The following is a 72,089-nucleotide window of genomic DNA, read 5'->3' as shown; positions in this document are numbered from 1 at the left end:
GAATTTGGTTATCATTTTGATTCGTGTAAAGTAAGAGCTGGACAGCAATCAGCGTGCTATATAAAAGTTTATGCTTTCAAAGTACATTGAGTACTCTGCCATTGTATGGTTTTGCAATTCCATTCTATTTTAAACAATGTACATCAAGAAATTTAAAAACATGTTTCCCATTAAAATGTCATTTGTTTTTAATTTCCTTCGTGTTGGACTAAATGCAAAAAAATGCACTGTGCTAGGAATGTTAGGAATATTAAAAAGACAATCGCTCATATTATCATAATTAGCATTACCGAAACGCTGATCGTAATTAAAGATGGAATCAGTTGCAATTGTTGTTTATTCTTATACCTATTGGTCCTTTAAAGGCGGAAGAATAAAACATGTGTCAGAAAGACTTCTTGTGCAACCATTGTTTTAGGTATCACCAAGTGCCAATTGAAATCTCGGTTTTAGGCAAAGTACGGAGGCTTGAAATCTCGGTTTTAGGCAAAGTACGGAGGCTTGAGATCTCGGAAATACCATTGATATTTGAAGTATAAAATCATAGAAGATGCCACTCTAGTCATAACGTTAATTAGTTCACTGATATTATTTACCGTCCTCTGACATGTGTTAATGTGTGGACGTAGTGGACGTATCGAGGTGTAGGGTGGTTATGCGACACTTCAATGTGGACGTTGGACTTGACGTTGATCTCAACATATATTGAAAATAAAGATATTGACTAATAAAGCTCAAATATTAATTCTGAATGCAATGCAAGACATAATTGGAAAGATATAAAGGCAGTTGTTTGATTACGAGACAATACGTATTTGTTTTGAGAAATACAACTTTGACGTGTTCATGCAACAATATGGTAAAGCTGCGCGTGCGCATTGCGAAAATACACAGAGAGTTAAAATGGCGATCTTGTGTCCAGACGCGTCCTGTTCTGGTCTCCAATTTAATGCGTGCTTTTGCGAATGATACTGAGTAGAACGTATCATTAATTGGCGACGAGGATAAACTTGTTTTGAAGTTTCGCCTGGTGACTTGCTGTTGTGGCTCCCATGGCTACTTTTGGCTCAATAGCGGAATTTGATGTTGCACATGGCGACTGGGTGCAGTATGCCGAGCGCATTGAACATTACTTGCTAGCCATTACAGATGCGGGAAAGAAGAGTGCCATCTTGCTTTCCTTGTGTGGGGAACTATCGTACAGACTCATCTCGAGTTTACTTGCTCCATTGAAACCTGGGCAAGTCGAATATTCTCAGATTGTGTCAACAGTCACGAAACACAAGGTCCCAAAACCGTCGGTCATCATCTAGCGTTTCAAATTCACCTCTCGTCATCATCAACCGGTGCGTCAGTCGCTGATTATGTGGCCGAGTTACGTCACCTCGCTGAACATTGTGTTTATGGTCCGAATCTCAATGAAATGTTACATGATGGTTTGGTGTGTGGGATTAATGGTGACTGCATTCAGCATCGCCTATTGTCGGAAGCCACGCTGGATTTCGACAAGGCGCTCGGTATCGCCACCGCTGTGGAGACGGCAGACCGCAACACGACTGATCTCCGTGATGGGAAACAAAAGCCAAGTGAAGCGATAAACGAAATTGCGAAATCAAGGGGGCCTCACAGCGGGGATGCATAAGAGGATCTTCGTGTTATCGCTGTGGTGGCTCTCCCCACGCTGACCGGAACGACTGTCCAGCGAAACAGGTGGATTGTTTCAATTGCGGCAAAAAGGGCATTTCTCACGGGTGTGCAAGTCTAGTGGGGAAAATGCTCAGAGTGGAAGGAAAGAAACAGCAGAAAAAGCACCCAGCCGGAAAAAACGGCAAAAAGCCACCAACTGACCGAGGAAGGTGATGTGTATGGTCTTTATTATACTAAAAGTGAGAAGAAGAAAGTTACTTCTTTCGCTGTGGACATGTGTGTGGGGGAAAAACTACCTCATGCCAATCGACACCGGAGCAGGAGTTACGCTTATCAGTGAAGAGACATGGAATAATCAGTGGCGAAAAGGTGAAAGGCTACGCCTACGTGATAGCACCACGGTTCTCCGTCCTTACACTGGAGAGAAAGTGGAATTGTTGGGAAAATGTTCGGTACCCGTCTCTCACAACCAGCAAACAGCGACGCTCAAGCTGCTGGTAGCGAAGGGGCGGGGCCAACCCTATTTGGCCGTGATTTGTTGAAAGTTCTGCGACTCATCTGGCAGGAGGTAAACCAGGGCAACGTGAACGACCGCCTGCAGAGCCTCATCTCCAAATACGGTGACCTCTTCAAAGCAGAAGCTCAAGGGCATCGAAGTCGCCATCTACATCGACCCGGCCATACCACTGAAATTCATCAAGGCTCGACCTGTGCCGCTGGCCCATCGCGATCGCGAATTAAATCGCCTACAGGAAGAGAAAATCATAGAACCCGTTCAACACTCGAAATGGGTGACACCGATTGTCTCCATGGACAAGGCAGACGGTAGCATGAGAATCTGCGAAGACTACAGGTTAACGGTAAATACAGCAGCACGATCTGATACGTATCCGTTACCTCGGATTGATGAGTTGTTTTCGAAGCTGGTGAAGGGGAAGCAGCTCACCAAACTTGACCTATCGCACGCTTGCCAGCAGTTGGTTTTGTCATCCGGATCCTGTGAACTGGTGACGATTAATACCCATCGCGGTTTGTTACAATACACCAGAAAGTTGTTTGGCATTTCAACAGCACCGGCTGTATTTCAGCGTACGATGGACAATCTTCTGGCGGGGATTTCTGGAGTTGCTGTGTATCTGAACGATGTGCTCATCACAGGAGGTTCCGAGGAAGAACACCTCGACAACCTCGAACAAATCCACCGCAGGCTGCAAGATGCAGGCCTAAGACTGAAACGGCAAAAATGCTCCTTTCTCGTCAATGAAGTCCAATACCTGGGCCATAAGGTGAGCGCTGAAGGGCTGCAACAGGGATGAACGAGTCAAAGCCACCGATGAGCTCTCTGAACCGAAGAACGTTAGAGAACTGAAGGCGTTCCTTGGGATGCTGAACTATTTCGGTAAATTTCTGCCTGATCTCTCAACCATGCTCGAACCGTTCATCAACTGCTGCACAAAACGGTTCGATGGCACTGGCGACCAGCTCAGCAGAATGCATTCGCACAAGCTAAGCAAAGCCTGAAATCGTCCAAAGTTCTGATGCACTATGACAGCAACAAACTGCTCGTTCTCTCTTGCGACGCCAGTCCTTACAGAGTAGGGGCAGTGCTGTCACACGCCATGGCTACGCTTCACGCAGTATGAATACCGCCGAACGCAACTACTCGTAACTAGATAAGGAGGGTCTAGCCATTGTCTTAGGCGTCAAGAAGTTCCACACATACTTGTACGGATGACGATTCGTAATCAACACCCACCACAAGCCGCTCCTTGGGTTGTTTAGTAACGACAAAGCCATTCCGCTAATGGCTTCGCCGCGAGTGATTCGCTGGTCGCTAACACTGGCAGTGTACGATTACGATATCGCGTACAAACCGGGCTCAGCCAATGCCAACGCAGACGCACGTAGCCGACTCCCACGACGAGCGACGGTATCGCAAGCGCCAATACGAGGAGAAACCGTCTTTCTGATGGGCGAGTTGGAGAAATCGCCCATCACTCCATCGCGTGTTCGCACCATGATGCAGAGGGATCCGATTCTGTCTCGTATTCGCGAATAAATCATGAGCTGGTGGCCAGACAAACCACCAAATGATGATTTCCAGCCCTACTCCAGTCGCAAAGTGGAGCTGAGCGTTCACGAGGGATGTTTTCTCTGGGGTAGTCGCCACTCCAATGTCACTCGCAAATGATCCAGGAAGTGCCTAATGCCCATCCGGGTATTGTGAAGATGAAAGCGATCGCTAGAAGTTTTGTGTGGTGGCCTGGAATCCATAAGGACTTAGAGCACAAAGTCCGAGCGTGTTCAGAATGCCAAATGCATCAGCGGGATCCGCCCAAAGCACCATTGCATTCATGGGAGCATCCTAGTCAACCGTGGTCGCGAGTTCATGTTGATTATGCCGGCCCGGTACAGGGAAAGATGTTACTTGTTCTCATCGACGCAAATTCAAAGTGGATTGAAGTGCATATCACAAGTGAATCAACCAGTGACGTCACTATCGACAAGCTTCGCTTCATGTACGCGACACATGGCCTTCCGCATACACTAGTTTCTGACAGCAGCCCCTGAATCGCTAGCGAAATATTCGCAAAGTTCATGAAAGCGAATGGCATTCGTCATGTCAAAAGTGCGGCATACCATCCATCAAACAATGGTCTCGCCGAGCGTGCCGTGCAGACGGTGCAGGCAGCGCTCCTCAAGATGTCGACACCGCTGCAAACGCGTGTCACTCGATTCCTCATCTCGTATCGTTCAAAGACGCAAACTTCTATAACGCAATCGCGGGCTGACATGCTGATGAAGAGGAAAATGTGCATGTGTATCAACATCGAGGTGCCAGATGAAAGACCATTGGTGACATACAATCTCGCAAAAGTTGCACAACGATTCCAAATTTAAAAAAATTAAAAAATCCAAAATAGCTTTATTTGTCATTCGTTCCGAACGAGATTACTTAGCCAGCAGTACAAAAAGCACAAGACACAACCCCAACACAAACATCCGCCCAGCTCGAGAATTTGAGGAGGGAGAGAGCATGCTAGTGCGCAACTACGCGAGAGGGAAGTAATGGTACCAGGACACATAGCAAAGAAGTTAGGTCCTGTCTCGTACCAGGTCGAGGTTCATGTCAACGGTGTAGAAATCTGGAAACGTCACGCAGACCAGATTCTGAAACGCGAAAACGACTCTCCCACAACCAACGAAACGGGAGATTCGATAGATGTCGACATGGATGCCCAAAGTGCGCGATGAAGACGTCAACGAAAGAAGCGTTCCACAGGAAAACTTCTACGAAAGCAATCGCGATGACACCGTCGAGGACGCGACATCAGAGCACAATGAAGAAAGCAATTCAGGGCGTAAGCAGTACCCAAAGCAAAATACAAAGTGACCGGATTATTACGGATTCTCAAAACAGACGATTTTGACAACGGACCTTACTATACGGACTCGGTTATATGGACAATGTAAACACAACAAAAATTTGGTTATCATTACTGGAAAGAATTGTAGCATGAATACTCTTATTCGGCATTTTGGGGTGGTTAGGTTATTTGGTTGATAGAATTACATTGAAGATGATACTCACATTGAAAATAAGAATTGGATATGTAAACTTTGGTTTGGATTTAATTGGATACAAAATGATGCATATTTTTGGACTTACTTAAATTGGGTTTTGTTATAGAAAAATAATTTGGAAACATAATGGATATAAAGATCATTATGATATTGGATTGTTTTATACGTATTAGTATGCTTTAGATGGAAGAAAAGTATCACAATTCTAAGGGGGAAGATATGCCGCGGGACTTAACATCGCCGGTGCGGCTCGGCCGCGGGACTTTCCATCGCCCGGTACGGCTCAGCCACGGGGCCTTCAATCGCCCGGTACGGCCGCGGGGCGTTTCATCGCTCGATGCGGCTCGGCCATGGGGACTTCCATCCCCTTGCGGGGGCTTTGCGGGTCAGTCGCCTCGGTAGGGGTCGAGTTATCTGTCCGTGGGCATGGGGGTAGAGAGGGGAAGTTTTGTTGCCTTCCATCACAGTGTTTGGAGTCACTGTGATGGATGTTTGTTTTGAGGTCGTGCGTCTTGTGTTCTTTTTTTGTGTGTTCTGTGACTGCTGGAAAACGTAATTTCGTTCGGTATCTCGGTACCGAATGACAATAAATGAATACAATACAATACAATATGATGTATACATGCAACAATATGGTAAAGCTGCGCCTGCGCAATGCAAAAATACACAGAGAGTTAAAATGGCGATCTTGTGTCCAGAGGTGTCCTGTTTTGGTCTCCAAATTAATGCGTGCTGTTGAGAATGATACTGAGTGGAACGTATCAACAATAAAACCAATGTTGTTTGCAGGTGATTCTACGACTTCTATGCAAGTGTAGTTTTGGTGATTGTCTATTGTATTGGAAAGTCCATTCTCCCTCAGTTATATCATTCTATCCCCATTGAATATAAAACTTAAATCTGCTAGATTTTATTTTCTGCAGTCGACTATGATTCTAGATTGTATTTAATGGTTTCTCGATTCCATACATTCCACAGATAATACTACCGATAAAGGTAAGATTTAATAAATTATTTGGTAAGGCTGCACATCAACGGATCATAAAGTAAAGCGTTCCATTGATTTGTTGACACTTTTTATAACAAGGACTAGAACAAAATTCAGATTACTGACACTACATCGACGATAGGGGAGAATGGAGAATCAGTTGATGTGGGTGGCAACCTAGCGCTGAGAAAAGCACCATGGATTGTTGTTACGCCAGAGTACAATGTTTGGTTTTTTTGCTGCCCTTTTCCTATGCAACTAATGACAGCGTTATCATTTGCGTGCACTCACGTGCAGAAATCCGGAATTAGACTGAACAAACCAGCATGTCGTCAAAGTCGAGAATGTTTGTAGCCCTTTTCGTATCCGTCAATATGACATCGCGTCAATTGGTGCGGATTTGAGTTATTACCGAAATATTCCCATCTTGATATCCTGATCATCGTCTGACCCATTCAAATGGAATTGACAATAGGATCACCGTAATCAATATGATTCAATTGCAAGTCCTGTTTATTCTTATACTTAGTCGCCCTTTAGAGGTGGACGAATTAAACATGTGTCAGAATGAGTTCTTGTGGAACCACTGTTTTAGGTATCACCAAGTGCCAATAAAAAGTCGGATTTCGGCCAAATACGGAGGCTTGCACCGCACTTGAAGGTCATGGAAATGCCATTGATATTTGAAGTATAAACGCAAAAAAGATGCCACTCTGGTCATAACGCTAAGTTGTCCACTGATATTATTTACCGTCCTCTAAGAAGTGTCAATGTGTCATAAGCGGGGGTATAGAGGTGCAGAGTGGTTGTGCGACACTTCAATGTGAACCTTTGGACTAGGAGTTAACCTCAACATTTTTTGAAAATAAATACATTGACTAATTACGCTCAAGTATTAATTCGGAATGCAATGCAAGACAAAATTGGAAAGATAAAAAGGCAGTTGTTTGATTATGAGAGGGTCCGTACTTGTTTTGAGATATATAATAAAAACCAATGCTGTTTGCAGGTGATTCTACAACTTCCATGAAAGTGTAGCTTTGGTTAATGTGTAAAAGGTTCGCATTTCATAATTTTCTATTGTATTGGGAAGTCCATTCTCCCTAAATTATATTATTCTACCCCAATTATAAATAAAACTAGAATCTACTAGATTTTATTTTCTGCAGTCGACAATATTCTAGATGTATTTAATGATTCCTCAATTCCTTACGTTTCACAGATGCTACTACCGATACAGGTCAGATGTAATACATTATTTGGCAAGCCTGCACATGAACGGACTATAGATTTGTTGGCACTGTTTATAAGAAAGACTAGAAAGAAACTTCAGATTACCGACGACATCAACGATAGGGGAGAATGGAGAATCAGTTGATGTCGGTGGTAACCTGGCGCTGAGAAAAGCGTAACGAGATTAGGCATGTGTCAAACGAATTTCCTTGTTTTACAAATGCACGTTCGCATCCTATTTTACTGATGCGCGAGCAGAGGCATCTTATCCAGTGCAGAGTAACTGCTCAGTTCAAGACCCTAGCTATTGCTAGAGAACTCAACTCATTCCAACACGCAGACCCGATGTCTTTCCTGACATCGGCAGGCGGGAACAAAAACAAATTTGTGCCTGACGACATATTTATGAAGAATGTTTTAGACTACGCTGCGCAAACACGTTCAGTAATAACCGAAATTATATTATTTCTATAAGGTAACATCATGCTTAATGAAGTTATTGTTGCCGGCTAAACGAGATTGTCAGAATGACGGTAACAAATACATATGTAATTTGGCGTGCGATTCCGTAGACCATGCGCGCTAAAAGTAACAATGCAGAACAGAATGTTGCACCTACAGAGAATGTGCAGAGATATAAGTGGCAGGGCTGAAGCGAAATAGATCGTGAGATCGGGAAGTCGTGCTTCCGATATGAAAGTACATTCAAGAGTGGAATTACAGCCGGAAAGAAACGGTTCTTGAATCTGGCGGCACAGGTTTTCAATCTTGCCACATCCGCTTCCCAACGGGAGAGACGAATGGAGAATGTTGGGATAGTCCCTGCCTCAACTACCTCGTCTGGCAACTTGTTCCATACACCCACTACCCTTTGTGTGAAAGAGTTACCTCTGAGATTCCTTTTAAATCTTTTCCCCTTTACCTTAAACATATGTCCTCTGGCTCTCGATTCAACTACTCTGGAGCAAGAGACTGTGTGGATCCACTCCGACTATTCCTGTCATGATCTTATACAGCTCCATCAGATCACCCCTCATCCGCTTGCGCTCCAAGGAATAGAGTCGCGGCCTATTCAACCTCTGCCTATAGCTCAGACGTTCTCGTGCTGGCAATATTCTTGTAAATCTTCGCTGTACCCTTTACAGCTCGCTGCACCCACCCTATGGAACTCACTACCCCAAACCGTTAGAGACTCCCCCACACTCACCACATTCAAAACATCGCTGAAGTCTCACCTGTTCAGTACTGCCTTCAACCACTGAAGGTCACCTCACCTACTGTCTCCTTTCTCTGTTCATTTATTTATTTACTTATTTATCTATTTATTAATTTCCCTATGTTCTCAAAATCTCTGTAAAGCGTCTTTGAGTATATGAAAAGCGCTATATAAATAAAATGTATTATTATTATTATTATTATAATATTATATATTGTCTTTGCTTTGAACTGCCAGCTACGCTGTGATGTGATATTCACAAATTGTTCGATCAGAATTAGTTACTGTGCAATCGAACGAAATATTCTCCATATTAGATAAAATTCTCCCACCCTTTCTTTCCAATTTCTTTCCAGTTCTACCCCGATGCACATATGTTTCTCACACTATCCCTGCCCCCTATATTTTACCGTACGAAATATGAAAGTGCTTGTCAACAGTTGATGTCCTGTACAATTCCAGCACTGAACAGAAACATGAAAACATTTTTACGAATACCTCGCAGTGCAATGTCTTCATTTCCCAACGCAAAATCGATATATTTGCCAATTACATTTGCAGTCTATTTGACCCTTATCAGCAATATCTCTCAGAAAAAAATCATGTAATGCTATTGTCAGCGTGTTTGTGGCTTGTATATCATACAAATAGTGGTATATAATATTCATTGGGTATGTGAACAATGTAGCTGCACGTGTTTTAATTTAATTACAGGCAGATCTGAACAGGAAGCTGGTAAATTACCCTATATATTTGCCTGAATCACTACATGCCGAGAAATAATTTATCGAACATGGCTCTGGAGATACTGTGTTGTGGAAGAGTAAATACACCGCGTCACTGTGCACTGTTTTATCAGGATTCTGTACAAATGTGAAACCGACGTGTAAAAAAGTATTTACATTGCTACGTTAAGATTACTTTAATTTCCCAAGGCAATTTCAATGAATTTTGCCGATACTATTTACAGTCTATTTTGCTCATCAGCAGAATCCCCCAGGGCAATAAAATATCAGATTATTCTCTACGTCTTTGCGACTTGCACAGTACATTCAGAAACGATCCAGACCCCTTTACTGTTTGCACATTTTGCTACATTACAGCCTTATTTTAAAATGGATTAAATTAGTTTTTTATCATCAATTTCCACACAATACCCCATAATAAAAAAGCGAAAATAGGTGTTTAGACATTTTTGCAGTAATTATAAAGAAATAACGGAAATATCACATTTACATAAGTATTCAGACCCTTTGTTATGACACTTAAAATTGAGCTTATGTTCATCCTGTTTCCATTGATTATCTTTGAGATATTTCTGCAACTTGATTGGAGTCCACCATTGGTAAACTAAATTGATTGTACATGATTTGGGAAGGCACACACCAGTCTATATAAGGCCCCACTGTTGACAGTGTATGTCAGAGCAAAACCCAAACCATCAAGACGATGGAATTGTCCGTAGACCTCCGAGACAGGATTGTGGTCGAAACACAGATCAGGGGAAGGGTGGAAAACAATTTTTGCAGCATTGCAGGTCCCAAAGAGCACAATGGCGTCCGTCATTCTTAAATGGAAGAACTTTGGAACCACCAAGACTCTTCATAGAGCTGGCCAGTCGGCCAAACTGAGCAATCGGGGCAGAAGGCCCTTGGTCAGGGAGGTGACCAAGAACCCGATGGCAACACTGAGAGAGCTCCTCAGCTCTTATGTGAAGATGGGAGAACCTTCCAGAAGGAAAACTGGATCTGCAGCAATTATGGCAAAGTGGCCAGACGGAAGCAATCCTCAGTAAAAGCCACATGACACCCCGCTTGGAGTTTTCCAAAGGGCACCCAAAAGACTCTCAAACAATGAGAAACAAGATTCTCTGGATGCAATTTTGAAATCTTAGGCCTGAATGCCAAGCGGCACTGCTCATCAACTGGCCAATACCATAACCACGGTGAAGCATTGTGGTGGCAGCATCATGCTGTGGGAATGTTTTTAAGCGGCAGAAACTGAGAGACTAGTCAGGATCGAGGGCAAGATGAATCGATAGATCCACGATGAAAATCTACTCCAGAGCGTCCTGGTCCTCAGATTGGGGCGGAGGTTCACCTTCCAACAGGACAACAACCCTAAGCCCACAGCCAGGACAACGCAGGAGCGGCTTCATGACAAGTCTGTGAATATTCTTGAGTGGTCCAGCCAGAGCCCGGACTTGAACCTGATCGAACACATCTGGAGGTACCCGCAAGTAGATGTGCATCGACGCTCCCCATCCAACCTGACAACCTGAGAGGATCTGCAGAGAAGAATGGGAGAAATTGCCCAAATACAGGTGTGCCCGGCTTGTAGCGTAATACCCAAGAAGCCTTGAGGCTCTAATGGCTGCCAAAGGGGCTTCAGCCGAGTAAAGGGTCTGAATACTTATGCAATCTGAGTAAATGGTCTGAATACTAATGTAAATGTGATATTTCAGTTATTTCTTTTAATTACTTTGCAAAAAAATCAAAACGCCTGTTTTCGCTTTTTTTATTATAGGGCAATGTGTGTAGATTGGTGATAAAAATGAATTTAATCCATTTTAAAATAAGGCTGTAACGTAGCAAAATGTGGAAAAGTTGAAGCGGTCTGAATGCATTCTGAATGCACTGTATATTACACAAACGGATATGAACAATGTGGCTACATGTGTTTTAATTACATTACAGAAAAGAGTGAAAAAGAAGCAGGTAAACAATCAGAAATACCAGTTTTTATATCTTACATAGTTACTTGCATTACTGGCTATACCGGTGGAAAGTTATTTATGGAACATAGGTCTGTGGATACAATATTGTTGAAGAGTGAAAGCTTTACTGTGTACTGTTTTATTAGAATTCTGTATGAATTTGAAGCCAATGTGTAGAACGTATTTCTTTTGTTATGTTAATATCACTTTCATTTCCTAACGCAAAATCAATACATTTTGCCGATTACATTTACAATTCATTTGGGTCTCATCCGCAAAATATCCTCAGAACGAGATAATATTAGATTATTCTCAGTGTGTTTGTGACTTGTATGTTTTACAAACGAAGGTTTATACTATTGATTCGATATGTAATCAATGTGGCCATATGTGTTTTAATTACATTACAATCAAAGGTGACAAAAAAACAGGTAATGTTATCAGCAATGCCCGTGTTTATATCTTTGCTTGAATCACTAGATTTACAGGTGGAGAAATCATTTATGGTACATAGGTCTGACGATTGAATACGATTGAATCCACTCCGCCATGGATGTTCTCTGCCTCCTCATCCCATTTTTCCGCTCTCTCCCCATAACCGTTGAGATCCGTTCAAATCAAGTACGTGTTCAATTGATCGATCCAATTTGCGAGGCTAGTCATCAGCCCTCAAAAAAACAGAAGTAAATCGTTGAAGGTAAGCATATCCTCACGGTCCTATTTTCGCAACTGAAACCTGCCATGCTTTTGACATTCAGAAACGATCAAAATTTTCAAAAAGTCTACAACTGCACTCAGATTAATAACCAAATATTATTTTTTCGAATCTTTATAAGGCCACATGGTCTTTTCGATCTGTATCCCGTGCGTCGGAGTTTGATGCACAGCATTGCCGTTCCTCTGTAACATCTAATTTCCAAGGAAATTGGGCTTTTTGGGAATTTTGGATCAGAAAGTGTAAAACACATTGTGGATTGTTTGTAAATAGAAATAGAAGTGCTAAGGAAAGGGCGAAACCCGCAGGTGTATTTGCAGAATAGCAGCTAGTTTCTTAGCTTAGCTTTAGTAAAACGCAATATCCGTTTATAACGATGTAAATATTATCTTACTCCGGTTGCATAAAACTATTGAACGGGATCGAGTACCGTGAATTCTCTTCCAAGAATTGCTACTAAAATCTATCGGTACTTTATTCGACCAACGCAATATTAAATGGTCAAGCCAAAGAATTCATCTATTCTATTGATCTACCTACGTCGCGATATGCCTCAGCTTCATCTTTACGAGACTTTGATGGTAGATAACGCCTAATCAAATTAGAACATGGAAGACAAATGAAGGGAAAACTACCGAGTAGTATAAATATTAGGATATACCAACTGAGAGGATTAGTCCTTTAACGCACTCAAACCTTTTCAAATATTATAAAATTAGCTATTACATATTTAACGTTACGCAGCTATAGATTGGATTAAACCACGATTAATGTAAACGCTCAGCAGCGTTAAAGTACAATGGGTTTGTTTGTTTTACTCCATAAATTGATAACGTATACCAAAGTTACACTGCCAGTGATGCTTCCGATGCGCATTGTTCCGTGATGCTGGTTGTTCCATTGTTGTTGTTTACCAGCGAAACATGGAGAATGAGTACGTTTATTTTTAAATAGAAACGCTGCAGTAAAATGAAACTAAAGGTTTGTCTTTCTTTTTCAGAGATCGAAAAACTGAGAGAGAGTCTGAAAGATGCAGGTGGTTTCGCTAATCAGCGATATTTGTACATTAATTCGTAGAGAGAGGGAGACACATAGAGTCATAGTGATATAGTGCGGAAACAGGTCCTTCAGCCCAACATGCACACACCGGCCAACATGTCTCAGCTACACTTTTATTTAAAAATATATGTTATAATCGTCGTTCTTTGCTCTTATTGATTTTTTCCCTATGTCCCACAAATTGTTAGCTGGTGCAAATAGAACGCTCTGATCTAATTTCGTATACTCGCGTCTCGCAGCGTTGCTGATTCGTATCTGGTTGTACCAACCTAATGACTGCAAATGCTATGAATATGTTCCTTCCATCAAAAAGGCGGAATCAGCCACCCTTCATTTCAACTGCTCACCTTTATAATTAGCGAAGGCTATCGCTTGCTCAGCAATAGATTGTCCCGCATCTGCGCTGCAATAAACACAGATAACTTGATGACCATATTTGAAATCTGTGCCACTCTGTCTATTTCTTCCAATTAACACTATGCTTGTCTTCCGCATTTCCCAGCATGTTTTAGCTTCATCCAGTAGCAGCTGGCGAGGGAAATATTAGGAACCAAATAATACGCATGCACGGTGACACGCGCGTGCTCTCATGCATGCTTGTATGTGTTTACTTATGAATGTATGCACGAATGCGTGTGATCCGTGTATGTGTCGCACAAGCGCGCGTGTGTGCGCGTGTTTGTGTGTGCGTGTGCGTATGCGTATGCACTCGGCTTCGGTATTGCTGAATGCAGTTACAAAGATGAGAAGTTTCACCTTATCCTGCAAAGGTATAGTTTGCGAATATAACAAAACATGCAACGTTGTTATGCCCAACAATTGCAAGTTCTGTGCCAACAAAATACTTTCAGCAAAAATAACATCAAACCATTGTCTATGACAACAGGAAGTCAAATCCAAAATGCTTCAAACATACTTTTATTTTTCTACAACAGAGGAACTAAGTGGGTGATATTTACAGAGGTAGGAATTGAAGAATCGGAATATTGATATGTAATCCACAATTATTAACTTTGACGAGAACATTTTCTCGCGGGTTGAAGGAAATGAAACCGTCTTCGCAGCATGTTGAAGTGTGAAACCTACATGAAAGTAGAAATTGTGTTTCTGTCCTGTCACAAGGTTAACTGGATATTTTGAAGGCTATCTGAGACGCAGTGAAACCTTCTGGGAAATGAAGCTTTTCCTTGTTGCTGTGTAAACTCAGAAGTTTCACATAACTATACGTCCGTTTTATTTTGGGATGCAAGGACAAACCTTTAAGCAAGGAGAAATTTAAGCAAGTCGTGTGACCGAAGTCAAGTCGGCAGTGCTCTTGTCTTCACTGCCCGTTCCCGGCTACGATATTCTATCACAGATTATCGGTACTGGGAAAGCAGATGACGCCAAAGGGTGTGCGATAAGTTTTAAATATTATCGTTACCCATCGAATCAAATTATGAATGAGATATAAGGATTTCCCGCCAGATTACATCAATAGAGTGCAATTTCCAACAAAATGGAATGGTCATTACCATGTCAATAATGCTAGAAATAGTTCTTCCGCAATCGGGTGGCATCGTGGTGCAACTAGCGGGGCTGCTGCCTCAGAGGGCCAGAGATTCGGGTTGGATCCTGACCTCGAGTGATGCCCCTGCGAAGTTTTTTTCTGCGACAGCATTGGATTCCTCCAGGAGCTCCGGTTCCCTCCTCTATCCCAAAGATTTGCGGCCTTATTAGTTAAGTGACCTCGGCAAATTCCCACTAGTATGTCGGGTGTGGATGAGAAAGTGGGATAACCTAGAACAAGTGTGAACGGGTGATGACGGGCGGCGTGGACTTGGTGGCCCAATGGGCCAGATTCACTGCTCTATCTCGAGTCACAGTCATATTAAACCTTATACGAGACATGACAAGAAATATAGTCCAAGCAATAAAAGGGTTAATACGTAGACCAGCTAAAATTTAAACTGGTTAAACATCAAAATAACGTGCCACTTTTAATTGGCCATATGGCACAGAAAGCAGCAATATTCATTTGAATATTAAATAGATAAGAGAAGTCCAATTTCGTCAGCACTGAAGTTATGTTCCAGCTATTCACAGTATTAAAGCATAACCAATTGACATGTTTTATAATTTGAAAAATATCGACTGAGAAGTACCACTTTTAGTCATTGCAAATGAGTTCGCTTTGTCAAATATTATTTCTGTTAATTTAAACTGCAATTGAAACCCTTATGCCACAATCACCCACTCCTATCAATTGCATGACGCTATTCCAGAGCTAAATTTGCAAAACCCGCGTCTTTAAAACACGAAGAAATTATGTAATTTCAATTGTCATCATTATAGCGAAACCGTAGTTTTTACACATATGATATTTAACGAAATTTAATCGCATTCATTGCTTTCCATTAGACAAAATACGCCAAAGCTACAGAGGTATATACCCTCTCATCCCCCACTACCCACTCACCTCCCCCTCCGTCCAGTCCCCTTACTCCCGTCTCCCTCCACACCCCTACTCCCTCCCCTCCACCCTCCCTCCCCACCACCCCCCTTCCCTTCCTTTCTCCTTTCTCCCCTCTCCCTCGTCCCCCCTCATCCAGCCCTCCTACACCCTCCGCTACTCCGCCTCCACCCCCTCCCCTCCTCCACCCCTCCCTCCCTCCCCCCTCCCCAACCTCTCTCCCCTCCCCCTCCCCCGCCCCCTCTTCTCCCCACATCCCCCCTTCTCCCCACCTCCTCCCTAGGGTGGCCTCTCCTGCATTTGGTGCAGTAACCTCTCCTCCCCCACTCCCCATTCCCCACTCCCCCACTCCCCCTTCCCACTCCATCTCCCGCCCTCTCCTCTCTATCCACACCCCGCCTCCCCCTCCTTTCCCTCCTCCCCCTCTGCTCCCTCCCCTCCTCTACCCCACCCTCCCATTGCCCTTAACCCTCCCCATACCCTTCACCCCTTCCCCATCCGTCCCCATCCCCCTCCCCCCTCCCCAGCCCCTCCACAACCCCCCTTCCCCAACCCTTCACCCCTCACCCTCACCTCTCTCCCTCCCCCTCCCTAACCATCACCACCCCTTTCATCACTCCAACCTCCCTCCCTCCCTCCCTCCCTCCCTCCACCTCACCCCCTTCCTCTTCATACCCCAGCCTCCCTCCACCCCTCCGCTGCTCCCTCCCACCTCCCTCCCCCTCCCCCCTCTCGTCCTCCTCCACCCCTCCCTCCTCCCCCAGCCCCTTCCTCCCGCTCCACCCCTACACACCAGCGCCCCTCGGCCCAACCCTGACCGTGTGCCAGCAAGGGGGGGGGAAGGGGAAAAGCAACGACCTCGGCCCCGTTTGTCCTGCGGCGCCGAAGCATCTCCTGCAGCTCACATACACACATACACACATACACACAAACAAACCGAGAGTTTTAAGTAATACTAGACCAAGTGGGCCCGTTGGGCCCGTCCTCGTAGGGTTTCCATTGTAAACGGGAGGGGAGTGGGGGGGAGGGAGGAGGGAGGGTGGGGGGAGGGAAGGGGGAGGGTGGGGGGAGGGAAGGGGGAGGGAGGGAGGAGGGGAGGGGGAGGGAGGGGAGGGGAAGCGGGATGGGGGAGGGAGAGGGGAGGGAGGGGGTAGGGAGGAGGGAGGGGGAGGGAGGGAGGGGAGGGGAGGGAGGGGGTAGGGGGGGAGGGAGGGGGAGGGAGGGGGAGGGGAGGGGGGGGAGGAAGGGGGACCTCCCCTTTTCCCAGTACCCCTCATTCCCCGTTGGGCCCGTCCTCGTAGGGTTTCCATTGTAACCGGGAGGAGGTGAGGGACGGAAGGGGGAGGGAGGGAGGAGGGAGGTGTGGAGGGAGGAGGGGAGGGGGAGGGGAGGGGGAGGGGGAGGGGGGGAAGGGGGGAGGGAGGGGGTAGGGGGGTAGTGAGGGGGGAGGGGAGGGGGAAGGGGGAGGGAGGGGGACCTCCCCTTTTCCCAGTACCCCTCTTTCCCCGTTAGGCCCGTCCTCGTAGGGTTTCCATTGTAACCGGGAGGGGAGTGGGTAGGAGGGAGGTGTGGATGGAGGAGGGGAGGGGGAGGGAGGGGGAGGGGAGGGGGGAAGGGAGGGGAGGGGGAAGGGAGGGGAGGGGGGAGGGAGAGGGGTAGGGGGGGAGGGGGAGGGAGGGGGAGGGGAGAGGGGAAGGGTGGAGGGAGGTGGACCTCCCCTTTTCCCAGTACCCCTCTTTCCCCGTTGGGCCCGTCCTCGTAGGGTTTCCATTGTAACCGGGAGGAGGGGAGGGAGGGAAGGGGGAGCAAGGGAGGAGGGAGGTGTGGAGGGAGGAGGGGAGGGGGAGGGGAGGGGTGGGGAAGGGGAGGGAGAGAGGAGGGAGGGGGTAGGGGGGAGGGGGAGGGGAGGGGAGTGGGGAGGAGGGGAGGGGGGAGGGGGGAAGGGGGGAGGGAGAGGGGTGGAAGGGGGTAGGGGGGAGGGAGGGAGGGGGGAAGGGGGAGGGAGGGGACCTCCCCTTTTCCCAGTACCACTCTTTCCCCGTTGGGCCCATCCTTGTAGGGTTTCCATTGTAACCGGGAGGAGGGGAGGGAAGGGGGAGGGAGGGAGGAGGGAGGTGTGGATGGAGGAGGGGAGGGGAATGGAGGGGGGGAGGGGAGGGGGAAGGGAGGGGAGGGGGGAAGGAGAGGGGTAGGGGGGGAGGGGGAGGGAGGGGTGAGGGGAGGGGGGAAGGGGGGAGGGAGGGGGAAGGGGGAGGGAGGTGTGGAGGGAGGAGGGGAGGGGGAGGGGTGGGGAAGGGGAGGGAGGGGGTTAGGGGGTGAGGTGGAGGGAGGGGGAGGGGAGGGGAGTGGGGGAGGGGTGAAGGGGGGAGGGGGGAGGGAGAGGGGTAGGGGGGAGGTGGAGATGGAGGGGGACCTCCACTTTTCCCAGTACCCCTCTTTCCCCGTTGGGCCCGTCCTCGTAAGGTTTCCATTGTAACCGGGATGAGGGGAGGGAGGGAAGGGGGAGGGAGGGAGGAGGGAGGTGTGGAGGGAGGAGTGGAGGGGGTGGGGGAGGGGAGGGGGGAAGGGGGGAGGGAGAGGTGAGGGAGGGGGTAGGGGGGGAGGGAGGGGGGAGGGGAGGGGGGAGGGAGGGGGACCTCCCCTTTTCCCAGTACCCCTCTTTCCCCGTTGGGCCCGTCCCCGTAGGGTTTCCATTGTAATTGGGAGGCGGGGAGGGAGGGGGGAGGGAGGGAGGAGGGGAGGGGGATGGAGGGGGGAGGGGAGGGGAGGGGGGAAGGGGTGGGAGGGGAGGGGGAAGGGGTGGGAGGGGAGGGGGAAGGGGGGAGTTGGAGGGAGGGGGGAGGGGAGGGGGGAAGGGGGAGGGAGGGGTTGAGGGGGGAAGGGGGACCTCCCCTTTCTTTTTTCGAAACACTTGCCCCGGTGGCCCACGAGCATAGGGGCCCCATGCTGATCTGTGTATGTTAAATGACTTGCAATAAAAAACACAACTTTAAAAAACAATCAGCTGCCTTTCGCAACAATGTGGCAACCATCTCACACAAGCATTGTGACGTCACAAGCTGAAGACCTTGGAAAAAAAAGGTTAAAAATAAAAAGATGTAAATTTGTAAAGAGCAGACACCCAATAGCAGCTGCTTGTCCATTGTGACATCACACGCTGAAGACTAAATCGGCACCGCAGCGCCCCTTATAGAAACTTCAATAAGGGGGGGGGCAGCGCTTTAAAACCTCTGTAACTTAAAAAACATACGAGCAAATTAAATGAAAATATCGCGGCCGGTCAGCCGGGAGGTTGGTGATCAAGGCGGTGCAAAAACCGTGGCGCCACGGTTTACCGTTTTGCCGGAATCACTGATATATACACAAATCCTGATACAAACCTACAAGATCTGAGTTTTAATAGTATACTAGCACAAGTGTGCCCGTTGGGCCCGTCCTCGTAGGGTTTCCATTGTAACCGGGAGGGGAGTGGGGGGAGGGAAGGGGGAGGGTGGGGGGAGGGAAGGTGGAGGGTGGGGGGGAGGGAAGGGGGAGGGTGGGGGGGAAGGGGAGGGAGAGGGGGAGGGGAGGGGGGAGGGAGGGAGGGAGGGGGGAGGGAGGGAGGGAGGGAGGGGAGGGGGGAGGGAGGGGGACCTCCCCTTTTCCCAGTACCCCTCTTTCCCCGTTGGGCCCGTCCTCGTAGGGTTTCCATTGTAACCGGGAGGAGGGGAGGGAGGGAGGGTGGAGGGAGGAGGGGAGGAACGGGGGAGGGAGAGGGAAGGGAGGCGGGTAGGGGGGGAGGGAGGGGGAAGGGGGGAGGGATGGGGACCTCCCCTTTTCCCAGTACCCCTCTTTCCCCGTTGGGCCCGTCCTCGTAGGGTTTCCATTGTAACCGGGAGGAGGGGAGGGAGGGAAGGGGGAGGGAGGGAGGAGGGAAATGTGGAGGGAGGAGGGGAGGGGGGGGGGATGGGGGGAAGGGGGGAGGGAGGCGGGTGGGGGGGGAGGGAGGGAGGGGAGGGGAGGGAGGGGGGAGGGATTGGGGGAGGGAGGGATGGAGGGAAGGAGGGAGGGGGAGGAGTTAGGGGGGGAGGTGGGGAGGGAGGGGGAGGGAGATGGGGAGGAGGGGGGAGGGAGTGGGGATGGAGGTGGGAAGGAGGGGGGATGAAGGGGTTGAGGGGGGAAGGGGGACCTCCCCTTTTCCCAGTACCCCTCTTTCCCCCACCACCAAGCCCCCTCCGCAACGACCCCTGTTGTCCCCCTCCCCAGTCCCCCTTCGTGGATGGGGGACCGAGCTCAGGGGTTACCGAGCTTTTGCGGTTGCAGCTCCTAGACTGTGGAACAGCATCCCTCTCCCCATCAGAACTGCCCTCTCCATCCACTCCTTTAAGTCCAGGCTCAAAACCTATTTCTACTCCCTAGCGTTTGAGGCTCATTGAGGAGGTGCTGTGAACTGTTTGCGTGCCACTGTATATTTCATTTTTTTCCTTAGTACCTAATCAGATGTACAGCACTTTGGTCAACGTGGGTTGTTTTTAAATGTGCTATACAAATAAAATTGACTTGACTTGACTTGACCAAGTGCTTCACACGGCGATCTGTATTCGCAACAATGTATCACCCATCTCACAGGGGCATTGTGACATCATAAGCTGAAGACCTTCAATAAATCCGCACCACAGCGCCTGTATTCGCAACAATGTATCCCCCATCTCACAGGGGCATTGTGACATCATAATCTGAAGACCTTCAATAAATCCGCACCACAGCGCCCCCTATAATTTAGAGGGGGGGGAGCGCTTTAAAACCTCTGTAACTTAAAAAACATGCGACCGAATTAAATAAAAAACAATTTTGCAGCAGATAACCGCGTGGTGATTAAGGCGGTGCAAAAATCGTGGCGCTACGGTTCACCGTTTTGACGAAATCGGAGAAACCGCTGTTACGCGCATATATATATATATAACACAAGATCTGAGTTTTAGTAGTATATAGATATAGATGTATGCATTCAGAATGCCTCATATCCTTCTGCACAGGGGAAGGATATCGAGTGGCATTGACGGCATTTTATGTCCACGCTTAAGATCTTAGAGGTTACATTTTTCTAGTGTCATTGTAGTAATTCGTGAAATGTGCTTCTCAGCCGAGTGTTTCATGATTGTGAGCCAGCAATTGTGAGGAGTGCGGCACTTTTTAAGAATTGGCTTTAATTTGTCAGCGAACTTGTACGTGGTATTCTCGAGGCCAACTGTCCATTCGGCAGATATGTTGGACGTGCCTGCCGCTGAAGAAGCTTTAGTCGGGTGACTTGGTGCATTCACCAAGGCACGGTTGCAACAGCAGCGCTGCAATTTAATTACTGTAAGCGTTTGGCATAAGTCACCAACCAAAGGCTTTCTTGTCGAAACAAATATGGAAGCAAACGAGTGCCCATAAACGTGAAGAACGGTCCAACAGGTATTATGTGATGGGGCAAAGACAAGTGTGAAGGTTGAGGAGTAATGCAAAAATAGTGAACTTCCTCTTTATTAAAGCCGTGATTTGTTTTTCCGCATTTATCCGCGGCATTAAAATGCTCTTGGTGGACAATCAATTCTACTGCAACTGAAGCTGCCAATGGCAGCGTTAAAGACTTAATTCGTAGTCACCTTTTGCGAGATCCTAAGTCAAAAGCTAATTAAATAGCAGTAACAGTAACAGCAAATCGCAGTAACTCAATAGGTCCGAGTCAGCATGGATTTACGAAGGGGAAATCATGCTTGACTAATCCTCTGGGTTTTTTTGAGGATGTAGCTAGGAAAATGGACATGGGAGAGCAAGTTGATGTTGTGTATCAGGACTCTCAGAAGGCCATTAATAAGGTCCCACGTTGAAAATTAGTGGGCAAAATTAGAACACGTGGTTTGGGGGATAGGGTTCTGCCATGGATAGAAAATTGGTTGGCAGACAGGAAACAAAGTGTGGGATTAGCGGGTCCCTTTCAGAATTATAGGAAATGACTAGTGGGTCCGCAAGGCTCTGCAAAGCTGGGACAGTAGCTATTTCCAATATACATTAAAGATGTAGATGAAGGGATTAAAAGAAACATGAGCAAATTTGCAGAAAGCTGGGTGGCAGTGTAAACTCTGAGGAGGATGCTATGAATACGCACGGAGACTTGAAGGGTCTCGACCCGAAACGTCACCCATTCCTTCTCTCCCGAGATGCTGCCTGACCTGCTGAGTTACTCCAGCATTTTGTGAATAAATCGGAGACTTGAACAGGTTGGATTAGTGGGCAGATGAATGGCAGATGCAGTTTAATGTGGATAAATGTGAGGTTATCCACTTTGGTGGCAAGAACAGGAAGGCAGATTATTATCTGAATGGTGTCAAGTTAGGATAAAGGGAAGTCCAACGAGATTTGGGTGTCCTTCTACATCAGGCACTGCAGGTCAGCATGCAGGTACAGCAGCAGCAGGCGTTGAAGAACGTTAATGGCATGTTGGCATTCATAACAAGAGGAGTTGAGTATAGGAGCAAAGAGGTCCTTCTGCTGTAGTACAGGGCCTAGTGAGACCGTACCTGGAGTATTGTGTGCAGTTTTAGTCCCCAAATTTGAGGAAGGATATTCTTGCTACTGAGGGAGCACAATGCAGGTTCACGAGGTTAATTCCCGAGATGGCGGGACTGTCGAATAGGAGAGATTGGAGAGACTGGGCTTGTATTCACTGGAATTTAGAAGGATGAGAGGGGATATTATAGAAACGAATACAATTAGAAAAGGACTGGACAAGCAAGATGCAGAAAAAGTGTACCCAATGTAGGGGGAGTCCTGAACCACGGGCCACCGTCTAAGAATAAAGGAGAGGCCATTTAAAACTGAAATGAGAAAAAAAGTCACCCAGAAAGTTGTGAATATGTGGAATTCTCTGCAACAGAGGACAATAGACAATAGACAATAGACAATAGGTGCAGGAGTAGGCCATTCGTCCCCATACCCCATGACTCCGCTATCCTTAAGAGCTCTATTTAGCTCTCGCTTGAATGAATTCAGAGACTTGGCCTCCACTGCCTTCTGAGGCGGTGAATTCCACAGATTTTCAACCCTCTAACTGAAAAAGTTTTTCCTCATCTCCGTTCCAAATGGCCTACCCCTTATTCTTAAACTGTGGCCCTGGTCCAGGTCTCCCCGAACATTGGGAACATGTTTCCTGCCACTAACGTGTCCAATCAATTAATAATCTTATATGGTTCGATAAGATCCCCTTTCATTCTTCTAAATTCCAGTGTACACAAGCCTAGCCGCTCTAGTCTTGCATGCTTCCTTTCAGTGACTGATGCACTAGGACACCAAGATCTCATTGTACGTCCCCTTTTCCTAACTTGACGCCATTCAGATAATAATCTGCCTTCTTGTTCTTACCACCAAAGTGGATAACCACACACTTATCCACATTAAACTGCATCTGCCATTCATCCGCCCACTCACACAACCTGTCCAAGTTACCATGCAACCGCATAGCATCTTCCTCACAGCTCACAGTACCACCCAGCTTTGTATCTTCTGCAAGTTTACTAATGTTACTTTTAATCCCTTCATCCAAGTCATTAATATATATTGTAAATAGCTGCGGTCCCAGCACCGAGCCTTGCGGTACCCCACTAGTCACTGCCTGCCATTCTGAAAGGGACCAATTGATTCCCACTCTCTGCTTTCTGTCTGTCAACCAATTTTCTATCCATGTCAGTACCCTACCCCCAATACCATGTGTTCTAACTTTGTCCTCTAATCTCCTATGTGGGACCTTGTCGAAGTCTTTCTGAAAGTCGAGGTACAATACATCCACCGGCTCTCCCCTGTCAATTTTCCTAGTTACATCCTCAAAAAATTCCAGATTAGTCAAGCATGATTTCCCCTTCGGAAATCCATGCTGGCTCGTAACGATCCTGTTACTGCTATCCAAATGCTCTGCAATTTCGTCTTTTATAATTGACTCCAGCATCTTCCCCACCACTGATATCAGACTAACTGGTCTATAATTTCCCGTTTTCTCTCTCCCTCTCCTCCAATCCACAGGAACTGATCCTGAATGTATAGAACATTGGAAAATGGTCACGAACGCGTCCACAATTTCTGGAGCCACCTCCTTAAGTAAGATGCGATGCAGACCACCAGACCCTGGGGATATATCAGCCTTCAGTCCCATCAGTCTACCCAACACAATTTCCTGACTATTGTGAATTTCCTTCAATTCCTCCGTCACCCGAGGATCTCTGGCCACTAGAACAGTTGGCAGATTGTTTGTATCTTCCTTAGTGAAGACAGATCCAAAGTACCGGTTCAACTCGTATGCCATTTCCTTGTTCCCCATAATAAATTCCCCTGCATCTGACTTCAAGGGACCCACATTTGCCTTGACTATTTTTTTCCCCTTCACATACCTAAAAAAGCTTTTAATATTCTCCTTTATATTATTGGCTAGCTTACCCTCGTACCTCATCTCTTCTCCCCGTATTGCCTTTTTAGTTATCTTCTGTTGCTCTTTCAAAGGTTCCCAATGCTCTGGCTTACCACTCTTCTTTGCTATGATATACTTCTTCCCTTTTAAGTTTATGTAGTCCTTGACTGCCCTTGTCAGCCACGGGTGCTTCTTACTCCCCTTAGAATCTTTCCTCCTCTTTGGGATCAATTGATCCTGCAACTTTTGCATTGTTCCGAGGAATCCCTGCCATTGCTGTTCCACCGTCTTCCCTGCTAGGGCCTCCTTCCAGTCAAATCTGGCCAGCTCCTGCCTCATGCCTCTGTAATCCCATTTGCTCTGGTGTAATACTGACACTTCCGATTTTCCCTTCTCCCTCTCAATTTTTTACATTAAAACTTATCATATTGTGATCACTGCATCCCAATGGCTCTTTTACCTCGAGTCCCCTTATCAGATCAGGTTAATTGCACAACACTTAATCCAGAATTGCCTTCTCCCCGGTGGGCTCCAGTACAAGCTATTCTAAGAATCCATCTCAGAGGCACTCCACAAACTCTCTTTCCTGGGGTCCACTACCAACCTGATTTTCCCAGTCTACATGCATGTTGAAATCGCCCATAACCACCGTAGCATTACAATTGCGACATGCCAATTTTAGCTCTTGATTCAACTTGCACCCTATGTCGCGGCTACTGTTTGGGGGCCTGTAGATAACTCCCATTAGTGTCTTTTTACCCTTACAATTCCTCATTTCTATCCATACTGATTCTACATCTCCTGATTCTATGTCCCCCCCCCTTGCAAGGGAGTGAATATCATTCCTTACCAAGAGAGCGACCCCACCCCCTATGCCCACCTGTCTGCCTGTTCTATACATTGTGTACCCCTGAATATTCAGTTCCCAGCGCTGGTCCTCTTGTAGCCATGTCTCTGTGATTCCCACAACAGCATCCTTGCTAATGTCTCTTACGGAGACTCAAGCTCATCCACTTTATTTTTCATTTAAATACAACACTTTAACTTCAGTATTCACCTCCCCTCTCACACCGGTCACAATTGGCCCTAACCTTACTCTTTTATCCTATCCAGAACTTCCCTTCCCATTTATTCGAGAGTCGTTTGTAATTTCTCTTGTATTCGCTTCCCCTTTAACTCCATCTTCATGTTCCCAATTTGTCAAACCTTCCCTACCCCACTACTTAGTTTAAAGTCACACGTGTAGCACTAGTAAACCTGCCTGCCAGAATGTTGGTCCTCCTGCTGTTAAGGTGGAACCCGTTGCTTTTGTACAGGTCATCCCTTCCCAAGAAGATATCCCAGTGGTCTAGAAATCTAAATCCCTGCACCAGCCCCTCAGCCAAACATTCATATCCCCGATCTCTCAGTTCCAGCCCTCACCAGCATGAGGTACAGGTAACAGTCCAGAGATAACCAACCTCGACTTCCTACTTCTCAGTCTTCTTCCCAACTCTCTGAACTCACATTGCAGTATCTCCTTCCTCTTCCTCCGGACGTCGTTCGTCCCCATGTGGACAACTACTTCCGGTTGATTGCCTTCCCTCGATAGGATGTTCTGAAGCCGGTCCGTGATGTCTTGAACCCTGGCACCAGGGAGGCAACAGACCATCCTCAAGTCCCGACTTCTGCCACAGAATCTACTGTCCGTACCGCGGACAATGGAGTCACCCACTACTATTGCTCTTCCTGACTTCAGTCTCCCCGGTCGAGTCTCCTTGCCTGGATTAGAGCCGCCAACCTGTCCGCCGCTCAGACTGGAAGCGTCTTCTACCCCAACAGCTCCAAAGAGGGTGTACCTGTTTGCAATAGGCACAGCCTATTGGTCTTCTGGAGTCTACGTTCACTCCCCCCTGAAACAGTCTCCCACCTTTGCTCGACCTGGACCCTTGGCGTGACAGCCTCACTATAGTTCCTGTCCAGGAAACTCTCGCATTCCCGGATGGCCATGAGGCCCTCCAGCTGTTTCTCCAACTCCACCACACGTACATTCAGGAGCTGCATCTGGACACAGTTCTTGCAGGTGTAGCTCCCAGAAGCTCCAGCGGTGTCCCAACCTTCCCACATCCTGCAGGAAACACACTGCAACAACTTATTTGCCATTACTTTTTTGTCTAAAAACAAACCAGGCCCCAAAACAACTGTAACCTCCTCACCTCAGCCTCCTCGCCGAAGATTCGCAGCCAAAGACACTTTCAGTAGAGAATAGCGGCCATTCACTAGATTAATTTAAAAGATATTTAGATGGAGCTCTAGGGGCTATCGAAATCAAGAGATATGGGGAGAAGGCAGGCACTGGGTATTAATTTTGTATGAACAATCATGAACACAATGAATGGCGATGTTGACTCGAAGGGCCAAATGACCTCGTCCTGCACCTATTTTTTAATATTATGTTTCCATTTGAGAACGAATGTTGTTGCAAATTGTGCAAGTGATGAAACTGAAATTGAGCACACAGTGTCAATTGATAACGCTGTTAGATATTTCTTGAACAGTGTGTGACAACCATGTGGACAACCAATAAATAACAGTAGTTTGAGCTCTAATTACATTTCTTGGAACTAATGGATGTATTGAATGACACGAGTTTCGTCGTAAAGTAATTTAATAACTGTACGTTAATGTTTACATGCAAGAAACTACAATGTAGGATAAGAATTCATCGTGTGTAGTGTGTTTTAAATGTGTGTGTGTGTGTGTGTGTGTGTGTGTGTGTGTGTGTGTGTGTGTGTGTGTGTGTGTGTGTGTGTGTGTGTGTGTGTGTGTGTGTGTGTGTGTGTGTGTGTGTGTGTGTGTGTGTGTGTGTGTGTGTGTGTGTGTGTGTGTGTGTGTGTGTGTGTGTGTGTGTGTGTGTGTGTGTGTGTGTGTGTGTGTGTGTGTGTGTGTGTGTGTGTGTGTGTGTGTGTGTGTGTGTGTGTGTGTGTGTGTGTGCATGCGTGTGTCACCATAATGTACTATATGTGCACAAACAGCTTAACATGCACGCGCATACATATAATTCATTTCTGGTTATGTCATTCAGAATTCAAAAAAACTTCTTCAAGCAACCAGTAAGCGAATATATTGAAATTATATGCGTTAGCATTTCCCACAGTATTGCGTTGGTGATTTATTGAAAGACGATCTACATGCATTACCGCCGTCATGTCATAGAGTAAGTTATTTACATAACATTTAATATATTTCAATTTTCCTGGTATGGAAACAACTATATTTCTTCATCCACATTCGTACAATCCTGCCAATAGCTGATGCATAAAGGCATAGGAGTGGTAGGTGTATAATGCACGAATTAATGCATACACCTGTTGCTCGCTGCTTTCTACATTAATCTTACTTGTTCTGGAAGCGTGTTTTTCTCTCGCACATCAGAAAGCAATTTAATCCGCCTGACATTTAACCGTTTGTTCTCAGCACCTTCAGAATTCGCTGCATGTCTTTACTCATTCATCTTGATTTACAGTGGACCCGTTGGTCCTTTGTCACCTTTGCATTAAGTTGCTGGTCAATCGCTTTTCGGTTCGATTTCCTGCACAAGGGGAATTTGCAGACGCCCAGATTTACAAAATCACAAATTTTGGCAATGGAGAATCGTGCTCGGAGATCTGACAGAGATCTAGACTGAAAACGTCATAGATAGATTTGACCATGGCGTTAGTTCACATAAATAAAGGATTCTTTTCGCTGTTTACGTCTGTGTATATCAATATCCTTTCTGATATCCGACGCCGCGTTCTCTTTTATGCTGTTGAGTGCGTACATGCCCATTTCTCATATTAATGTCAAGGGGCGGCAGGTAGTGCTGCTGCCTCAGAATGCGCCAGGGACCCGGGTTCGATCCAGAGCTCGGGTGCTGTCTGCGTGAAGATTGCATATTCTTTCTCTGATCGCATAGGTTTCCTCCCGGTGCTCCGTTTTCTTCCCGTAACACAATTGCGTGTGGGTTTGTAGGTTAATTGGCCTCTGTGTGTGGCAAATGGACAGGGACGTGGGAGAACATAGAACAGGTGCTATGATGATCTTTGGTCGACGTGGACTCGGCGGACCGAAAGGCCTGATTTCAACTTGTACCTTTTAAAATTAAAACAAAACGAAATTTCCCATCGTCCGGAACATATTCATGATCAGCTTATCACGTGGGCTCAAAATGCTTTTTATGTGCACGTTGAGAAGCAAACGGAGAAAACTTCTTTGCATCGTTCACCATGTATCGATCCCGACTTATGCAGACTGAGTCAATGAACATGAGAGAATGAGAAAGGCGAGAATTTCACCCAACAGCCGCCTTTTCCTCATTGGGTGCTCTAGTTTAACAGGAGTGTCTTTGTAGACCCTGATCATTGAATGACCAGGGCTGGTCACTCCCATAAACGCCGAGCGGATCCATTTTCCTACGCAACGTCCGAACGGCCATTCGGGAGAACCCTGTCGCCATGACTCGGCTCTTTTCCCATCGCAAACAATGTTTGCATTCGGCAACGACTTGCGCGTCCCCGTGACAAATAATGATAAGGATGGCCTTCAGAGGATTTTGGGAACCATATGAATGCAGACGTATTCCATGAAGTGCTCAATTGATAAACTTCTGCTAATGAAACGAATTAACGTGGAATACAATTTATGGAAATGATTTAATGTAACATAATCATTGTTAGTCATATCCTTATTTCTCCGAAAAACCCCCATTTAGTTTCACGTTGAGAATCATGCATTTACTGAAAACCCTACCTACATTTACAATCATAGTGAATCCTACAATAGTAAATAAAAGATTTTGCAATGTTTTCACAGCACTCGGGTCTGCAAATCAATTATCCATTCCTTGCACCATTGTGGAATATAACACAAATCTGTATATACATTTGAAATACTGATAATTTAGACGAAAGTATGTTTACAATTAGATTGTTCTTTTCTTTTACCAGTGAGCCAACTTCTTCAAAAAGATAAAGGTAAAAGAGAGCAGATAAATTCACCTACAAATTCGTGGGTGACAATTAACTATGTTAACGTGCATTCAATTTCTACTCTTATGGCTACCGGCTCGTAACGTTACAGCGAACTTTAATTGGATTTAATTGGATTATAAATGTGTATGCTGGCAAATAGAATAAAGTCCACTGCGACTGCTTGATTATGCTGCATTATGCTGGCTTTGATTTTTTGGGAGGTTATTGCATCCACTAACAATAAATCAATGGCCTCTTAATGTCCTTTGTGGACACCTACATAAATGGACGAAATATTGGTCAGTAAACAACGTTCTTGTTTCAATCTACGCAATAAATACAGAAAGTGGCTTGATTGACTAAAGATAAGACATTTCCTTGGCGTTATTACAACAACGGAACACACGCGATTTCTCTATTTTCTGTAAAAATTATCGTCCAATGAAAACTGTCAATCTCGCAAGCAAACAGGTCAGGCTGACGACCAGCGTCCTCTAGTTTATGCCTTTGTTGGATAAAGCATGTGCCTTTGTCCAGTAATTCCGCAAAGATTGCACATTGTAGTTGGCAAAGAGCATCAAACCGATTCTGTTTTTAGCCTAACTTTTCATTTATATTTTACCGCACAATTGGTGCAAAGTTCATTCACTCGACTGAGAGATTACATCTTTTGGTGTTATTCTTGATATTTGTACCGAAGTATGGTGAAAATCGTTCTCTTGTATGCTACCTAAAGAGATGAGATATGCAGCACCTCAATACAATCAAGTCAAACTCAACTACAAAAGAAAGAACAAAGAGGAAATACAGTGCACAATATTTTATTCGAAGCATATGAGTTCCATGGACCAAGTCGAATTCCCCAATAGGTTAGATGTTAATCAGTCAGCATCCCAAATCTGCTATGCTCAAGTTAGATCAATTTATGTGACCGTTTTAGCAAAACTAATCAGTGTAAATAGACCAGTCAGTGTGCTTTCTCCGATTTGCCCCAGCGTTTATCAATAAAGACGACGTCAAAAAGAAAACAATTTGTACATTGCCACTTGTGTCACAAAGAGAACTATCTTGATAAGGTAGATGTGATTGCACATATAAATAACTCACCTGCCGTTCTTATTCTTCTGTTTCCCAGAAATAGATGCATTGAAGGAAAAATTGCAAGAATCTGGTGAGAAATGTTTCTGGAAATGTTTAAAGCTCGAAGTAAAGCAACAAGCGACGGTACTTAACCGACACATGTTCAACACATGTTCAAAAAGTACTTACGTCGGGAATGAAAGGGAATGGCTTACCTTATTTTATGGCAAGTGGCCATTCGAGGAATTTACAATGGAGTGGCTACGTAGTCATTATACAATGTAAAAACCACCTATTTATTTGGTTAACATATAATTTTAATCTATCGGATTTTAGAGATGTCTTCCTTAAAACGAATGCAGCGATCATTCGTATTGATAGATGTTCTATTGACAGTCAGGGCAAAATACGAATGTACGTTCAGCAGAGTTTTCGAAGCAGAAATGTTGCTCAGTGTATTGAAATGTAATTTGATATTAAACCTTTCTTGTTTTCACAACAATGCCTAGTATTCGACAAATATATTTAAAATGTTCAAGGCATGTTGGAACGAGTATAATATCTGCAGATACACTCAAACGAATGTTCTAACTTTTGCAAAACATTTAGAGCCATAGAGTCGTACAGGCATACAATGTGCAAGCAGACCTTTCCGCCCAACTTGCCCACACCGACCAACATATCTCATCGACACTTGTCCCGCGTGCCTGCGTATGTCCTATGCAATCACCTGTCTAATTACTTTTTAAATGCTGCGATCGCCCATACCGCAACTACCTCCCCTGGCAGCTTATTCCCTACACCCACCCACCTTACTCCACAGATTCCCCCAAAATCTTTCCCACTGCACCTTAAACCTCTGCCCTCTCGTACTCGATGCCCTTCCTCTGGGCAAGCGACTCTGTAATTCTCCGGTCTATTCCTCTCATGGCTTTATACACATTTATAAGACTACCCCGCATCCTCCCCCGCTCAAAGGTATAGACTCCCAGCCTATTCAACCTCTCCCTCTACTCAGACCCACGAGTTCTGGCAACATCCTTGTAAATCTTCTGTGTACCATTTCCGACTTGATAACATCTTTCCTATAACACGGTGCCCAGAACAGGACACAATACACTTAATGCGGTCCTTCTCAGGTCCCACAGTCTCCTCCGATATATTTGATTCGGCCTGGGAGATTTCTCTACGTTGATACGCATGAAGGCGTTCAGCACTTCCTCGACCATATAACTGACTACTCTCAGGACACTTCCATTGATTGCCGCAAGTTCCTCTCTCGTGTCATTCTCCAGGGTAATAACAGGGGATAAATACTCATTGCGGACCTTGTGCATCTTCCGTTACTCCACACAGAGTTGACGTCTTTGAATCCTGAGGGGCCCTACTCTCCCTCTCTCGAGTTACCATTTTCCCTTTTTGTACTTCCAAAATCTCTTGCGATTATCCTCAATGTCATCTGCCAGAACTCACTCATGTCCCATTTCCTCCATTTTGCTACCCTTTATCAGTTTGCACCTTAGTTCCCCCAAGGTCTTCCAAGGATACGCTTGATCCCATCTGTCCTTTCCTGTCCCATGCCTCCTTCTTACTACTGACGAAAGCCTCAATGTCCCTCGTCATCCAAGTTTCCTGATGTTTGTCTGATTGCTCCCCACTCTCACTGTTTAACATAAATACATGAAAAAATAAGGGTCCGAAGACGAGCCAATAAATATGATTGGGCGTCATAATTGGACAGTGGTAGTTTCGCAGAAGCGAAAGGAATCCATGGTCAACTTTGCATTCATCCCAATTTCCATTCTCTTTTTTAATAAAAAAAATTGGACGGGAAGAGGAAAAAATGATAATTGAACATCAAATTGTTTTTGAAATTTTTGCTGAACGATAATATTTAAAAGTGTTCCTCTTTCAGAGAACACTCTACGCAGAAACGAACGTGGTAATGTATTAACATGCACGGCTTTTGAAAAATATGTACATTGTATTCTTGGGTACTGTAAACAGAAAATATTACAAAATGGTTTTGGTATGCAATTGAATTGTTTTTTTAAATGGGCGGATTAGCTCCCAAATCTAATAATACATTTTTAATGAAATAAGGTAAACATGGAGACCGAAGGCTAACGGGATGCCGGAGGAGGTTGTTGAGGCAGTACCATCGCAACGGTTAAGAAACATTTAGACAGGTATATGGATAGGACAGATTTAAACGGACGGGACAAATGTAGGCAGGTGGGATTAGTATCGATGGGACATGTTGGCTAGCTTGGGCACGTTAGGACGAATAATCCGCATCCGCACTGTCAAAATGCTATGCCTCTACGATACCACATAATAAATACTTGACGTGCCAGCAGTAACACCAATCATCAATTATATATTACACATGGACGTGGTTGTTGGATGGAGATTACACGACAGTTGCTTGCCAAGCTTACTTTCACTGGGACTCCCAAATCCCGAGTTCCCATTCGTCTATAAAGCATACGGTGTGGAACAAACCATGTCTTCGGTGTCTATACATGTGGTCCATTAACACGGCCTTCCTGGGAAACATGGAGTATCCATCATGGAATTTCTTTAAGTCGCACGAAACTTGGGAAAACGAGAGAAACAAAGGATGTCTGGTTTCCGATGCACGTCAGAACAAGAGTGAATGACAGATCGTGGTTGTGCCAACAAAGAAATGATGAGTGAACGCATCTTACCCGTAATAACTTGAGGGGAATTTATGGAATGAAATGATGAGGACATATTATTTCGCCAATCGAAAACATGACCAAACTGTGCGATGCTAAATACTGCATCTTTGCATAGCTCAGCAGATCTCGTCGTGCACATGTTGGTAGGGAATTTTTTTAAAAAAATACTGTTCAAAATAATTCCCTGGAAAGAGAACCTTGTTAACGTTCCATGTTGGACACGTCTCATAGGAGCTGAGAAAGAGAGAAAACACGTCGTGCAGAATATATTTGATTCTGTTTCACCTGGCACTTCTGTTTTCTTTCTGGATCACATTCTGTCATCTGCAATTCTGTTCAGTTGAATTTGTTTAGCTGAATTGTTGAACATTCAATGAAAGCCTCAGTGTGGAATGCACGTACAACTGTGATGCTGCAAACAGGGCAGGTTGAAAATATATGATTAAGATATGAGGTGTTTAACATACAACTGATAGAATTGTTTTTTGATGTTACAGAGATGGATGCCCTCAAAGCACGTTTGAAGGAACAAAGTGAGTTTATCCGCATTTAAATTAAGTTTCAAAAATTAAATTTCTGTTGAAACACAACGTTCGTTGCATTTCTGTTTTCCATTTTGCTTTTGTAAAGAAGTTGCTTGAAAATGTCAGCCCACATTCTCCCCTGTTCTTGTTATTGATCTTATGCACTGGAGCTTGGTGAACTGAGCAAACCAGTTCAACAGAATGGATCTAATTGGGGAGGCCTTATGCAGCTTCCTCAATTACATTTATTTCCTTTCCGTGTGCCTTTATTTATGTTCTTTAATGCACATGAACTTTGATTTAATAATTCTATGCCATTTTTCTTCCTATTCACAGCTGATAAAGAGAAAGGTAGACTTATGTTTATACAGCTTGTTTGAGTAGTACTCTTATAATGCATTGTTAACACTGCTGCTTTGGAAATCATAATCATAATAACTAATTATATCATTACAGATCACTTGAAGGAAGACGGTAAGCATCAGTTTTCCCCTGTGGAGTGCATGTCATCGAAATTATCCAACATTCTTGAATGATCAGTGAAATTTAATCGCCGATTACATGTTCTTTCTGAATATATATATATATATATATATTTCCCTTGCAATCCGTGCCATGACTTGTAGCTTTGCCAGGAGAAAGCGACAATGGATTGATACTGACAATAAATACGGTAAAGTAAATCAATTTATGAAAAGTAAACCTCTGAGGAATTTAGATACAATACGTTACAGTGACCTCCATATATACAAGTAACCAATTAAATTATGACAATATTATCACCAAGCAATATTACCACCAAGCAAGGTAGGAAACGATGTCGATTCGGTTCTCAGCGACGCGGAGCGAGAAGCACATTGTGATGTCGACGACGATATTTTTTTGATATCATTAGTCGAAAGCCATGATTGACTGTTGGAGGTACAGTAGAAGGTGAGTGACATGGAAGGAGTGAATATAACATACATCCAACAAAGTTCTTAATGTCAGAATTTTAGCAGCTGCTCTTGGCGAAAACGGCTACAATAAAATTTGCATGAGAATGTATCCGTAAATGATCGCGAGACTTCCATAAAAAGAAGTGACAATTTATCATATTTTCTAGATATTGTATCAAAGGAAATTAATCATTTAATTATTTAATCGTAATAATTTAATATATATTTCATTTGATCATTTAATATATTGAAGGATACGAATGCACATTATGCTTCCCGAAATATAGAGTGTGCTGCCAATATAATACTTCCAAATTGCTTGGAAACACGAACTATCATGTATTACGGAAGCAAACACAGGTTTAAAAAAACATGAACCGCGAGAGAAGGGATGCAATATGATTATGTCTCGGTATATCACGAATAATTTCACAACTTTGCCGTGGTTCAAGTGAATATCAGCGAGAATGAGCAGTGAAGCTCAACGTTCTCGTAGATATTGTGCGAAGTTTTTCTTCTGTATTATCTAGTTTGTGAATAAATTTCGGTTTTGCCTGCAAGGAAGCTATCGTTTTGGCCATGCAAAGTTCTGGTAAATACTAACACTGTTTCCTCATGATTTAACCACAGAAGAAAAGTTGGTTGAAACAAAAACAGGTATGTTTTGCTTCGTGTTTGGGCAAGTGTGGCCGAAGGGTCTGTTTCCACACTGCATCACTTTATTTAATTAATCGTTGTTGTCAGAATATTGAGTCCGCACGTGTAAAAGCAAAATAGGGAAATGTTGCAATGACACCGATGAAGAGGTCGGGCACATATTTTCTGCAAGTTATTAATTTAAACCGGAACGGTCAATATGCAGTCCATTTTGCATTACACCTCCTCGACGTATAATTAGCCAATGATTAGTTGAATTTAGTTTAATGATAGAGCATGGAAACCGGGCCTTCGGCACACCGAATCCATGTCTACTGCCCATCACCTCGTTCACGTTTATTTTCAGCGATTAAGATTTCGCATCCACTCCTTAATCCTGCAAATTTCGGGTCGTATGCGTCAAAGGGGGAACGTGCAAAATTCACATAGAAAAGGCCCGCGTTCAGGGTCGAACCCGTATCACGGGCTCTGTGAATTAAAGAAATTAAAGAAAATGAGAGTAGGTTATTTTATTCATTTATTATGCCTGGTCAATATTAAATGTTTGGCTTCTATAACAAACAGTTACGCGCGGAGTGCCGGATTTTTTTTGTGAACAATTTGGAATTCATCTAGAAGGCTCCAGCCAGAGTTAACAGAAGGGTTTTATTGGGGTTTGTGAAAGTGTTAACGCCGTATGACAAACAAAAATGCCGGATAATATTCGATTTTGTTCTCTGGAAAGAAAGATGGATTTCTGAGAAGAAATCCCACTTTAATAACTATTGATTTTTAAATTTTAATTTGAACCGTCCAAGAAATTCTGTAATTAAATAGGTCAACATGAGATAATACTTTCGTCGTGCAAACCAACATACAATGCTGCGGAAATTAAAGTACTTTACCAAAGGGACACGTGAATATCATTCTCTCCCAATATTGGTTCATATTTGGAATTAAATAATGTTCTCACTTCATGCACAACTACCAACAATTATTTTGTATAATGCCGTTTATTCTGCCAACCCACGTGAAGCGTCGCAGTCAAACATCGCCCAGCGCAATGATATACCGCAGTTCTATGTCAGGCAGGTCATGACTGAACACTGTTGAAAATATGATTACAACTATTGTTTAATATTTATTTCTAGAATTAGAGCGAATAGAAGAAATTCGCAAAGATGTCGGTAAGATATGTTATAAATTGGTTTGGTGGTAGGTGGGAGGATCGAACCAAACTCATTTTACTTCGGAAAGATATATTATGGCCAATTTTGACTCCAGGCAATCAAGTATAACCGGTGACATCTGCTGTTGACACTTCAAATTTACCTTCAATCTTGTTGCATAATCCACCACAGTATTTACACTACATTAGACCACGCGAATATGACTTTTGCCGCTGTTGAAAGGTGAAAGTGAGTAAGACCAACAAGGATGTACATAAGTTCGATTGGTGATCTGCTGGTACTAGCCGGCATATACCACAACTTTCACCGCAAAGTTATAGTTAAACTCAAGTAATGCAATGTATCTTCTCCATTTTAATACCGTAGGATTTTTTTCTACGTATTTTATAATATATTTCCACGACATTTTGCGAATAATACGTCATATTATCATAATTCAGCCATAAGTGATAATGCTGTCATATCCATTATTCCAACAACGGTCCGATTCCTATTGGAGAAATCCCTGAGTGTATCCTTGTCAATAGTCCGTCGAGCGCATTTCATTCTACGAGGCTCCCAAAGTCCACAAGGGTTAAATGATGGAACTGTTGCGTAAAACTGCAAGAAGGACACAGATCGAGGAAATGGAAGCAACCGGGAGCTGTCCTGAACTCTGTTAGACACCTTTCTGAAAATTCACCGAATGAAACGCTTACATTTGGAGAGTGTTCCTCGCAGAAATTTCCGAACATAATTGAGTGAGTACATGGTGTCCTGCAGGATATTGTGGAACGCACAATAAACAGGTACGCTTCAGAGATTTATCAACTTAAAGCCAATGAAAACGAAATAAAATATATCTCATTTCAATATGAATTGAAAAAAAATACAAATGAACAAAATTACATTAATACTGAGGGTTGCCAACTAATTTGAATTCACGAGTTTTGATGACTTTTTCGTTTTGAATCATTAGCATACCGTTTATCCATTACCAATACTCTCAATATGAAATGAGGGCGTGCAGCGTAGGTTCACTAGATTGATTCCCGGAATGGCGGGACTGTCGTATGTTGAAAGGCAGGAGCAATTAGGCTTGTATACAGGATGAGGGGGGATCTTATTGAAACATATAATTAGGGGATTGGACACATTAGAGGCAGGAAACATGTTCCCAATGTTGGGGGATTCCAGAACAAGGGGCCACAGTTTATGAATATTATTATTGTTATTCTACTCAATAACCAAAGTCTGTAGTCTCTTTTTTGCTCTGGCTTATTTTCACCCACATGTTTAGACAGTAATGTTGTATCCTTATTGTTTTGATGTGGTTGAGGCCAGTTCATTGGCTATATTTAAGAGGGAGTTAGATGTGGCCCTTGTGGCTAAAGGGATCTGGGGGTATGGGCCCTGGTGAGACCGCACCTGGAGTACTGTGTGCAGTTTTGGTCTCCAAATTTGAGGAAGGATATTCTTGCTGTGGAGGGCGTGCAGCGTAGGTTCACTAGGTTAATTCCCGAAATGGCGGGACTGTCGTATGTTGAAAGGCTGAAGCGATTGGCCTTGTATACACTGGAATTTAGAAGGATGAGGGGGGATCTTATTGAAACATATAAGATAATTGGGGGATTGGACACATTAGAGGCAGGAAACATGTTCCCAATGTTGGGGGAGTCCAGAACAAGGGGCCACAGTTTAAGAATAAGGGGTAGGCCATTTAGAACGGAGATGAGGAAGAACTTTTTCAGTCAGAGAGTGGTGAAGGTGTGGAATTCTCTGCCTCAGAAGGCAGTGGAGGCCAGTTCGTTGGATGCTTTCAAGAGAGAGCTGGATAGAGCTCTTAAGGATAGCGGAGTGAGGGGGTATGGGGAGAAGGCAGGAACAGGGTACTGATAGAGAGTGATCAGCCATGATCGCATTGAATGGCGGTGCTGGCTCGAAGGGCTGAATGGCCTACTCCTGCACCTATTGTCTATTGTCTATTGTCTATTGAACGGTTTAGTTCTGCTTTGAATGCTTGAACGTTTCACGTCTTCACATTCGAGCCTACGTGCTGTAAAAACGTTGACACTCTTTGCAGGTTACTGAAATTTAGAGATATTTGGTGACGATGGATTTTTCAGCATGCTAAACTGCAGCAATATCAAGTTTTCAGATTTTTCTGACCTTTCATGAGCAGATATCTTTTGTATCGCAATTTCGATGGCAGTTATCTTTGCAAGGCCCAATCGAGCCCTGCCGAACAACATCGACGTTTACAGCAGGGCTTCAGCCATCCACAAACAATAAACATGAATAACTCTGTATATTACAAATAGGAACTGTGCCTTCACTAGGCCAGTGCAGAAATATCCTGCGTGTCCCGCGAAATGAAATTACCTTCATAAAGGTAACCACATCCCATTCCGTTCGTCGTCATTATTAAAACATTGCCATTGCAACTGTTACTTTCAACTTCACGACTTAAGAAATTACAATGCCAAATTTGTAAAATGAAGGTCTGTGCATTATAAATATGTAGCCTTTGTTTCCATTTGTCCCTTATCTACCAATAAGTCTCAAAGCACAGTAAACATTTGTAAAAACGATATTTTGCGATGTTCTGGTTCTCTGCTCATTACACTCGTTTATCTCAGACCAACTCCTGCAAATTCCCAAGTTTTTGTCTAATTATGGGTGTATACTTCCGGTTAAAGAACAGGACTATATTGTTTATTGACGAAATTCATTCTATCATTATTCATTCCTATTTACTATTGCGCTAACCGTGTGTTAAAAACAGACATGTTGAACGGAAAGTTTATATCTTCTTACAATATGTTGATGTTTGTTCATTTTTCCACAGATAAACTGTTACAATTAAAGGACGAAGGTATGAGAGCACGATTTGTGGTAGTAAACAGGATATTTACTTACTTATATCAAAATTCTTAATGAATCCTAGGGAATAGCAAATTCAATTTATACTCATTTGATCCATTTTACCAATTCTATTGAAAGCAAATTGCTTTTTGAAAGAGACATATCGTAAACTTGGAGCAAGTATTCTGCCGGTCTTTTACATCATGCCATTCACTTGAAAGCTTTCAGCGCGAGTTTATTCGTGAAAATTGCACATAGCAATAAAAAAACTGCAAATCATTTTGCCCTTATAGTGATAGGAAAGGTTGTACAAGTGGTGGTGGAAGAAAAAGATTCACTGTTATCTGGAAAGACGATCGTAATCACTTCTCAAGGAGGTACTTCATGTGGCCAAACTAGGTATCATTCAGTTGAATGTCTGGGTGAAAAAATAATTTATCCAGCGTATTTGTCGCAGATTGCATTAGTCCTTTGCCATATTGGATTTATGAAGGGGAAGTTATGCTAGACTAATCTTCTGGAATTTTTTGAGAATGTGACCAGCATAAATGGATGAAGCGGAGCCAGTGGATGTACTGTATCTGGACTTTCAGAAAGCCTTTGATAAGATCCCACACAGGAGTTTGGTGAGCAAAATTAGAGCACATGTTATAGCGGCGAGAGTCTTGAAATGAATAGAGAATTGGTTAGCAGATAGGAAGCAAAGGGTAGGAGTAAACGGGTCCTTTTCAGAATGGCAGGAAGTGGTGACTGGAGTGGCGCAAGGCTCGGTGTTGGGGCCCCAAATATTTACCATATATATTAATGATTTGGAGGAAGGAGTTAGAAGTAACACTAGCACGTTTGCAGACGACACAAAGCTGGCAATGTGAACTGCGAAGAGGATGTTTAGGAGGTTGCAGGGTGACCTGAACAGGTTGAGTGAGTGGGCATATGCATGGCAGATGCAGTTTAATGTAGATAAATGTGAGGTTATTCACTTTGGCGGCAAAAACAAGGAGGCAGATTATTATCTCAATGTTGTCAGGTTAGGTAAGGAGGAAGTGCAGCGAGACCTGGGTGTCCTTGCACATCAGTCACTGAAAGTTGGCGTGCATGTACAGCAGACAGTGAGCAAAGCTAATGGCATATTGGCCTTCTTAACGAGAGGATTTCAGTACAGGAGTAATGAGGTTCTTCTGCAGTTGTATAGGGCCCTGGTAAGACCACATCTGGAGTATTGTATACAGTTTTGGTCTTCTAATTTGAGAAAGGACATATTTGTAATTGAGGCAGTGCAGCGTACGTTCACGAGATTGATCACTGGGATGGCAGGACTGTCATACGAGGCAAGGTTGAAAAGATTAGGCTTGTATTCACTGGAGTTTAGAAGGATGAGACGGGATCTTATCGAGACATATAAAATTATAAAAGGACAACCTGGATGCAGGAAAAATGTTCCCAGTTTTGGGAGTGTCCAGAACCAGGGTCCAAAGTCATAGAATAAAGGAGAGGCCATTTAAAGCTGAGGTGAGAAGGAACTTTTTCACCCAGAGTTGTGAATTTCTGGAATTCGCTGCTACAGAGGGCAGTGGAGGCAAAATTACTGGATGGGTTTAAGAAAGAGTTAGATAGACCTCTAGGGACTAGTGGAATCAAGGGATATGGGGAGAACGTAGGCACGGGTTACTGATTGTGGATGATCAACCATGATCACAATGAATGGCGGCCCTGGCTCGAAGGGCCGAATGGCCTCCTCCTGCACCTATTTTCTATGTTTCTATGTTTCTATGTTACCCGTGGAGTTGTTTCGTTGATGACCAGCTAGTGCACAACAAATCACAATTCACAATTTGTAAACTCATCTATGGAACATCGAGCCAACAAGGTTCTGGATTAGGTGTATATTTGCCACGTGTATAGAGGTACGGTCTAAAGCTTTGTTTTGCATGCTGTCCAATCAGACCAGATAATACTATACATAACTATTATCGGGTCAAACTAAAGCACAATAGATAGTGCAAATGGAACATACAGAATGCATAATACAGTTCTCAACATAGTGGCTCTTCAGTTCCATGGAAAAGTCCAATGCCCGCAATGGGGTAGACATTAATCGTACAGTGTCCTGCCGTTTGCTAGGGATGTACAGAGTCCTGGCACCAGAGAGGAAGTGGATGTTTTTTAATCTGGTGTTACGCTTTTTCACGTCCTGTTACTTCTGCCGAACAGAAAATAGAAGAAGCAGGATTGACCACGGAAAGGGGCAACGCTTTGGTTTGGTTGACTAATTTTACGAGGCAGCGTGAAGTGTATATGAAGTCAAGATGGAGATTCTGGTCTGTTTCATTGACTGGGCTGCATCTACAAATCTGCAATTTCTTGCGACCCTGGGGAGAGTTGTTCCCAAATGCAGTATGTTGCATCTGCACAAGTTTGATAGTCATTCGAGACCTGCCGAATTTCCTCAGTCTCCTCAGGAATAGAGCTATCAGTGTGCTTTTTTCCTGTCGCACCAATGTGGTTGGCCCACGACAGATTTCCTGCCGTTGGTGATACTAATGCCAAGGAACTCCAAGCTCTCGACTCTGTCCGTATAAGCACTATTGATGCTTATTGGGGCATCTACTCCACCATGTTTACTGAAGTCGATAACTAATTCCTTCGTCTTACTGACTTTGACGGAGAGGATATTTTCCTGGCACATTTTACGAAGATCTCTATCTCCTTCATATGCTTTTGGTCATTGTTCGTGGTCCATCCTAGCACAGTGGTGTTGTGCGCAGTCTTGTAGATGTATTTGGAGCTGCATTGGTGAGTGTAAAAGGAGTTGTCACCTATCCGCACTGATTGTGCTCTGTGCGTCAGGTGGTCGAGAATCCAGAGGCGGGGTACTGAGGGGGAGGTTGTGGGGGAGGGTATTTGTTGATTCCTGGGTCCAGCAAATTTGGAGATGAGTGTGGGAATGAATTTAGATCGGAACGTGGTGTTGAAGGCGGTTCGATACACCGGAGTCTAACGTTGGAATCCTTGTTGGCTCGATGTTCCATAGATGAGTTTACAAAATGTCACCGAAATCCTGTAGCCACTTTGCATGTTTCATCTGACCTTTCAGAAAAAGCTATATATAGGCCATAGTACAATTAAAGACAAATTAGCGATTTTTGCTTTTAGAGAGAAACTGCAAAGTGCCGCTTGCTTCATAACATTGAAAATAAAATGCCGCCGTCTGTGTCCACCCCTTACTAAAGTGGGGTTGGCTTTGTCGTTTAATCATAGAAACGTAGAAACATAGAAAATATGTGCAGGAGTAGGCCATTCGGCCCTTCGAGCCTGCAACGCCATTCAATATGATCGTGGCTGATCATCCAGTTCAGTAACCTGTACCTGCCTTCTCTCCATACCCCCTGATCCCTTTAGCCACAAGGGCCACATCTAACTCCCTCTTAAATATAGCCAATGAACTGGCCTCAACTACCTTCTGTGGCAGATAATTCCACAGACTCGCCACTCTCTGTGTGAAGAAATGTTTTCTCATCTCGGTCCGAAAAGACTTCCCCCTTATCCTTAAGCTGTGACCCCTGGTTCTGGACTTCCCCAACATCGGGAACAATCTTCCCGCATCTAGCCTCTCCAACCCCTTAAGAATTTTATATGTTTCAATAAGATCCCCCCTCAGTCTTCTAAATTCCAGCGAGTATAAGCCTCGTCTATCCAATCTTTCTTCATATGAAAGCACTGCCATCCCAGGGATCAATCTGGTGAACCTTCTCTGTACTCCCTCTAAGGCTAGACTATCTTTCCTCAGATTAGGAGACCAAAACTGTACACAATACTCCAGGTGCGGTCTCGCCAATGCCCTGTACAACTGCAGCAGAACCTCCCTGCTCCTATACTCAAATCCTCTTGCTATAAATGCTAATATACCATTCGCTTTCATCATTGCCTGCCGCACCTGCACGCTTGCTTTCAATGACTGGTGCACCATGACACCCAGGTCACGTTGCATCTCCCCTTTTCCTAATTGGCCACCATTCAGGTATACTCTGCTTTCCTGTTCTACAAATCAATCTACAAAGTAAGTCTTCGGGCTAAAACGTGTTCGAAGTGAGATGATTTGTCCATCAGAATCTCCAGATCTATCATGCTAATAATGTTTACAACGAAAATAGAGCTATTTTGTATGTAAAATTCTGGTTTTGAGAGAGAGAGAGAGAGAGAGAGAGAGAGAGAGAGAGAGAGAGAGAGAGAGAGAGAGAGAGAGAGAGAGAGAGAGAGAGAGAGAGAGAGAGAGAGAGAGAGAGAGAGAGAGAGAGAGAGAGAGAGAGAGAGAGAGAGAGAGAGAGAGAGAGAGAGAGAGAGAGAGAGAGAGAGAGAGAGAGAGAGAGAGAGAGAGAGAGAGAGAGAGAGAGAGAGAGAGAGAGAGAGAGAGAGAGAGAGAGAGAGAGAGAGAGAGAGAGAGGGAGAGTGTGTGTGTGTGTGTGTGTGTGTGTGTGTGAGTGAGTGAGACGGTTCGAAATTACTTTGTTCTATATTATGTTTCCTCAGAAATCAAATATCTTCGGAAACAAGCGGGTATGTAAATTAGATGATTTGCTTCTGGATTTCTGGTTAGGTGTAATGTTTCTGTGACAAAAATAAATGTTGGCGAGCCACTTCGAAAATGAAATGAACATCTAGATTAACCGTTAAGAGACCGACATACTGAATTGGCCGATCAATCCGGATCTGAGAGAAATCCCAACAATGCCTTCAGCCAGTGCAACCAGTACAACTTTTTTCCCCTTTATATTCTCATCAGCTAGCGCGCACAGTCGCATTTCGGCTGCCAACCCACTTTACTGCGGACAATTAACAATAGTCAGTTGAGTTACGAATACATCTCCGGGGTAAACGAAGAATGGATTAGTATGCCAGAAAAGCCTGGACGGGTAATGTTCGTAAAACTTTAACGGGTACTAGAATAACTGAGTCCGCGTGAATGTAATCTTATTACACTAAGTCCTCATGATTCGCAAGGTTCAGAGGACTCGGATTTCCCCCGGATAACAAAAAGCGGAGACTTTCAAGGCCACTGACAATTACACTAACACGGGACGGCGTGCAGCGATGAACTTTCACCTTTTTATGTAATGTAAAGTAATTCCTGAAGCAATCCCTGAAGCAATTTCAGGACCATAACATTTTCCATTTATTATATTGTGGCTTGTCGAGCCACATGGGTATCGAACCGTCGTTTGACGGCTCTAACTCTGTCGTGGACCGGACGTGATCTGGGCCGACCAATCACGCGGTCAGTGGGGGGGGGGGCGTGCCGTCGTGTGCAGGAGAACAAAGGATTTGTCAGTTGGAATTTCAACTCGGGCATGCGCGGGTGAGCGACGGGTACTGTATTGTGTTAATGATTCAACAGAGTGCTTGCACAACGCGTGGGCCTCTACAATATGTGACTTTCCATATTTAGAAATATTGCAATGTTGACAGCACAACAACAACAACAAAAAAGCACATTTTTACCCAAACGTTTGACGGTGCAAATCTTGTGATTTGAGGAATACTCTCTTCTGGATATATGTATTTCGCATACCCACCCCTTTACACCTCTCAAAGGTTCAAAGGTATGTTATTATCACGTGTACCAATTAAGGTACAGTGAAACTCAATTTGCCATACTGTCATACTAAACAAAGCAACACGCCACACAACTACGTAAAAGTTAACATAGACATCCACCACAGCGGACTACCCACATTCCTCGCTGTGATGGAAGGCAATAAAGTCTAATCTTCCCCACTATTTCTGTGATCAGAATGTTTGTGTTGTGGATGCGTCTGACGTCGTAAAATGTTTAATAAATGTTTTCTGGTCTTCAGAAAAAGATCGTCCCAGTACATCCGCGGACGAACAAGGTAAGAAAATAATAGTCTGCTGCATTTGAAATTACATGACATTTTTAGGATCTGGCTCTGCAAGGAACCGTAGCGTATGAATGGATAATATGCATCGATTATAGATTCTGTGCTATTGTATGATATTACAGATCAGGAATTAATGCAACCTACAGAGAGCTGCAAACAAATGAAGCATTGGCAATGACCTATTACTTTACATGTTGTACATTAACAGACTTTTAAGGGGTTGTTTCAAAGTCTGTTACGCTGTTACTTTCTCCCTGTGAAGTATATGATTTAAACATTCAGATAACGTACACGTAATAATTGAAACGTTATGATTATGTTACATATCTATCTTCAATGTTCCATACGAGACCTAGCAGAAGAAATTGTGATCCTTGCAACCGTGCTTTGCGTTAATCATTATTGGCAATAAAGAAAGCAAATTCCATCGAACAGTGCGATATCATGTGATAAATATTCAAATTATCGTAATAGTTATAAGTAATAAACCGAAATAAGTACTGATTTGTCTGTACATCTGTCTGAAGAAGGGTCTCGACCCGAAACGTCGCCCATTCATTCTCTCCTGAGATGCTGCCTGACCTGCTGAGTTAATCCAGCATTTTGTGAATAAATACCTTCGATTTGTACCAGCATCTGCAGTTATTTTCTTACGAAATAAGTACTGATGCTTGTTGGATGGTTCGACCTGGACGCTTTTAAAATCTTTCAATGAATAACTATGTTTCTGGAGGCTTTGATTCGAAGCGGACACGAATTGTTTGTATGGTCGAACTACTTGAATTTATTAAGTTCACATTTGTTTAATAAGCGAGTTCGGTATTTCGACTGAACATGCGCAGGGGCAAAACTTTCTCGCCGGCTGATCTGCTGCGTGTTAACAAACCTTCTTTTCATCCGTATTTTCCATTTTTCCTTCGTCGAGGTAAGGAAATACTGCTATCAAAACTGTTAATTAGGTATATATGGTTAATTTATACAAGACTACGATGATTTTGTAGGTGTTATGCTTCAGTGAGTGAGCAAGTTAGTGACTGAATAACAAGCAGTTTTAAATTATTCTGTGTTTTGGAAGGGGTGGAGAATGAAATGAAATGTATGATTTCTATAACTAATAAGAGACTTCTGAATGAGTCACGGTTCATCTCCGAGGCTAGAATATTTGTCGCGGTTCAAGTTTGATGCTTGTTAAGAACAGCGTTTTCTATTTCTACCTGTTTCAGTGCTGCACCGAACCTGTTCTCTTACGCGACCGCAGACATGCTCGCTGCTTTTTGTCTGAAATATTGAAATTAACGAAAATGTTGCCGTTCATTCGCACTTCAGAATTAAGCTAGGGAGCGGGGCGATCTCGTGACGCTGATATGTTTTCATTTTTCGCCGGAGAGGCATGGATACCCGGCGAGGTTTTCGGACCCACATACAGTGACATCAGTCTGAGCCGCCCGCCCCTTTAACACACTCTCTGGCACAATGTTCACATCTGCACATTCACAACGCAAACAGTTGGCCCGATGCACAGTTCCCAGGGTAGGTTTTCCTCTTCACTCGATCTTTGCTGCGGATTCTCGGGGTTGACGTATAGTTTCCTAGCTCAGTAACTGTTAAGCTCTCCGAGGCCGCTGCTCCTCAGAATCTCTGATCCCTGGATTCGGATTAGTCTCATCTTTGTTCTTGCATGACCCTGTCATTTTAAACAGTCCAACACCTGACACAGACTCTAGGTGGTTAGGAAGGAACTCAGATGTTGGTTTAAACCGAAGATAGACACAACAAGCTGAAGTAACTCAGCGGTTCAGTCAGCCAACATCTCTGAAGAATAGGAATAGGTGACGTGTCGGGGCGAGACCCGTCGTCAGACCCTAGTTGTGGTATCAGTAACACACCGTATGTCTGAAATATAATTTAGTTACTTGTTTATTTAAAGTAAATGATATTTCAGACATACAGTGAGTTGTTGATACCACAACTGGCGTCTGAAGACGGGTCTCGACCCGACACTTCACCTATTCCTTTTCTTCAGAGATGTTGTCTGACTAAACCGCTGAGTTACTTCAGCTTGTTCTGTCTATCTTCGGTTCAAACCAACATCTGCAGATCCTTTCTACACAACCGGAGTCTGAGTCAAGTGGTCGGTTGTTTAAAATTACAGGGTCATGTAAAAACAAAGATGAGACGAATCCGAATCGCGGGATCAGAGACTATGAGGAGCAGCGGCCTCGGAGAGCTTAACGAAACTACACGTGAACCCCGAGAATCCGCAGCAAAGATCCAATGAAGAGGAAAACCTACCCTGGGAACTGTGCATCGGGCCAACAGTTTGAGCTGTGAATGTGCATATGTGAACATTGTGTCAGAGAGTGTGTTAAAGGGGCGGGTGGCTCAGGCTGATGTCACAGTGTGTGGGTCCGAAAACGTCGCCTGATTTCCTTGCCCCTCCGGCGAAAAATGAAAACATATCCGCGTCACGGGATCGCACCCTCCACAACTTCATTCTAAAGTGCGAATTAACGGAAACATTTTCGTTGATTTCAATATTTCAGGCAAAAAGCTGCGAGCATGTCTGCGATCGCGTAAGAGAGTCGTTCGGTGCAGTTTGAAATAGAAAACGCTGTCCTTATCTTGTATCAAACTTTAACCACAACAAATATTCTAGCCTCAGGGATGAACCGTGACTGAGTTAGAAGTGTCTTGATGGTTACTGAAATCATACATTTCATTTCATTCTCAACCCCGCCCCAAAAAAACAATAAAAAATGCTTGCTATCCAGTCATTATCTTGCTTACTCACTGAAGCATAAACAATAAAACCTACAGAACCATCGTTGTTTGTACAAATTATCCATATATACACCTAATTAATAGTTTTGAAAGCAGTATTTTCTTACCTCTCCGAAGCAAAACTGGAAAATACGGATGAAACGAAGGGTTGTTTACACGCAGCAGATCAGCCGGCGAGAATGTTTTGCCCCTGCGACCTATGACTTGCGCATGCTCAGTCGAAATACCGAACTTGCCTGTTGCTTGTGCAAGGAGATTTCAATATCAGATTGTGGAGACCCGCTGTCTCCCCTGCCAACTACATTAATAACTGGAGGTCTCAAATAGTTGAATGAATACGAAAGGACATAAATAAGTGGGATGTAAATTAAAGTTATAAAATTATTACAAAATCTTGCATTATACATTTATTTCCAATACAGCGAAGTAGATCTAAAATAATGCGTTAAACAATAAGGGAAAATAGCTGATTAATTGAGCTCGTCTTTTCAATCACAGTTACTGGTCTTATTGAACTAAACATGTCCTCGTTACTTAGAGAATGGTTTTACATTGCTCACGAATAAGAACATTTCTATAAAGGTTACATTCCTTGTTGGCGCACTTCCTTGATGACTTCACGGAATTGCATTGCTCAATGGAGAAAAGAGGAACACTAGAATATAAAAAATGCTTCCATTTATATAATCCTGAAATGTAACACTGATAACCAGCCTGTTGGTCGCTGTGTCCTGGAATTGTGTAGAATTCAGAGAAAGTTTGTTGGGTTCTAGATATTATATTAACTTTGAATGCTTCTGCATTTCCCCCCCCCTCAAGTGGCCGCAAATCACTGGAATGGCTGCATTATTACTTCCAGTTATTTTAGTGGTTTTTGAGAAATTGTCCAAGTATCATCTCTTTGCAAACAAGGTGTTTCCAAGAATATCCATGCAGGATCGTGCGTCGTTCGCTAGTTCAACAACTGACGTCACTTTGCCTATATTTGGGAAGGGGTAAACCAATTGCTTTGTTTGTTTATTGTTTGTGAAAAATAAACCATTGTCGCACTGTAAAGGCACTGTTCTTTCAGAACGTTACCCTCCTTACAAAATAGTTAAGCTGAAAGACGCATATATCAATATGAAACTACGATGTATTTCCCAAACAGATAAACTACTGAAGCAAAAAGATGACGGTAAATATGTGACCTTATTTTACTGGCTACCAACAAGATTTGTTTTTAGGGCACAACCCCGTAAGTTATTCCAAAAATGTTTCCTATTTAGAGACCCATTCTCTGCTGATTTTATGGGGAATTGTAACGATTTTTTGTCCTCTATTCTTATGGGGTTTTCATGCTAAAATATTGGCAATAGTCCCTTCAAAATATATATTGCGTTTATACATTTTTTTTGGTATGGTAACACATAACATATTCACTTAATACGTTAAGTCTGGTCCAGTAGTTATAACATTGGCAGCTACCTGACTGCGCAAAAATAGTTTTTCATATCCTCAAGATAAATAATCCACTCCACGATTTATTGGCATGTCGAACTGCTGTCAATCATCAGCAAAGTAAGGAAAGTTGTGATGAACAAAGTTATAAAAATAGAGATACTTTTACCATAGGCGAACTATGTTTCGGGATGAACATTCAAATCTAATCCTTCATCATGTCCTTTAATCAAACAAAACCCAATGCGCTGAATTCCATCAAGCGAAGCTATTGACATCATGTGAACGTATGGCCGAGTGCGACAATACGCATCTCTGGTTAAAGTTAAATCAAATGGCAACCAGGTGCAAGGACTGAATGGGCTCTTGCAGAAATAAGATAATCTAGAAATTGGTGGCCATTTATCTCAGCCCCAGAAATTACTCAAAGGGATTTTCACCCCGTTGCAAAACTACCCTTCAGACTTGTGGGTTAGAATATGGGGATGTTGCACCAGATTTCAGATGAGTTTGCTCGCATCTTAATTACTTGCGACCTCCATTCATGTTTTGTTCCTGGGCAATTCATACTCTAATAGTGGCAGCAATGGAACCGGGAGCCGACTTGCTCCATTCATTACAATCTGCTACTGAATAAATTGTTATTGTAGCCTCCAGACGAAATGGCCACTTACTCACTGAAACACTGCGCCCTATTGCTCAATACCCACGTGCCTTCCTGGCACCTAACTATTGTCTGCTTCCGGCTGTAATTGCGAACACAGGTCCAAAGACTTCCAATAACACTGCAGAGCTCGATGTGTCGCTTCTATCGCATACATTTATTGAAAACGTTGAGGATTCACCGTTTCTACATCTGTGCAGCTAGTTACCTATTTTGTAACTTACTGAAGTCCTTGTTTGTAAAAGTATGCAAATAGTTGCGAATTTTATGCGGTTCACTGGGGCATGCTCGTGTTTAAGAGCGAACAGGCAGCTTTTGACAATCAATTCTAAGCCCAGATGTCGGAAAATAAACGGCGATGATCCAGAGGTCCCGTCATTTTGCATCCATTTTAATACCCGCGTTCCTCTGTCAGAAAATATATTGCGAATGTTCACTGACTCAAAATGCCCGATTTTCACTGGTGAGAAGGATTACAGTTATAAAAGCATCACGAAACCAATAGAACACAGAATGTAGAACAGTAGAACACGAGAACAGGCATTCGGCCCATGATGTCTGTCCTGCACACGATGGAAAGTTATGCTAGTCCCTTCTGTCGGTATCCTTGCATATGCATATGTCTATCAATTAGTTCATTAAACCCACCTTCTTCAACCACCAGCAATGGAACGCGTTCCAAGCACCAACCATTGACTGTGTAAGCGTTTCATCCGCAAATCACCTTTCATTTCCTTTCTCATCTCAAAAGTATATTCTCTCGTATTTAACATTACCAATCTGGGGAAGATAGACCTGACAGTCTTCCTTACATATGCCTTTCATAATATTATATTAATCTAAAACGTAATCTCTCAGCTTCAGACTTTCCACAGTAACAATCTGAGCTTTTTTAACACCTTTTTAGCAAATACACTTTTAAACCAGGGAGCGTTCGGCATAAATGCTTAGGTGCCTTCTCCAACGCCTTCACGTCATTCTTCTAATCGGCCGAGTAAAACTGCATACAAATACTGGGAGCATTCCCCAAGCAAAGTTATAAAGCAGCTACGTTGAAGAAAATATAAAGGGAGATCCCAAGACCGCTCTGTACATTAATATTGTTAAGGATACTGTCACTTAGTGCAAACTTTCCCGTTACATTTGACCTCTCAAAGTGCAACATCTCACATACTCGGATTAAGCAACCTATTCAATTTCCCCTCTAATGCACGTTTCAAACTTATATCCCTCTGCATCCCTTTCCAGCCGTCTTCACTGTCCGCGCCTCCACCAATTGGTATGCCGTCTGTATACCCACAAATCAACCGTCCAAATCGGTTGTATACATACCAGAAAAATACAAAGATCCCAATATTCATGGATGAAGAACTGCCCTGCCTAAAACGAATAATAGTAACTTGTATTTAACATTTTCTGTTCAGAAATATTTGATTTAAAAGGACGCCTTCGAGAAGCAGGTGAGAGCTTAACTTTAAACTATTATTTTCATAAATTTCAGTTGTATTGTCACTTATTGGCTCCTTCTTTCTTCGGAATGACCGATATCCAATAAAAAATAACAATGGTTATGTTCTATGGTTTCCCCTTGCTCGAAACAATGATCTGCAATCTTGTTTGCCCGACCATTCTGTGTGCTACACGGGATTTGAAGTGACAGAAGCTGGCGACGTACTTACCTGTTAAATATCAACAGACTGTAGATGCTGAGAACTTAAATCGGACATATGAAAGGTTGGCTTAGATATGCAACTGCTTTCATTGAAACATAGAAACAGAGAAAATAGGTAAATTCGGCCCTTTGAGCCAGCACCGCCATTCAATATGAACATGGCTGATCATCCAGAATCAGTACCCTGTTCCTGCTTTCTCCCGGCATCCCTTGTTCCCGTTAGCACTAAGTGCTATATATAGCTCTCTCTTGACTACATCCATTTAATTGGCCTTCACTGCCTTGTGTGGCAGAGAATTCCACAGATTCGCAACTCTCTGGCTTAAATAAGTTTTGCCTCATCTCAGTCCTAAATGGCCTTCCCCTTATTCTTAAACTGTGACCCCTGATTCTGGACTCCCCAAACACGGGAAGGGGGTTCCTTCATCGAGCCTGTCCAATCCCTTAAGAATTTTATGTGCTTCTATCAGATTCACTCTCATCCTTCTAAATTCCAGTAAATATAAGCCCAGTCGATCCATTCATCCATCATACTGCATGTCAGTCCCGCCATCCCGGGAACGAACCCGGTGAACCTACGCGACACTCCCTCATAGCATGAATGCCTTCATTCAAATTAGGATACCTAACCTACACACAATACTCCAGGTGGGGTCTCACCAACGCTCTGTACAACTGCAGTGGGATCTCCTTGCTCCTACACTCAAATCCTCTCGCTATGAATGACAATATGCCATTAGCTTTATTCAATCCCGGTTGTCACATGCTTACGCCAGGTTGTTTTGAAGCGATGGTTGAGTGGGCAAATTTACAAGTTTTCGTGTTCAGTTCAAAAATTTAAATGATTCAGAAAATGTAAAAGAATTTAGAAAAACACTGTTGTGTTCGGAATTGATCAAGCAGAAACTGCCAATTAATGCAAACATTTGCGTTCATTTACTATCTCAATTAACTGAACGGTCTGAGGGACAGAGCTAGAATTCTGTCACCAACACGAGACATACTTGAGGCAGAGAAGATATATGGGCTGCAGCGTCCCCTTTACTACTAACTCCCAGTAGAAAATTGATAAGTTTGGCAATTAGAAGGAAATTACTTGTACATTGCAGATTTGTGGCCTGCGTGGCAGTCTGGAGCCATGGTCTTGAGCAGTTAAACGTCGACATAGAGGTTAATCCCCGTTATACTCTCTCCTGTCATGTTGTTCGACTTTTGGACCGAACAAAACAAAACAAATACAAAGAAGCAAATTCTTTGCAATTTTTCGCCAGATGGTTCCAATAAATGCCAAGGAGTTGTGATCCTCTGTATTCAAAGCGGTACCGGGAAACTGCCAATAATAGGCACCGATAATGTCACAATCAACAGGTAAAACGTGCAAGAGAGCTCAGACGTGAAATTAAGTTTCATTTATGTCAGAATCTACAACAGAAATTGATTTATCTTTGCCATTATTTTTTCTTAGAAGCGAAAGAATGCAAACCAGACGGTAAGCTCTAATCTTTGATAATTATTACCCTAAATTTTACATTTACCATAATGAGAAAGATGAGATTAAGGTTACATTTTGAACTACATCTTACAACTTATTGGAGACGAGATTGGGAGATGTGGAAAGGATGTTTCCACGAGTGGGAGCGTCTAGGACTGGCGGTCGTAGCCTCTGAATTAAAGGACGTTCTTTTAGGAAGTAAATGAGGAGAAATATATTTAATCAGAGTGTGGTGAATTTGTGGAATTCTTTGGCACAGAAGGCTGTGGAGACCAAGTCGGTGTATATTTTTAAGGCAGAGATGGGTAGATTCTTGATTAGTACAGGTGTCAGAAGTTACCGGGAGAAGACAGAACAATGGGGTTAGGAGGGACAGATAGATCAGCCATGATTGAATACCGGAGTAGACTTGATGGGCCATAAAGTCATAGAGTCATAGAGTCCTACAGCACAGAAAGAGGCCCTTCGGCCCATCGTGTCCGCGCCGCCCGTTACCAAACACAGTCTAATTTTAATCCCATTTTCCCGCATTTGACCGTAGCCCTGAATGTTGTAGCATTTCAAGTGCCCATCCAAATGCCTCTTAAACGTTGTGAGTGTTCCCGCCTCCACCACCACCCCAGGCAGCGAGTTCCAGACTCCATCCACCCTCTGGGTGAAAAAGTTCTTTCTCACATACCCCCGAAACCTCCCTCCCTTTACCCTGTATCTATGTCCCCTCGTTGTTGAACCTTCCACCAGTGGAAGAAGTTCCCCGCCATTTACCTTATCCATGCCCCTCATCATCTTGTACACCTCGATCATGTCCCCTCTCAGCCTTCTCTGCTCCAGGGAAAACAACCCCAGTCTGCCCAGTCTCTCCTCATAGCCGAGGCCCTTCATCCCTGGCAGCATCCTGGTGAATCTCCTCTGCACCCTCTCCAAAGCTATCATCATCTTTTCTATAATGTGGTGACCAGAACTGTACACAATACTCCAGCTGTGGCCTCACCAGTGTTTTGTACAATGCCATCATTACCCCCCTACTTTTATATTCGATGCCCCGGCTAATGAAGGCCAGTAACCCATATGCCTTTTTAACCACCCTATCCACCTGTCCTGCTGCCTTCAAGGACTTGTGTACCTGTACTCCAAGGTCCCTCTGTACCCCTGTCTTCCCTAGGGTCCTTCCATTCATAGTGTACTCCCTCTCCAAGTTATTTCTGCCAAAGTGCATCACCTCGCACTTTTCAGGATTAAATTCCATCTGCCACTGCTCCGCCCATCTGACCATCTCATCTATATCTTCCTGCAGCTTGCAGATCCCTTCTTCGCTATTCACCACCCCCTACCTTTGTGTCATCTGCAAACTTGCTGATCATGCCCTGTACGTTGACATCCAGATCACTTATGTAGATTACAAACAGTAAAGGACCCAACACCGATCCCTGCGGCACCCCACAGGACACCGGCCTCCAGTCACAGAAGAACCCTTCTACCATCACTCTCTGCCTTCTGTCACTAAGCCAGTTTTTTATCCATTTTGCCAAGGTGCCCTGGATCCCATGGGCTCTTACCTTCTTGACTAGTCTCCTGTGTGGGACCTTGTCAAAAGCCTTACTGAAATCCATGTATACCACATCCACTGCACTACCCCCATCTACCTCCTTGGTCACCCCTTCAAAAAAATCAATCAAGTTAGTCAGACACGACCTTCCCTTAACAAAGCCATGTTGACTATCCTTAATTAACCCTTGATCCTCCAAGTGAAGACTGATTCTGTCCCTCAGAATCTTTTCTAGCAGCTTCCCCACCACCGATGTCAGACTCACCGGCCTATAGTTCCCAGGTTTATCCCTACTGCCCTTTTTAAATAATGGCACCACATTAGCTATCCTCCAGTCCTCCGGTACATCCCCTGTTGCAAGAGAGGCTCTGAAAATTTGTGCCAGAGCCCCCGCAATCTCCTCCCTTGCCTCTCTCAGCATCCTGGGATACATCTCGTCAGGGCCCGGAGACTTATCCAATTTTAAGCCTGCCAGAGCCTCCAGCACCGCCTCCCTGTCAATAGCAATATGCTCAAGAACATCGCAACCCTCCTGCTCCATTTCTAAGTCCGCATCGCCCGCCTCCCTCGTACAAACAGATGCAAAAAATCATTAAAAACATCTCCTACATCCTCTGGCTCCACACACAGCTTTCCACTATGATCCCTGATGGGCCCCACTCTTTCCCTCGTTATCCTCTTACCCTTGATATACTTATAGAACACATTGGGATTTTCTTTTATTTTGCCCGCTAGTGCTATCTCATGGCCCCTTTTTGCTCTCCTAATTTCTTTTTTAAGAACTGCCCTACACCTTCTGTATTCCTCTAATGATGTCTGTGCCTTAAGTTCTTTATGCCTTCCAAAAGCCCCCCTTCTTTTTCGAATCAATCCTACTATATCGTTCGACATCCAAGGTTCTTTGGACTTGTTTGTCCCACCCTTGAACTTTAGGGGAACATGCTTCCTCTGTACTTTTTCAATGATTCCTTTGAATGACTCCCGCTGTTCTAATGCGGTCCTCCCCACGAGAAGCTGATCCCACTCCACCAGGGCCAACTTCTGCCTTATCAGATTAAAATCGGCCTTGCACCAATTTAGAAATTTTCCTCTTTCCTCTGGTCCCTCTTTATCCTTACCCATTACCACATTAAATATCACTGAATTGTGATCACTGTCACCAAAATGCTCTGCCACTCACACTTCAGCCACCTGTCCTGCCTCATTTCCCAAGATTAAGTCCAATACCGCCCCTCCCTTATTGGACTTTCAACATTTTGGCTCAAAAAGCCCACCTGGATGACCCTTAGGAACTCTGCACCCTCAGGGCCCTTGACACTTTGGCTATCCCAATCAATATTCGGGAAGTTGAAATCCCCTACTATTACTACCCTGTTGTTTTCACACCCCCCGGAGATTTGCCTACAAATATGTTCTTCTATTTCCCTCTGACTGTTTGGGGGTCTGTAGTATACACCCAGTAAGGTGCATGCCCCTTTTCTATTTCTCAATTCCACCCAAATAGCCTCATTTGAGGAACCGGCTAATATGTCATCCCTTCTTACAGCAGAAATAGATTCCTTGATTAATACTGCAACACCCCCTCCCCCTTTTCCCTGCTCTCTGTCTCTCCTGAAGATTCTATATCCTGGAATATTGAGCTGCCAGTCCTGCCCTTCCTTCAACCATGTTTCCGTAATGGCAACAATGTCGTACTCCCATGTGTTCAGTAACATCTTCAATTCATCCCCCTTGCTTCCAATACTCCTTGCATTAAAATAAATGCCGTTCAGACTTGCCCTACCCCATTGTGCTGGGGCATTCTTGTTCTGCCTCCCAATCTGACCAGTTTTTTCCTCTATATTTTCCTTCTCTTCACCCCCTATAATAGCTCCATGCTGTATCCCAACCCCCCGCCAAATTAGTTAAAACCCCCCCAACAGTGCTAGCAATCCTCCCCGCCAGGATATTGGTCCCGATATTGGGCCGAATGGCATAATTCTGCTATGTCCATTTTATCTCCTCGAAACCCATTTCCTTCTCTTCCGCGCAGTGGCTGATAACAACAAGCAACTATTGACTCCCAACCCATCTTATATCTGTGATCCGTCGACCATTTGCCTTTGAAAAGGAAAATAAATTGACGTCCATGCGGTGCTAAAGTTAGTAGTATCAATTGTAAATTTGAAACCACTTTTGATTGTCGATAGACGGTTAATTTTACTCGTCCCATGAATTGTATGGTGTATTATCCAGGCAGAAAAAAACGGCGATGATACGATACGTCCTCATAATCTTGAAGGAAGTCCGCCTAATGAGCGTTGTAGTAGCTATAAACCTAAGATTGAAAACAAAAGAATTCGTCTGTACAAAGGAAGTGATTTTGAATTAAAAAATTGACTAATATTGCTCGGAAAATTGGATTAGAACATTTGATTTTATTGTCACAATATGTCACGAAGAGTTAATAATGTTGGCGTATCTGATTGTTTTGCAGACAGAGAAACACTAGAAGCCTTCAGGAAGGATGTTGGTGAGAATGTAGGAAAAGTTACATGATATATCAGAGAATATCATCCAAAAAAATATAGTCGAACCTGAATGTAATGCAACAGTCTTGTTCCCCTGCTGAAATAATGTTAATGGGAGATGCAAATATAGAAACTAACATGCATCGACACAGGTGTAGCAGGCGACTGATGTCACCCATCGCCAGAATCACACGGTAAGCCTTGGGTTTATGATAAAAGGAAGTACGAAACTTTCTTGCTACATCATTTTAAAACGTGTTCTCCTGCTAACCCACATTTGATCCACACCATACCATATATTGAGCAGGCAGGCTAAAACAGGGCAAAAGGTTGGATCCGTCTATAGGCAGAGACAAATAGGCAGATACGCAGAGATATTAGAAGATCTATGGACTCATAAGTGGTGGACATAACATGGAAATGGGGAGAGCGCCGAAATTAAACGAATTCCACTGTATCCTTTGAGATCAACTGAGATCAGTTTAAGTCGACGTTAAATATGCATTCGGATCAAACCTTCTAATGAGTGATTTCAATCAAATGGATACACTTCATGAATGTTCTATGGATGGGCCCACGGTTCAGTTTCAGCTGCTTTGTCTGGAACATTATGAATTTGAACTGTGGCATTTTCTTCATTTCATAACTGGGTCGCAACGATTTTAATTCCTGCAATGTGTGTTCATCTCTCAACAACAATTTTGTTGTATAGTAAATTATTTCATTATATCGTACTTTCAGTTATTAGACTGCAATTTTCACCGCTGCCTTTAATGGAAGAATAAGTGAGCAGTTTCGATGGCTTCACAGCGAAATTAACGTTATTTGCGTTTGTGGCATTGTTGGTTAGTTTGGAATATCTGACGTCAACCCAATCTTTTAAATATCTCCATCCAGGAATGAATATTTGATCTTTCATATGTGCTCCCTTGCTTTACAAAATAAGTTATGATAGTTTTACTGTCTTCTTCTTCTTGCGTTTGAAGCAGCAGAAGTTATGAAGCTGCTTCTGCTTCTGCTGTCTCTGTTTGTTGTCGTTCTCCTGACTGAGGGCAGTTGACAGGGCTCACCACGGGGAGGTCGACAACGTGAGCCCAATTTTTACTGTGATGGTTCGCTACAAGCTTGTTACCGCAAATTAAAGCATTTACTCGCATGTTCCTAAATGTACAACTGACGTGCACGTATATGATGTATTAGTCATTTATTATTTAAATTATAGTACAACTGAATAACTAATGTGAAGCACATAACCTGTACGATACAACACGTGGCATTATCCCTAAAAAATGTAGTTGACAAATCCGTAAACTTGATTTGATAATGTTATCATACAATTACTACTAGTGGTTTCTTTTTTATTGCAGAAGAACAGCTGAGACAAAAAGACAAAGGTAATTAAACAGCATGTTTATATATTTTTCTACCGTCATTATGAACATGGGCCTGGAATTGTTCAGCAAAATCACCTCGGAAGAATTATAAAATGACCTGCGAAATACATATCATATATACACAGCCGGAAACAGGCCTTTTCGGCCCACCAAGTCCGTGCCGTCTGAGGAAACGAGAGTTGGTTGTTATAATAAAATCTATTTATCGATGTATAGGTGTAAGACGAATAAAGTTAAGCTGAAATTTGTTCAGGATTGGTATCAGCCGCTGTAGGTCGATCGGATAGAAATTATTGCAGAGCCGAAGTGATGAAAATTACATCTTTCAATACTAAAACTATATCAATGACAGAAGTTACATCAGCAGCATACTAAAGAAGGGTCACGACCCGAAACGTTATCAAATCATGTTCCCTGAGGATGCTTGCTGACACGTTGAGTTACTACAGCCACACTACCTTTTTTTTGTTTAACACGATGTTTCGTTTTCATTATTTAAAAGTTTAATTTGCAACTTTACGTTCTATTTTTTTCATACAGTGATTAATGATTTGATACGTCAGAAAGGTAAGAAAGAATCAGCAATTTTAAAACAGATTTTTATCCAGAATTTATATTTCACACAGATATCTGAATTGCTTAAGTGTGTAATGAACTAAATGCAGGTATCTTGCTACAATTGCTACATTGCTACAATTTATTGCCTCATAAATTGATTTGTTGAGGTTACACTGGCTGTCACATTTTTCAGATGAAATGTGTTAATAACCGCAGTGGATGCGTATTCAAGAGCAAATACGTGACCTTTGATAGTCACGCTGCATTTTAGATGGTTCATCTCGAGGATGCACTTCTCTCGTCTCGTATGAGCATTGGATAATTAAACGACTGATATCGCACGAACCTCACGGGAATTACAAGAGTTGTTGCAATCGAGACTAAATAATATTTAGACAGATATTCTAGTGATATGTGCTCCTATGCACGTTACAGATTCTAAAATTGAAATTTATGTTCAGTACATCTTTGAGTTTCCTTCATAGTCTCAAGCGTAAACAAGCCACGTGAAGACGCGAAGTCCATGTTTATATAATAGGTACAAGAACGACCATCGGCTTTGGCATTGAGAGTATTGGACCATTTATTTGAAATTCATTGACGAAAGGAACCGTTGATGAAGGTAATCCATTGCACGCCGTATGCACAGTCTTTTATGTCATCCCTTTGCCTGGCCGAAGTGAACATTGCTGACGAAACGCCTGCAACGCAAACCTGAGATCTATAAGCAGGATGTCGATGGACCTGGCACTGATCACATTTTATTGGTGTTACCGCCACGGAATTCCCAAGATATGCTTAGCGACACAAAATCGCCCCGAAAGTGAGTAACTCCAACATCAGCGACAAGAATTCCTGTCCAGTCCATGGAGCATTACGACGGTCTTATGGTGTCTTGGTTGGTCAAATGGCGTTTCCACAGTTTCGTCAAGGTTCGCGACAACGGAGATATGATAACATGCATGATATGATCAAGAACAATATTCGTAAAATACTTACTAAATTCAAATTGAACAAAATTAATTTAACTACCTAAAATAAACACGGTCATAAAATTGAGACCTTCATCTCTACGCGGCAAACCTCTACTAAGGAATTCATCTACAAAGTGTGATTAACCATTGTGGCCTTGCCTTCAGTTAAAGGAATAATGATTAGGTATATTTAGCAATAGCCCTGGGTGGAGAAAAGGGTCACTCACAGGCTTCCAGCTGCATTCTGTGCTTCTTCACATCAGGGTGTAGGACTCAGCGCATGCTGACTAGCTGCAGCTGACTTCAACAGCAAGCATTTCAGAGTAAAAATGCTAATTGGCGAAAGGACTCCGTGGATCATAAACGCATTTGTGGAGATAAATAGACAGACGACGATTCACGTCGTAACCTCTCTTCAGACCGGAGCCTGACGATGCTTGATAGAGAAGAATGCTACCTGCCTGCGGAGACCTTCCATCGGAATGTTTCATGCACAACATTCCAGCACCTGCAGTCTCTCATCATGCGGCTTGGTGCATTGTGTGTTCCCAGTTCAGACGAATAACTATCTCATTAGCTTCAATTGAACCAAAACTTTAAATTACTCCATGGCTGGAGGGCTGAGGTTATTTCGATCGTCATAACTGAACTACACTACAATAATACGTTTTAAAACAGTGAATAGAAAATGGAAAACGATATACATCAACCAATATGGTTTTTATCAAGCATTTACATTATCACAACAAAAAAATTACCATTATTTTCTTTGCCACGCAATAAAGCATGAATCCTCATTGATATTATTTCAGTCGATTCAAACGGTTTTTGCATACGTCGATGCGCCTCTTTGTTTCTGCATAGTTACCTTTTTTTATCAGAGGAACACGTAACATAAACGTGTGCTGCATATTTTAATTGAAAATAATATGTGAATAACGTAATGAATAACGAATTAATGAAAATTCCTCATACGGCTATTATTGTTCATTACTTTCTAGAAAGTTCGACCAGTGAAAAAGCTTCAGGTGTGCACATGCGTGAATTCCAATATTTCAGATAAAGCTGACCAACGAGCCCAAAGCCCTTGAACAGTTCTGGTGTGAAAAAGAACTACTCGATGAATAACATTTAGATTTGTATAACGGCCCTGACCAATTTTCTTGCACTTCTCAATACGCTTATCAATTATTTTGTACTATTCTTATTAACTCAATGTATGGTATCAATTGTCGGATTTTAGCCACATTTAGTGACAAAAAGTCGATCCCCACAACCTTCCCGTGTGACCACCTTAATTCCGCATCACTGAGGCATTTGATAAAGCGAAAACAACATATGTAGTCTTACAGGTGTTGCAGTTGTATTTCATACATCTACCAATTTTAACCATCTTTGCTTCAAAGTATAATGGCCGGTAACACGGAATCAGCTTCCACGGATGTATTGTTTCCTTGATATTCCATAAGAATATTGGTGTACCTATGATAGCCTGTATTAATCTTAACTTCCTTCACTTTGAATAATCCCAACCCTGTCCCGCCTGCAATTGGTCCAAAACGTCGCAGCAAGACTCCTGACGGGTACCCGTAAAAGGACCACATCACCCCGTTCCTGGCCTCTCTCCATTGGCTTCCAGTACGGTACAGAATCGATTTTCAAGCTCCTATTTGCATACAAAGCCCTAAACGCCGCCCACCCCCTCCCCATGTCAAAAATCTTCTAACCCAAACTCCAGGTCCTCAGGTCGGCCGACTTGGGGCTACCGACTGTCCCGCGGTCTAGGCTTAAGCTCAGGGGTGACCGTGCTTTTGCGGTTGCAGCTCCTAGACTGTGGAACACAATGCCACTCCCCATCAGAACTGCCCCGTTCATCGACTCCTGTAAGTCCAGGCTCAAAACGTACTTCTATTCCCTAGCGTTTGAGGCCCTCTGAGGGGGCGCTGCGAACTGTTTATGTCTGTGTTGTTAGGTTTGTGTGCTATTGTATGTTCTTTTTTAGTACCTGCGCTGATGTACAGCACTTTCGTCAACGAGGGTTGTGTTTAAATGTGCTATACAAATATAATTGACTTGACTAAAGGGATCAGGCGGTATGGAGAGAAGGCAGGTACAGGCTACTGAGCTGGATGATCAGCCATGATCATATTGAATGGCGGTGCAGGTTCCTGCACCTATTTTCTATGTTTCTATATTTCTATGACTTGACTTGACTTAACTTGGACAACGGCAACCTGTTCCAATCCACTGAATCAGCATAAGACGTCTTTTTCGAATTTGCAACATAAATATCACAAAGATATCCAGTAATTCCATGGTTGGAAGTCATGCAAGATTATTCTTCATGAGAACCTCCAAATAATCAGTATACGTAAAGCTCAATAATTATTCCTAATGTTGGACTGCTTTCTATTCTACAGAAGTTGAATCGCTGCGCGACTGTGGTAAGGAAAAATAGGGTACATGGTATTACGAAGGTAGACACAAAATGTTGGAGTAACTCAGCGGAACAGGTAGCATCTCTAAAGAGAAGGAATGCGTGACGTTTCGGTTCAAGACACTTCTCCAGACTGAGTATCAAGGAAGGGAGAGATATGGAGATAAGGACGTGTAATGTGTGAGAACGAGAAATCAAAGGGGGTGGAGATCAGGGAAATGTGGAATAGATTATAGTTTTCTAGGAAAAGGTAATAACAAAGCAAACAGAGATAAATGTAATCAGAGACAGTCAGACTAGTCGGAGAACTGGGAAGGGGGAGGGACGGAGAGAGAGGGAAAGCAAGGGTTACGTGAAGTTAGACAACTCAATATTCATACCGCTAGTGTGTAAGCTGCCCAAGCGAAATATGAGGTGCTGTTCCCCCAATTTGCTCTGGGCCTCACTCTGACAACGGAAGAGGCCCAGGACAAAATGTCAATGTGGGAATGGGAAGGGGAGTTAACTCTTTCGCAAATGGGAGATCAGGTAGGTTTAGGCAGACTGAGCGGCGATGATCAACAAAACGCTGCCGATCCTGCGCTTGGACTTCCCAATACCACACCTGGAACAACGGATACAGTAGATAAGGTTGGAGGAGGAGTAAGTGAACCTCTGCCTCACCTGAAAAGACTCTTGCGGTCCTTGGACGAAGTCGATGGAGGGGGTTATGGGATAGGTGTTGCATTTCTTGCTGTTGAAGGGGAAAGTAGCTGGGGAGGGGTTGTTTGGGGGGGAAGGGACGAGTGAATCGGGGGGTTGCCCTGTGAATGGTCTCTGCAGAAAGCGGAAAAGTGTGGAGATGGGACGATGTGGCTAGTGGTGGGATCCCGTTGGAGTTGACGAAAATGACGGAGGGTTATATGCTGTATGCGCCAGCTGATGGGGTGAAAGGTGCGGACTATCGCTGTTGCGACTGGGGAGGGGGGAGGGGGAGCAAGAGCCGGGTTGCGGGATAGCGAGGAGGCCCTAGTGAGGGTCTCATCTCTGATGGAAGAGGAGAACCCCCGTTCCCTAAAGAAAGAGGACACCTCGGATGTCCTGCTATGGATCACCTCATATTGGGCGTAGATGTGGCGTTGACGGATTTTGTAGGCGGGGATAGAGTCTTTACAGGAGGCAGGGTGGCGACAAGTTTAGTCTCGGTAGATGTGGGAGTCAGTGGGTTTATAATAGACATCAGTTGATACTCTATCTCCTGTAATGGAGACGGTGAGATCAATGAGATATCAGATATGATATTGCGTCTCGGTACACAAATGAGTAGGGCAATGCCCAGTCTACAAACGAAACATTACAGATGCCATTTTTCATTATATCTCACGTAATATATTGTCATTTGGTAATTTTGGAAGAAACTTTAATTGTTCTGAAATGTCCAAATTGATCACCATTCGTTCTCGCACGCCAGTGTAATTAATGCATAGTTCAATGAGACGGGAAGTGGAGTTTATTCATTCTGTTGTAATTCGTTGCATTAAAAAAGTACACAGTGAACCACGTCAGCACTCTCAGTTCTCCTATAGTTTCTTCACAAATACAGGCATTGAATCAAATTTCACCAGACGTAGTTTCTTCTCGTTTATTCTTATTGCAACAGTGACAGGTTTTTTTCGTTGCAGAAAAAGAGTTGGAAGAAAAAAAGACAGGTGAGTAATTTCGAATTAATAAAATCATTGCTATTTGGAACAAAGCACATACTGCATGTCAAATATCATGAATATATTCAACGCCCAGATCCACTGTTATTGCGATGCGGTTGGTGTCTCCCACCGCTGCTTTAAGGATGTCCTCCATGCCGCTGCAGGCCGCTTCTCTTCCGTGCGCTCGCCTCCTGGGGCGCCGTATAAATGGTTGCAGTGTGGCATTTCTAAAGACTTGATCTGTTTGCCCGACTCCAAATCCCAGGGGGAAATGTGTGCGTCCGGGCAGCTGGAGGTTGCAAAGGGACTGGTATGTATAATATCGCCTAATACCACTCCCAGATGAAGCACTTCCAAGCTCCACTGTCCCAACCTCTTATCTTGTCATTTTCAAACTTCAACCAAGTCGTCTACTGAGCTTGATACTATGGTCTCCTAGCATATATCTTCCCCTTCCCCCAGCCTCAGAAAAGATAATGTCTTCATCGGTGTGTTGTTGTTTGAATAGGAAGCTTTAGTATGTGCTTTACTGTGTACTATGTACACAACTGAGGTAATGGCGGCACGGTGGCGCAGTGGTAGCATTGCTGCCTTCCAGCACTTCCAGCTCCTGAGACATGGGTTCGATCCCGACCACTGGTCCTATCTGTACAGAGTTTGTACGTTCTTCCCTTGACCGCATAGGGTTTTTCCGAGATCTTCGATTTCGTCCCACACTCCAAAGATCTATAGGTTTGTAGGTTAATTGACTTGGTATAAATGTAAATTGTCCCTACTGTAGGGGACAGTGTTAACGTGCGGAAAGGTTTTGCCATTACAGATATTTAATGCAGAGGCTCTATAAGGCGTTGTCCATGCCGCATTTGAAGTACTGTGAGCAAATATGGGGCCCATATATGAGGAAGGATGTGGTCGCTCTGGAGAGTGTCCAGATAAGGTTTACAAGAATGATTCCAGAAATGAATGTGTTAGCTTACAATGAGCGTTTGACAGCATTGGGCCCCTTATAGATAGAGTTTAGAAGGTTGAGGAGGGAACCTCATTGAAACTTACAGAATAATGAAAGGCATATATAAAGTGGACGTAGAAAGGATGTTTCTGCTGGTGGGAGAGTCCAGGACAAGAGGTATTGTCTCAGAATTAAAGGGCGCTAATTTAGGAAGGAGGTGAGCGGGAACTTCTTTCGTCAGAGTGTAGGTAATCTGCGGAATTTATTGCCACAGAGGCCTGTGGATGCCAAGTCAGTGGATTTTCCGCGCTGTAAGTTGAAACTAAACTGATGATTCAGTCTGCTGCTACCGCCAACCCCCCGTAGTCAGCGATGAAAAATTGGCAAATGCTTCAGGGGGAAAGAGGCTCAGTAGTCCTTCATCAGGCTTCATGCGCAATGAACGTACATTACGATTAAAGCAAGACATATGTTATTTTGTAAACACGAACGTATTCTACAAAACTGATATTTTTGAAATATTCTAATCCGGAAATGACAACCGGTTAAAACAAAGATTCGTTTGAGATGGGTCTCGACCCGAAACGTCACCCATTCCTTCTCTCCGGAGATGCTACCTGTCCCGCTGAGTTATTCCAGCATTTTGTGTCTACATTCGTTTGAGATAGGTAGATTTCGAGGAAGCGATTATAACGGAATTACGATGTATGTGGAGCAGGAGAAAAGCATGATTCTTGATTTTGTCAGCGAATTAATAAGATCTTGAATGATCAGATCTCACATTTATCTGCATTTTAAACTTTCACACATATGATGTTTAAGCAATATTGAATTTTAGTTGATCCCTACGGAACTGTTAATTTCAAATTATTTAACGTTCAACAACTTAGCTTCGTGAATAAAGACACAATCAGGGCTGCCTGGAAAACAAACGTTGTCACTACCATAGATCACACGTATTTGGTGTTAAGCCACATGTGTGCAATATTCGCAAATATACTCATCGGTTGCGAATCACGCCGTGACATAACGAACACTACAAGAAAATCGGATTTAATGTGAAATATAAATTGGAACATTTTCATTAGGTGCTATTGTTTTCACAACCATTTTTTCGGTGGCAGATGTTCGCTACTGATGCTGAATGACGTCTGACAAACCTGTAGGAATGATATTAATTAATATCAATGCGATTCACTTATGATTGGAAAAAAAACAGGTACATGAATTTAATTTATTTTCAGAACTACGTAGCGTGAAACAAAGCTTGAAGGAAAAAGGTAAGAGATAAAGCTGAGCAGACTTTAACATTTTGACGTATTGTGGTTATGATTTAGATTGTAAACAGCCAAAAATCAGTGTTAGTATATCATCTACATTTCCTTGCCCAACTTTTATTAATACTGGCTAGAAGGGATTTCAATCTCAGACACAGCAATCAAGTCATGTTTTGAGTCATGCTTTCCGTTGGGGGGATTCGGATAACCATTGAAATTCATTGACAACAAGCAGATTAGACAAAATTCCTTCACCTCTGGATTTCTTGCCGAATTAGCATGAAACTGCAATTCATTACTAAAGTACCGATCGCAGAAAATACCATATACTGTGCTTCATTTACATTGTTCCTTGAAATCATTTGGGTGGTTTAGTTTTTTTGAGTTAATTGCTCTAATTTATTTTCATCATATTTTGAAAACGATTGAATATTACACAGAGTGACATGTATTATAATATCCTCACATCACTGGCAGCTGGAAATAAGCCAGCCCAGAGTTTGCCCAGCAACCAAGCCATTCAGCCGCGCTCCGGGCGGAGAGGGGGTGGTGGAATTGTTTCGTTCTTAGTGCCCTGAACCTTTGGCGCAGTCCAACCTATACTGCTACTGCCTCCTTTACTTCAGTTCAGTAAAATAGACCATCCAAACTCAGTCTGAAGAAGGGTCTCGACCCGAACACGTCACCCATTCCATCGCTCCAGAGATGGTGCATATCCCACTGAGTTATTCTAGCCTTTTGTGTTCACCATACAACCTCAGAACAGTTCATGACGTGTATGCAAGAATAGAGATGCTACCCCGTCTGGCTCGTTAGAAATCGTGATTGAGAAGGGAGAAGCCAGTTAACTGACACCACAATGATGACATAAGAGAGTCATATTTTTTGCTAATTTGGGAGCGAAAATGAAGGAATTCACCCATTCTGTTGACACAGTGAATTTAAAATACCGGTGGCAAAGGAAAATTATTGCATTAAGAATGGAAGAATAAATTGAAAATTTCGATTTTACACGCTTTCCTTACACACAAAGAAATTAACGAATGGAGGCATTTTCAAACAGTAATGGAGAAATTGTTTTAAGATTTATTAACATATTTTATTCACGACACTGAAATCAGTCAGTTGAAATTTGTACACATGTATCTGTTAATTGCCTTGATTATGTCCTGCTTGTGTGAACTGATGGGTGTTAGGAATGTTCTGCGAGATTATGTCTTTGCGTTATTCACAATGCACCTGGTATCGATTCTGATATGAAATAGACACAGTACTATTCACTACAAATCAGCGTAATATAACCCACAGGAAGTAAGTTCTCCATTTGTTATTATTTTATTTATTTTAAAATAATAAAAGGTCGTTCAATATTGGTCCAATAAAAAGTGCTGGATGAATACCGAAATTTTGATTCAATTGTGGACAACGGACGAAAAAGTACTGTATTTTGCAGCATTTGGTTAACGTGAGAGAGTGAGTGATTGAGTGAGTGAGTGAGTGAGTGAGTGATGAGTGAGTGAGTGAGTGAGTGAGTGAGTGAGTGAGTGAGTGAGTGAGTGAGTGAGTGAGTGAGTGAGTGAGTGAGTGAGTGAGTGAGTGAGTGAGTGAGTGAGTGAGTGAGTGAGTGAGTGAGTGAGTGAGTGAGTGAGTGAGTGAGTGAGTGAGTGAGTGAGTGAGTCCGTGCGTGCGTGCATGCGTGCATGTGTGCGTGCGTGTGTGCGTGTGTGTGTGTGTGTGTGTGTGTGTGTGTGTGTGTGTGTGTGTGTGTGTGTGTGTGTGTGTGTGTGTGTGTGTGTGTGTGTGTGTGTGTGTGTGTGTGTGTGTGTGTGTGTGTGTGTGTGTGTGTGTGTGTGTGTGTGTGTGTGTGTGTGTGTGTGTGTGTGTGTGTGTGTGTGTGTGTGTGTGTGTGTGTGTGTGTGTGTGTGTGTGTGTGTGTGTGTGTGTGTGTGTGTGTGTGATGGCGAGCGAGTAAGAGATCCGAGGATGAAATGCTCCTCCAATCTCCAACAAATTATAGAAGTAGCAACATCTGGACAATTTATATTGGAACAATGCAGAGAGTATTAAGACAGAACATTATACTCTGATATATCCCAATGCTAACAGTCATTTAAGATTCCATATTTTCATTTCACAGAGGACGAACTGAAAAGTAGAGAAGCAGGTACTACATTAAATTAAAGTAACATGGTCTTCTAAAAGGTTGATCAGTGCTAGTCGATGATTTGGTATGTTTCTCAGATTAAATTTTGTGCTGAAATTATGTAATGTCTTTGCATATTTCCGATGCTGTATGTAATTAGCATGTTAAAACATCTTTCATGACAGATATGAACAAACATGTGCAACTCGATGGTGAGTGCCGAAATATTCCCGACAACCACAACATAACACGATGCAATATTTTTCACACATTAAAACAAACAAAAATAACGAGGTCCAATGGAATCAAAATAGAGCGTTATGAACGGGGTGAAGAAGTAGCGCCACATAGGCATTGATCTCTGGATTATACCTCGTGCCACTTAATTAAAAAACGATGAATGCGTCGCCGAGGAACCAGAGCGAAAGAGGGAATGTTTCCATCTGAACTGGAGGGAGATTTGCCATTGGGAATCGTGAGGGCTTAAAGCAATTTTCCGCGAGGGTCTCAAGGTGCATAAAAGAAGTACATACGAAGTTGGGGGAGAGGATACTGTAGTCAAAACAGCAGGTTCGGTAGTCAGTACTGACAAGAGCACAACGATGAGAAGTGGTTTAAAGCTGAAATTATTTCAGTGCAAGTGCAACACGTAAGGCAGCTGAACTCAGTGTGAATTGTCTCATTGTACTGTGATATCTCGAACGGAAACGTGGCAGAGACAAGTGCTGAATAGCTGCAGGTATGATAGAGATACATGCGGGACAGCAGTGGGTTGTGTTTTTGGTGAGGGGGTCACAACGATAGTGCGCTGAGAGGATATTCGAGGAGGATGTTCCAACTGCGCTACAAGGGTAGAAATTAGAAACAAGAAGTGCATGATTACTTTCAGAAAGCCTGCGGAATAATAAGGCAATATTAATAGGACATTTGAACTTCCTCAATATTGACTTATCGTTCATTCTGCTTGAGCGGGGGGCGGGTGGTAAATGTGTCCAGGCACATTACCTTAATCAATATATAATTTGCGCTACTGGAGAGGATTAATTTGTGCGTGGACCATCGTCTCTCTCAAACCTGCTAGAGTTTACCATAGATTAATTTCTTGATTAATACAGGTGCCAGAGGTTAGGGAGAGAAGGCAGGACGACGGGGTTAGGAGGGGAGATACATCAGCCTTGATTGAATGGCGGAGCAGACATGGAGGGCCGAATGGCCTAATTCTACTCCTATCACTTATGACCCGATGATCTTATAACAGGAGGATGGATGAGGGCGGGGTGGGGTAGGATTTATTGGTGTTTGGGACTGGACGGCTATGTGGACTTCATCAAGTTATTCGAGAAGGGCCGCATAGTAGACTAATCGGGAAGGTTAGATCGCAGGGGAACCGGTGAAATTGCGTAAATTGGATACCTGATTTGGTCAATGGAAGGGAGCAGAGGGTGATGGTGGAAGGTTAATATTTGGACTGGAGGCTTGTGACTAGTGTTGTGCTACTGGAAGCGCTGCTGTGCCAATTTTTATTCGGCATTTATTTGGGCGGTTTGGATGAGAATTTATAAGCATGTTAGTTTGCAGATGATTCTGAAAGAAGGAATTGTTGACAGTAAAGACGATTGGCAAAAACCTGCGGGCCATCTTGGTCAGCGACGTAAGTGAGGCGAGGAATGACAAGTATTGTTTAATTCAGATAGTGTGAGGTGTTGACGCACGGAATTGCAGACGCTGGCATCTTGCATTGAACGAAATCCACCCGAATCGTCACCTCTCCATGACCTTCAGATTTGCCGCTTAATCGGTTGAGTTACTCCTATACATTATGTTCTACGCGAGGATGAGGTGATGTATTATTGGAAGTCAACCCCAGGGTGAGATTTACACAGTGAACGGCAGTTCCCTAGGGGATGTTGTGGAAGAGCGGGGCCTAGGTATACAAACCAATAGCTCCATCGGCGTGGCATAACAGATAGACGGCAGTGAAGAATGCCAATGGCACGCTAACCTTCATCGGATTGGGCAATGATTACGGGAGTTGGTACGTGATTGCAGCTGTAGAAGATGTTGGTCGGGCGCTTCTAAGCAATCATTTAATTAGTGAACATGTAAAAACAAAGGAGCTGTACTCCGTTTCTGTTGTTGAATCCAATGTACCTTCTCTATTTGACCTTATAGACGAAAAGTTACGTGAATTGAAAGCAGGTAAAACTATCGATCAACATTTATTCGATAATATTTAGTTTGAAATAAATGTCAGGAACAATAATAAATGACAGTTTATTTTAATTATTTTCAACGTAAATTAACAAAATATCTCATTTGCCAGTGCCTCCGTCGAATCTTCTGGAACTTGCTTTGTTTCTATAGTTAGATTCTAGTTACTGAAATGTTGCCTCAGTAATTTTGTTAAAAATTTAAATTCTCTGTGTGATCTCCTCTCTGGCGGTAACACACAAATGCCCCAGGATATAACCTTTTGTGGTCTATCACCTACAATGTGCTGCCTGTTGCTGCAGTCGATGAAGATTGCTCGGCAATATCATACACTCTATGCTCTTGCTGTTGTAAACTTATAGCATTGCATTCGGATGGAGAGACTCACAGGAGTATCACTCAGTTCAACGCACAGCAATACATTGCCTCAGTAATTTTCAAGGTGAAAAAATGGCAATATGGGTTGTGATATCTGTGCTGTTGTAAATTTATTTGATGCCGAGCAACTTGCATTTTGATTTATACTTTTGGTTAAAACGATTTGGAAATATTTATTGCATGATATTTTCGTAGAGCATCAGACCTTACTAGTTATTCGCCAAGACCTAGGTAAGAATTTTATTTTGCCATTTGTGCGGACATTCTCAGCTTAAATGTTATACTTTATTACCAATTAATTGGCGTTTCTTTTCTCTTTACCATACGGATAAAATTCAATTATCCCTACCAAAGCGATTTAGTTCATAGCATTGTAATGTTGGAAATTCAAGAGTCAAGAGTCAAGAGTGTTTTATTCCCATATCTCCCTAATGTAACAATACAAATCTTAGTTGCTCCACCACAACAGATATGTAAACGCAGTACTCTGGAAGCACCATAATAAACACTAGAAAAAAGTTCCGTTTTTTTTCCAAAATAATAATAACAATAGAAAGACCAGAACAATACCTGCAAGTCATTATAGTTCGGAGCTTAGTTGGAGGCTGTAGTGTTTTGCCGGATGGTGGTTCCACACCTAAATCGTCAGGTTTATACTTAAGTTTCTTCTAATATGGAAGAGGTAAAGCAACGTCAGCTCTGTCCTGGGACTTAAATTATCCAATAGGATTAATGACATTCATATTTAGACGAGATGCAAAAGCTATCCGCTGGACTATCCACGTGCATTTAGGCGTACTAAATCGTATGCATTCCCGTATCTCCCTTTAAAATAAATCATCGTGCCGCGCTGCATTTTTTATTCAACCTAATTTAGTCTCATTATGGGGCTTTCGCATAGTTGACAGTTATCTGCCATTCGCATGAGTTTATAGTTTTTTTAACAAATGTATTGTCTTGCTTCATTCCACTTTAAGAAAAACTGCTACGTGCAAAGGAGAAAGGTAATGTCAAAAAGCATTTGCGTTTTTTAATTGCCTTCTTTGAATTCAAAATTGTTTTAAAAGGATGATCGACATCGCTCCCTATCATAAATTAAGTAAATAAAACAAAAATCATTGTGCAATATTATGTTTTACATTATTA

Source organism: Rhinoraja longicauda, unplaced genomic scaffold (genome assembly GCF_053455715.1).
Source record: "Rhinoraja longicauda isolate Sanriku21f unplaced genomic scaffold, sRhiLon1.1 Scf000122, whole genome shotgun sequence".
NCBI classification, from domain to species: Eukaryota; Metazoa; Chordata; class Chondrichthyes; order Rajiformes; family Arhynchobatidae; genus Rhinoraja; species Rhinoraja longicauda.
Note: the sequence above shows the minus strand (reverse complement) of the source record.